Source organism: Mus musculus, chromosome Y (assembly GCF_000001635.26).
Source record: "Mus musculus strain C57BL/6J chromosome Y, GRCm38.p6 C57BL/6J".
NCBI lineage: Eukaryota > Metazoa > Chordata > Mammalia > Rodentia > Muridae > Mus > Mus musculus.
In genome coordinates this window covers 84,720,132-84,792,220 of record NC_000087.7, presented here as the reverse complement: position 1 = coordinate 84,792,220, position 72,089 = coordinate 84,720,132, and the positions used below count along the sequence as shown (strand labels likewise).

At 37.5% G+C, this 72,089-nt stretch overlaps 1 protein-coding gene across 1 annotated transcript; it reads right to left on the bottom strand.

The window, feature by feature from the left end:
- Positions 1-19,514: 19,514 nt before the first annotated feature.
- Gm21409 (predicted gene, 21409) lies at positions 19,515-44,114 on the bottom strand. The gene is made up of 9 exons (XM_030251619.1): positions 43,997-44,114; positions 38,598-38,664; positions 37,901-37,935; positions 30,819-30,885; positions 30,199-30,233; positions 22,914-23,031; positions 22,046-22,145; positions 19,904-20,002; positions 19,515-19,544 (listed from the first exon to the last, which is right to left on the bottom strand). Exons 1-9 carry the CDS (start codon positions 44,112-44,114, stop codon positions 19,515-19,517), a joined length of 669 nt encoding a protein of 222 aa, XP_030107479.1.
- Between the last annotated feature and the right edge of the window lie 27,975 nt (positions 44,115-72,089).

Below are 72,089 nucleotides of genomic sequence, written 5' to 3'. Positions count from 1 at the left end.
AAGGACCTGCCCTGAGAATTTGAAGATCCCAGATCTCCTTGGTTAGATTGGGAAGGGTGTAGGGAACCTTGAATGTGTGGGGAAATTACCTGTCCATGTTGTCCAGCAGACAATGGCCCAGGCACTGTGTTATCTTCTTTGAATTTGTGACTGGTATCTCCAGCCCTGTGTTTGGAAGATGCTGCAGGCACTCTGGCACCCGACTGGTCAAAATCCCTAGGTTCTTCAAACCCAGTGGACATAGGCTGGCTTCTTTTCACCTATCTATGCATGGACACAGCAGATGAGGCCACTCATTTTCTGGTGGAAGGTGGTAAAACAGATTGTCTGGTACCCTGCTCAGTGGGTTACTCATGAACTCAGGAAACATCAGAGAAAGTGTAACTGATCATTTTTTTTTGTTCTCTTTTAGCTCCTTCAGAGGGCCCAGGGTCGTGTAAATGGCTAAACGCTTTATAAGAGCTTTGGGTTTCTGTAGCTCGTCTGCAACATGAGCATCAGATTTTTTTGAATGTGTGGTCTTCATAGGGCTTTAGGCACCTGAACTTGTGCCGTTTCTGTATAAGGAGCCCTGGAGGCACAAAGTCCTTCGGGTCTCTGCTGGTCAAATGCTTCCCCTGTTGGCTTAAGGTGTTAAATACAGCTGGGGGTCAGTGAAGTGGGCCCCAGGCTATTCCCCGATTGGGGTAGGGTATCACCTTTCTTTGGGCGACACTGAAGGCAGTACCAGGCTCTAGAAGCAGGGAAACCTGTGGTCTGTGGTCATAGGGTCAAGTCTGTGCTGAGGCTCGCTGCCATCTCTCCACATGTCTTGCCATTTAATCATTAAGAAAATTGTTCAAGAAACATGAAATGGGCGACTGACCCTTAAAGGGGCAAGGAATGGACTTGCCAATGGTGACTTGCAGAAAGAAACAATGAAGCAGCATCCTTTAAGAGTGATGCTCTCTCCTGAAAATTTTGGACATATCGTAAGGCAAATCGCACAGAATATAAGTAACAGTGGCCTCAGGAATCAAGCAAATTTTGAGAACGGCTGTCCTCATGCCTTCTCGGGCCTGTCCCGAGCCTAGATAATGGCTACCCTCTTGCCTGCACAGGCCAATCTGGAACCTGTAGATTGGTTGTCCTTGTTCTTGCACTGGCCAATCCTAGGCTGCCTCACTTTGCAGTTCTGCTTCAGGTAGCACGGCAATCGTCCAAAGTTTCTGAATGAGGAAGGACCCCGAGGACTCTCTTCTTTAGGGTTCAGAGTGCTACCTGGTCTGGTGCCCACTCTAAGGGGTCATGACAAGGAATTGTTGAAGTCAGAGCATGATATGAAATAATGGACATGTTCTTAGGAGGCTGTGATCTCAAGTCCATTTTAAACCAGGATAGATCCCTATAACCTGTGGTAGTCAGTGAGATTTTCAGTGACGTCAGTTTCCATCTCATAAATGAATGGGTAAGTTTTATCCATAGAATTCCTCCTCAGAGGCTATGGGGATAGACAAACACTGGCATACTTGCTAGGGAAAGAACTGGTGATAGTATTTGAATAGAGCAAAGAATGCATGGAATTGATATCACAGATATTATTCTGTATTTTAAAAACGAACTCTCCTAGATAAATTTGTGACAACTGTGAGTCTAACTGGATGCTGAAAGACATCTCTGAATGACTAATACTTACTGAAATATTACTGTGCAATTAACATGTTATTGTTCAGAGAATAAGGGCAAAACAGTAATCTATTTATAGTACAGATGCAAGTTTTATTTCCAATATTTTAACTGTTTTTGACTAGATTCAGAACACAGACAAAGTTGGACTCCTGAATGTAGCACTAGTGGCCTTAAAGAATTGTTTTGTCTGTCACAGTTAGCAAGTTGGGTTCTTATTCATTTTCATATTTGGATTGCTTGTTGAAGGTCATATAAATCTCCTGAAGCACAACAGGATAATGGCTCACATCAGTGGCAACACATGGAAAATTCAGTTTATGTCCAATGATGCAGCTGGAATATAGTTGCACAGGATTGTTTATTAAACACTTAGTCAAGCTGATTCTTTGAAAGGTCATGTTTTATAGAAATTGGTACACTGAGAAAGTGTAAAATTGAGGCTATAAGTGAAGATCCTACTTTACTGACACAGAAACTTGTTTTGCCTGTTTTGTACACTTTGCCAGTTTTCTAAGAGCAGTTTTTGATCTTGCTGGATGAAAGGTGTTTATTTGGCTCCTCTCTTTGATTTTTGTGAAGGATTTCTGTTTCCCTTTGGCTATGCAGCAATAAAGGCTTGCATCATTCAGAAACTCAGGGACACTTTCTATCAACCAGTTATTTCCTTGTGCCATTGCCTCAGTGCTATGCCATAAGTTCTTTCTTCTTGGAATTCTTGAATGCTTTACCACCCCCTCTCTTTTTTTTTTAACTCCAACTTATCTCAGGAGTTTATATTTAAAAGCTATTTGCTGTCAGAATATCCACTCTTCTCCTACAATCTGGGGTAACCTGTATTCCTGGCTAATTCTGTATTAACTATTCTTATCTGAATTTCTAGTTGGTCTTTTGCTATCTCTGAAAACATTGAATTTAAGTAACAGAACAATCCTGCTAGGCATGAAGAACTTGCTGCATGGTAAAATGGGTAGGAAATTATATGTATCGATTCAGATAATATACACCTTTTGAGAATTAGCTGTGCAATCTTAATGTCAGAACAAAATAGCTTTCTGGATTTAAGTTACTGTTACTATGTTTCTTTCAGATAATCTATAAAGGCAAAATGAGTAGTGGTTTATAAATGGAGAAATGCTTGATTTAAGCATGGTGATATTGAAAAGAAAGTTCAATTTTTCACTTTGAAATTAAATCTATGAAGGTGATTACTTGACTTATGTTTTGAAAAGTTTTCTCTGAATTTTTCTAAATATTGGATATGTTTTTAAACATATCATTATTAATAACAGCATTATAATGTTGTTCAAATAAAATGACTTTTATTCATTGTAAATGTAATAATGAAAATAACTGAATAGGTTTGTAGCATTTAACACAGTAATTAATATTCTTTAATAAAGCTTTTAAAATCTATTCCTTTTCTTAAGTTTATTCTCTTACATGAACAAACAACTGAATGACCAGGAAAGACATAAGACCAAGTCTTTTTGTAAACTAAATTAATATCTTTTGACATTTGGCATGTTAAAAGCTTGACACTGGAAGTCAGTCAAACAAAATGTTGGTTTGGATATTTAATAGGGCCTTGGTGTACTTTCTTTTTCATGACTGGAGCTGTATTGATGACACCATTGTGCTTTTATGCTATTTCTCCTAGCAGAGTTTTGTGGGAACAGTAAGACACTCTTGTTTGTCCTGTCTTAATGTTTTCTTACAATTTATCTTCTTATGACTCCTCCTCATCCCTTCTCTCTTTCTCTCAGTCTCTGTCTTTCTGTTTTTCTGTGTCTCTGTCTATCTTTCTCTGTCTCTCTGTCTCTGTCTCTGTCTCTGTCTCTCTCTCTCTCTCTTTCTCTCTCTCTCTCTCTCTGTGTGTGTGTGTGTGTGTGTGTGTGTGTGAGTGTTTGTGTGTGTGTAGAGTGGATGAGGGAGAATGGAGGTGGATCTTAATGGCATGTATATATAATGTTTTTTCATGTATGAAGCTGTACATATATGTAAGTGTATATGTTCATGTGTGTGCATGTGCATGTACAGACCACATGTTAAAGCTGTGTAATTTGATGACTTTCACTCTGTTTACTGAGCAGGGTTTGGGTTGTCTAGCAAGGCAGCTTGACCCAGGATTTCCAGTCTTCCTCTGCTCAGAGTATAGGTGAGCAGACACACTCACTCACCACTGGGTACTGGGTTATCTGAACTCTTTTCCTCACATTTGTGTGGCAAGCACAATATCCCCTTAACTATTTCCCAGCTCCTATTATTTTTAAAAAAATGTTATTAGGAATTGGCTTTTACTTCCTTTATTTCTTTTTCAGCAAGTTCATTGATGGCATATATAAATATGTTGATTTTTTAATGTGACTTTGTATCACTCCAATTTGCTGAAACTGTTTGTATATAAGTTTTCTGTTGAAACTATTAAGGACAGGATTGCATTTTCTACAAATGGGGATCAATTGACTACTTCCTCTCCCATATGTATCCATGGTGGTATGTAAACATGGGCAGCACTGTGTAAATTAGTACACTGGTTTTCAAAACTAGACTTATGAGATAGTCTAGCTGTCACACACCAAGACAAATACTTAAAGATCCCACGTCCTACATCTGATATATGTTCAATGCATGTTTATTGCAATATTCACAATAGCTAGGAAATGGAACCGTTTCTTTTCCATTATGAACTTAATAGATGAAATGTGGTATATAGGGCCGGTGAGATGGCTCAGTGGTTGAGCGCTCTGACTGCTTTTCTGAAGGTCCAGATTTCAAATCCCAGTAACTACTAGGTGGCTCACAACCATCCATAATGAGATCTAATGCCTTCTCCTGGGGTACCTGAATAGAGCTGGAGTGTATATATATATATATATATATATATATATATATATATATATATATATATGATATAATTTTAGTCAACTGAAAGGTAGCTTGCCACAGACAAACCTCACTTGGGTCCTTGCTCCATGGGCATATCTTGGATTCTGAGTAAAGGTGGGCAAGGATTTAACAAGAAGAGAGGCTGAGAAACAGACAAGACACAAAGGAGTGTGGATCTGAATGTAATTTGTCTCAAAGGGAGCAATAGTCTTATAAGTGACTTTTACACAAAATAGAGGAATGCCTACAAAGGACTGGCAGGGACCAATTGGGATAAAATTCAATGTTAAAAACTGGGATCAAAAGTAGCCTTCCCTAAGGTTTGCTTAATCTTAGAAGTCATAGGCAATGGTTTTGTGGCCTTGCAATAGTTCCTCTTCTAGTCTATCATATAATACCTCGGGCCCCTAGGTCATTGCAAATTCCTGTGTATGTTTGAAGCTCAAATATCTATAGTTCTAATTATCTATTCTGGTTTCTTCTTATAACACAACCTTTCTTATTCCTAGATAATAGTAAATTCTTGCATATGGTAGTAGTTTGCCCTGAGAATTCTAACTCTGTGGAACAGATAGTAATGCCTGATTTCTTTCATTATCTCTCTTACAGTACTAGAGGTAAATCTGAATGTCACTGAATAGGCAGCATCCTTGGTGAATTCAAAGACCATAGTTTGCTCAAAGAATGCCTAGGACAGGAATTCCTAGGTGAGGTATCTAACTTAGCAATATGTCAAAATCAATCCTTAGAGGCACTTACAAAAAAGCAATATTAAGGGAAAGCACACAGATCCATTTACCGACTAAAGCAAGGACATTGGAACATTCATTATACAGGTTACCATGAATACAGGAGACTAAGTTTCCGTGAAGTTTTCGCCTCGGGACCATGTCTAGGCTTTTCGGCCTGTCAGGTGGGTCACTACTGGTGTGTTTGTAGCAGTAGCTGAAATCAAGGCATTTGGAGGAAAATGGATGGAAGGAGAGTGTTTTGTTAGGTGAGTTAACACAGATTTGGAATAAGGTAATTAACATAGTTTTGCTCTCATACGGGTTTGAGGCCATTTTTATATAATTTCGTGCATGTGTGAGGTTGAGTGATAGTATTCTCTTGCAGAAAGATAGAAAACCTAACATATTACTTATCATAATGAACATAAAGGGGAGTTAGCAATTGCTGTATTATTGCTGTGATCAACCACTATTACCAAGGCAACTAGTAGAAGGAAAGCTTTTTTTGTCTTATCATTCCAGAGGGATAAGACTTTATCATGATGCCACAACTCTTCCCTGCAGCAGAGCTGGTGCTCCAGAACTCCTCCCACATACAGAGATATCTTGACTACTAGGAGGTCTGTCATAGCCAAGCTCACAGATGAGATACCGCTTGCCACAATACTGTGCCTACCTGGGACCTCAAGGGGCCCAGTGAAAGCAAACCATATCTGTCTTGCCCTGGTAGAGATACATTTTCCTTCTGGCCGAAAACTCGGCCTGGGCCAGAGCCACTGCTCCAGATCCAGTCCCACAACCATCGACAACTTTGATTCCCGGAAGCTCCACCACAACCAGTTCACAATCAGCTCATTGGAGGAACAGGATCCAGTCAGAAACAATAAGGCCAGTAAAAATCTGAGATAAACAAATGGTGAGAGGCAAATATAAAAATTGCAAAAGACCCAAAAAACACTGAAAGTTTAAAAAAATCAAGAAAACCAAAAAAAGAAAATAAATAAATAAATAAATATATATATATATATATATATATGTATATGTATATGTATATGTATATGTATATGTATATGTATATGTATATGTATATGTATATGTATATGTATATGTATATGTATATGTATATGTATATGTATATGTATATGTATATGTATATGTATATGTATATGTACATGTATATATATATATATGACCCTAAAGCCCTAACAAAATATACCAAATTTCTAAAAAATAAAATAAAATAAACAATGACAAACAAACAAACAAAACAAAAGCCTTAAAAAAATAGAAATTAAAAAAAATCCTAAAATCCTTTAAAAGCCCTAAAAGACCCTAATACCCTAAAATACTTTAAAATTCAAAAGAAATCAAGAAACATCCATCCCTCTCCAAATATAGACCTCAAGAAAACCCTAAAATCCCAAAAAATCCAGAAATATTTTTAAATCATAAAAAACTAAAACCCTACATAAAATCCCTGTCATTCAAGCCCCCCATCCTAAAAACTCTAAAATACTTAAAACTCCCTAAAAGACTCCTAAAATCTTAAAAAAGAAAACCCTAAAACACTTTAGAATCTTTAACCAAACACTAAAAGAGACCTAAAAAGCTTTTAAAATAACCTAAAATACTTTATATTTATCTATCTACCTATCTACCTTTCTACCTATCATCTACCTACCTACCTACCTAACTACCTACCTACCTACCTATCTTATCTATGTATCTTATCTTTTCTATCTATATCTATCTATCTATCTATCTATCTATCTATCTATCTATCTATCTATCTATCTATCTATCTATCTATCTATCTATCTATCTACCTATCTACCTACCTACCTATCTATCTATCTATATACTTTTTACGGTTTTTCAAGACAGTGTTTCTCTGTGTAATTCTGCCTGTCCTGAAAATCACTTTTTAGACAAGGCTGGCCTTGAAATCAGAAATCTGCCTGCCTCTGCCTGCCATATGCTGGGATTAAAGCCATTGGACATCACAGAAAGGAGACCCGAAAATACTTAAACAAACAAACAAAACAAAAAATAAAACAAAAATACAAAACAAAACAAAACAAACAAACAAACAAAAAAACAGGAACTCTAAAAAGACCATTAAAAATTCTAAAAACACTTTAAAAATGCCCTAAAATTCCCCAAAATCTCAAGAACCCTAAAAAGACCTTAAAAATTGTAAAAGCAAAAAAAAAAAACAAAAAAAAACAAAAAACAAAACAGAAGAACAAAAGAAACAACAACAACAACAACAACAACAACAACAACATGTCTTTTAAAAGTTGCCTGAAACACTGAGGAAACCCTAAAATTATTTTTTATATGAAAGAACCTTAAAAAAAATCTTAAAAGACATAATTAAAACTTTACAAACCCTAAAGAAAAATCTAAAATTCTAAAGAGAACTCAAGAAGTCTTACTAAAAAAACAAATGAAACAAAGAAACAAAATATAAAACAAACTAATGAAAAAAAAAACCTAAAACTCTAAAATAACCTTAAAAAAAATAGAACCCCAAAAAAGACACTAAAAACCGCAATGCCCAAAAACCCTGTGTACTGTGGCATGAGAATAGGCACACACGAATATATTAAATGAACAAATGAATTTGAATAAATAAATACAAATATTTTGACTTTAGGCCATGTTTCTGCTATAAGCATTAAAGTTGGCAAAATCAGAGCTGGCAAGAAGGCTCAGCAAGTCAAATTTCTTTTTTTGCTCCCTGGCATCTGGATTTCAAGGACTGAATCCATATAGGAGAAAGGGAGAATTTCACTGAGTTATTCTTATACACAATAAACAAGCAAAAATAATCAATCTGTAATAATTAAGGCCAAATGTTGGCTATTGCATTAACTGTGGTGGAATTAGAACTGGTTATGCTATAAATGTTGCTGAATTCCAAATTGGTTGATGAATGAGTTTTACTGGGATTCCTTACAGGAATAAGTGTGAGGGGTTACTTACAGGAGCAGAAATGACTCAGGGACAGCTGCACCACCAAACCCACCCCACTATGGTCCACAAAAACGGGAACCTGGAGAATAGAGCAGACAGCTCAACAGGTTGGAGAGAATCCTTTCAATGTAGCTCAGTGGATCTAAACCTCTTCCAGGCAAGGTAGCTCCAGCTCCCTCTTGTTTCTGCTTCTTTCAGACAACTAGTCTCAACTTCACCAAGACTCTGTAAGACCCCCAAAGCTGGGCCTCCACTCAAGTCCCAGGATGAGCTGCCCAGCACCCCAAAGACTCAAGAGAAAACCACACCTAATGCAAACTGCAAGAGGTTTTATTATCAGGTAGCTGAGGAGGAACTCCTTCTGCCATGCAGGGCAGGGGAGTTTGACCCTGAGCAGTAACATTACAGGACTTTAACAGCTAGCTGAGGAATTGGAAGAAGTTGGAAGGAGAGTTGGCTATAGGTGGGGGTATAGTGGGGGAGTAGTCTGCACCTCCTCTCTATATCCATATCTTTGTAGGTCTTCCTACAATTATCGCATCTCTGGCTGTAAGGCACAGAAACAAAAAGCCTTTTGCTGGCAATAGAATACAAAGAGCTTCTTTCTGATATTTATTTAGAGATCAAGGGAAAAAAAAAGGTTGGGAAATGTCCAGGGGCTCTTCCTTCCAGGGATAAATGCTATAAGACAGGGTCTCACATACCCTACTCCTTCTAGTAAATAGTTCTAATATTAGAACTAGGAAAATTAAACCTCTGGCCCAGCTGTCAAATAAAGCCAACATGAGGTCACATCTTCAGAATTTGTTACATTGAGAGCCCCAGAAGCGCTTTAATGAGACTAAAGAGTTTCTCACCAGAGGTGGGATGGAAGGAGGAGGTTCAGTTCCTGAGCCAAGGCCAGTTAGTGCAAGCAGGGCTGGGTCAGTGGGCCTTGGTGGGGCCAATAGGAGGAGCCAGACACAGGCTGGAGGAGCAGCAGCAGAGCTTGTCACAAGCACCAGTTAGGGTCCTTTTCGTCTGGGTTTATGGTTGTTAGAAAGGTGGTGTCAGGCCAGGATAGGATGCTCTATTTGAAATTGATGTGGTCCCATTGTGGTTCCTGGTACCTATGTATTGTTTGTTTGTTTGTGTGTGTGTGTGTGTCTGTGTGTGTGTCTGTGTGTCTGTGTGTCTTTGTTTGATTTTTTTTCAGCAATTCCCAGGAATCATTTTTGATCAGTTATAGGGCCTTCAAGTGAGCTGGCAGGGGTTGGGAAAAAGGAACACCAGGTCAAACATTCTCCCTGCTTCATTAGGTCTCCCATGGAGGAGTTCAAAGGGTGTAAGTATAAATTTCCCTGGGAACAAGGCGAAGGTTAGGAGTGTTGTCCAATCTTTTCTGCTGGTCTCTAAAGCCAATCTAGTTAAGGTTTACTTTAATGTTCTCTTTATCTGCTCTACCTGTCCTGAAATCTGGGGTCTATAAGCAATTGTCTTATCTGAGCAACGAAGGAGGGGATGTTGTCTGATGAAATTACCTTAGGGATGTCAAATATTGGGAAAATTTCCTCTAATATCTTCTTTACCATGACATTGGTGGTCTCCTTCTTAGTGTGGAAGGCTTCCATTCACCCTGAAAAAGTGTCTAAAAAAACTAATAATTATTTATTACTGTACTTGGCTGGATTAACGTCAGTAAAATTTATTGCCCAGTATGCCCCTAGCGGGTCACCTCTTAGCTGCTTTCCCGGGGCGAAGCCTGAATTTTAACTGTTAGCAACAGAGTATTCCCGGAAGACTGACAAGGGAATAAAACACCCAGTTCTAAGAGCCTTTTGAGGTGAGGTCTGATGCCCTTGAAGGCCTCTTTGTTCATGGGGTATTATCATACCCCAATAGGAGTCGCACCAGCTTTGAGCATCACAACGATGGGGGCACCCTTTTTGTCATTTTTATACCTGCAGTCTCTGGCCAGGCTTGAGGATATCTCTCTAACCAGTTCCCTTCTAGAACTTTTCTCTAACAGGTTTGAGGCTCACTTTATCTATATTAGTTTTCTGATTTTCAAGCTAAAATTATAGAGATGGTGGAATCCAAGAGACTGAAGTTCCTTCTGAAAAGAAACTTATGTGGGCTTTTATTTTGATAGTAAGTCTCTCCCCAACAATGGGGTGGAGCATTCAGGAATGATGAGAAAGTAATGAGTTACTTGGCTTCTTCTTAAATCAACTTTATTATCAGTGGTCCAAGAGTATGGATTCTGACAAGTAGCCATTATTACTACAGTTTTCTTGTTCTTCAATTTCCCCAGTGGCTCTTTCAGGACTAAAAATTCTGCTCTGGTATCAACAAGGAAATATGTTGTGGTCGCCTCCACAGTTAGGATTACCCTAGGCTCGGGGAGGGGGGCCTGAGGCCCATCTGCCCTAGGCATTGTCATCTGGGTTAAGGACCTTGGGAGGACTGATATCTATTTTTTTGGGGGGGGGGCAGTCTTTTGCCCAGTGTCCATTTTTTTTATTGGTCCTTATCTAGAGGTGGTTGCGAAGGTCCTCTGGAGTTTTGACATCTTCTTGGTGCTGTGTTACCCAGGTACACTGTCTGCCTACATCCTCCCCCCTTTCTATAATATTCCTTATCACCTGGAATTATGTCTAAAACCCTAGTTAAATTTCTTACAGCCTTCTATCTCGTATAATTTATCTTTTTTCAGACTCTCTCTTTACTCTTTCTCTTTTTTCTTCTCCAGTCTCTCTCTTATAGTACACTTTCTCTGTCTCCTTAACCAGATCTTTCAAAGATAATATTTGCAGACTCTATAGACACTGTAACCTTTTAATGTCAGAAGCAGACTGGCCAATGAAAGCCATGGCCATCGCTGCCTGCTGGCCCTCTGATGTAGGGTCAAAGTGAGTGTAAGGCCTGTATGGTTCTAAGAGGTGCTCAAAAAAAACACTGCTGGGTGCTACTTTTCCTCTTGTAGGATCCCTCTTACCTTGGCCAAATTAGTGGGGCACCTGCCAGCTCCTTTCAGCCCTGTTATTAGAGCCCAGAGGAAAACTGTCAACTGCCCCCTACTGTGAGGACTTTCAGGGTTCCAGTCAGGACTTGTCAGAGGCAAGCCTGCATCTATTTCATTCAGAAGATGTGACAGCCATTCATTGACCCCTAGCATGTTCTTTCTGGCCTCCAGCAGTATCTTTTTTTTCTCCTCTGTGGTGAAAAGAATGCTCAAATTCTGTTGACAGTTATCCCTAGTGGGCTGATGAGAGAACATGAGAGATTACATTAGATGAGTATGGCTAGAGGGATTTCCAGAAAAGGGGGCATGATATGCCTTCAAATTATAGGATCAGTAGAGGAAAATGGCCAGTACTAAAGGGACTGCAGTTGTCTGGGTTCTGATGGAGGAGGGCCGTAAGTATATAAAGGCAGCACTGTGCAGTCTGTTTCCTCTAGGTTCCGAGCTCAACAGCCTCAGGTTCCAGCTGCTGGTCCCACCCCCAAATCTCCAGTGGCACCTCAGACATGTTGAGAGGTCTGGGAGGGGACGAGTTGGGGATATGGTGGTAGGGTGTTATGCCATTGTGGAGGTTCTTCTAACTCTGGATATATCTTTGTGGGAGCCAGGGTTGCAGTTCAGACTCCACTATTTTTATCTCAGTTTTTTTTTTTCTCTGAGTGGCAGAGAGTTAGGTCTCAGGAGTCTGGCTTTTTCCACTGAACTCAAGGTTTCAACAAGGATGGGGGGGATCCTTGGCTAAATTTTTTTAGATGAGATTCTATGGCACTTGATTTGGTTGAGACCCTGGTCCCCTCTGCCTAAACAACATTTTTAAGGGCAGAAATCACAATCAAATCAAGAGTGTCCTCTGGTGTTAAACCAACACCAAAAGCGTGCCATTCCCTAGAGCAGAAAGTTCTTCAAAATCTCTTTCTGACATCTACAGACGGGTTGTGAATCCTAGTCTTAATTTCAGTCCAAATCACAAGACTCATACGAGGGGAGTGCTAAGAGTCTGTCTCATTGTCAGAGTCACATTCAGGGAGACAAACAAGATATACACACAATAATTTACGATAACTGCAACCAGTACTCAATCAGACAGCCGAGTAAGCACACTCTTAACTTTGCACCCAGTAACAGAAACAGATGACTGAGTGAGCACACTCTCACTTGGCACCCAGTAACAGAAATGGATTGCTGAGTGAGCACCTTTCAATTGGCACACAGTAACAGAAACAGATGGTTGAGTGAGCACCACTCAATTAGCACCTAGTAACAGAAACAGACGGGTGAGTGAGCACAGTCTCAATTGGCTCCCCGATGGGAAATACCCAGGCATCCCTGGAGCTCCCTCAGACCTTCTGGGATGTCTCCCAGGTTGGCAGGCAGTTACTCCTGACACGTCTGTCAGTAACACTCCCCTCCATCCCAGACAGGGAATTTGTTGCTCTCATGTGCACAGGCTACTGTAAACTAAGAATACAAAATTCAAAAAAAGCCTGCAGACAAAGACATAGACAAAGACATAGACAAAGGCAGGATCTTACCTCTCAGCGGGGATTTCTGAGAACTGGGGTAGGCCACAAATCTCAGCAAATGAGCACCCACATGTAAGACCACCAAAAGCTGGGCCTCCACTCAAGTCCTAGGATGAGCTGGCCAGCACCCCAAAGACTCAAGAGAAAACCCCCCTGATGCCAAATTCAAGAGTTTTTACTAAATCTAGCTGAGGACAAACTCCTTCTGCCTTGCAGGGCAGGGGAGTTTGACCCTGAGCAGTAAGAACAGGGGGTTTTAACAGCTAGATGAAGAATTGGGAGGAGTTGGGAGGAGAGTTCAGAGGAGATGGGGAGAGTTGGGAGGAGTTGGGAGTAAACTTGGCTATGGGTGGGGAGTAGTCTGCATATCCTCTCTATCTCCATATTCCTATAGGTCTTCCTACAATTATCACATCTCTGGCTGTAAGGCACAGAAACAAAAAGGCTTTTTGCTGGCTATAGAGAACAAAGAGCTTCTTTCTGAATGTATTTTAGAGATTAGGGAAAACAAGGTTGGGGATTGTCCAGGGTTTTACCTTCCAGGGAGAAATGCTCTAAGCCTTGGCCTCATATTTCTATTTTGTACCTCATCTTTCTGCATATGAGAGGGACTCTCAGCTTTTATTCCTTTCTCTGGCAGGGAGAAGCCTACTGACTTTTGTCAGTTTGAGGGACTCCTTGAAGCTCTTTGAAGGTGTTTGCCTTCCTGCTTAAAGAGCTTCCTGGATTTCTTTTGAGTTGTTTATGTCTCTGCTTAAGGAGCTTCCTGTAGGGTGGAAGGTTTCAATCCTCTGAGGATACTATTATACAAATGTATATTTAGGGCTTTTGGAGTTATAGTAGTAATAAATTCAATGTTTCTTGTATTGTACAGTTAATAATTTTATGTCACAAAATAATATTATACTAATAATTATTTAAACTGTGTCTTATACTGCTAATATGGTTTCACATATACATGGGAGTTTGGTAGCCTCAGGACTCTGTCCAGGTAGCTGGATCATGTTAATGAATTTTACACTCAGATTGCCATTCATTTTATTTTTAGTTGCCAATTTCAAGGGCACACCATTTACTTTGCGACTACCAGTACTTTAGATTTTTTTTTTTTTTATTTTCATGACAGGGTTTCTGTGTATACCCCCAGCTGTCCTGAAACACACTTTGAACAGCAGCCTGGCCTCGAACTCAAAAATCTGCCTGCCTCTGCCTCCAAAGTGCTGGGATTAAAGTCGAGTGCCACCACCACCTGGCTAGTACTTTAGATTTCTAAATGGTCCCCTCTGGTAAGTTGGAACAGGAAGAAAATTGTACAGCTAGTCCCCAAAACACACAATCCTGATTAGGTGAGAAAAAGTATAATCGAGGCTGTGTACCCAACATATCCAGTATAGCCCACAAAGGGCATGGTACCTGATACCTGCATTGACATTTTTTTTCGGTCCTGTCAGAGATTAGAGAAACTAGACAAGGAATAGATGTTTTGTTCAAAGTGGTTTGGGAATCCACACCATTGAATTTCCCAAGTGACTGCATTAAAGAATGTTTGGCCCAGGCATGTGGGGATTCCAGCTGAAGTTTAAATCACCCTTCCATTAGGTAGGTCAGTTTTCCCCAACAACTTAAGTATTAGTTCAATTTTGGTTTTGGTTTTGTCCAGGATCTCATTATGTAGGTCAGAGTAATCTGGAACACACTGTGTAAACCAGGCTAGCCTCAAAATCACAGAGGATTCTGACTCTGGAGTGCTTAGGTTTAAACACATGTGCTATTACCACTCCTAGTCCCAATAATTGAAGTTTTAGTGAGTCAAGATTTGTAGCAGGACCGGGGAACCTTGTCTCATACAAAGGATTACAGGAATCCAGTTCTTTTTTTTTTTTTTTTATCTATCCAGGCCATAGTTCTTCCATGTTAGTTTTTTCACATGCATGGACAAAATACACCCTTAGCTACTGGACTCTAGTGTCTACCAGGATGCCGCACATGCACACTGTAGTGAAGTCTGCTTGGCAGTCCAAGAGCCCTGGAAGCACTCATGAGTCAAAGAGTTTCAAAATGAACTCAACTCCTGGAGCTTTGGCATTCTCATAACCCACATATTCATACCCTATCCCCTTGTTAGTCTGGTGTACAGATCCATGTGCTCTCTTTTAGTAATATCTTATTATAAGTGCCTTTTAAGATTGATTTCTGACATAGCTAAGCCTTTGCCAGTGTTCCAATGTCCTAGAAAGTCCTTGAGCTGACCATGGGTTTGGAATTCAATGTTGCCTATTCAGTGACATTCAGAATTGCCTTTGGTATTACACTATCACTTAGAATAAAAGCCAAATCACTCCCACATACAGGAATTTACAATGGTTTAGGCAGTAGATCTGGCTGTGGTTTTAGGGTAATGAGATGGTTAGCTAGAGCCAAACTCCCTAATTAGAAATATGACTTGGGTGTGAAAGCCATTGCCCTAGGAGTGTAAGACCTCACACCTGGCTTCTAAGACTTTAGGTGACCTTAGATAGGGCTGACTTTGTCTCAGTTGTTTTATTGACCAGTTCCTGCCTGTCTTTGTGTTTACATTCCTCTGTTTTGTGTAAGAGCCATTAAGCACCCAGTAACCTCATTTGTACTTTGCCAATGTGTCACCTAACTTCCCTATTTTCTTGTGTATAAAAAGTTTGATGCTCAATTTGACAAATGACATTCAGATAGTACACAATCTCACGTGTTCATCTTTCTGTCATTCGCAGACTCTTTGCCCATCTCGGACTAGTGACTCTTTCCATGCAGAAAGAGGGACCCAGAGGGTCTGTGGCAACAGGACCAAAAACAGATTTCTTGCTATGGGAGCAATGAGAAATGGGCTAATTTTTATTTCCTCATGAAAAGAATGGAAGATCTGGATGTCACTTAATGCATGATAGAAACTCTCTTGATATTTAACACAGACCCTGTGATCGTGCCCTTTCCAATCTGCCAGCCAGTATTCTGTCAGGGGTTTCTTAAGTTAGTGATATTGAAATTAGAATGTTTCCAGGTCCCTAGTTGACAGTCTGATGCAGAAGGCTCCTTTTGAAGGAGCACCATTTTTGCACTTGTAGTGCCAGGTTGTTCATAAGATGTGCTTCCAGTAGGAAATGTAAAAATGGGCTTTAGGGGTACATCTGGCCAGAGTTGAAGGATGTTCACATATATAGTTATCATTTAGCCTGTATGCCCACTCTGAGTGCTACCACTGACTCAATGAAGTTGATCAGCCATAATCTAGGTTTGCAGAGACATATAAAATTATTGACACTGGTTGTCCTAGGTTAGAGAATAGTAACTTTTGGATCATTTGTCCCTGTCCTAAGGGATGGCTCTGGTCGTCTTGTCATTCCACTGTTGGGGAAAACTGCATATCAAAAAATAATGTCTCCCATGTTGGTAGATGGAGTATGTGATTTTTTTTATACTTGAAAAGTGGATGTGACAAATGAAGCTGGGTCCAAGTAAATCCTTATCCCAAATGAGTCAGACAAATACAGTAGATAACAGAATTAGCAGGCTGGGCCCACAAAGCAGGGGAAGATCAGTCCAAGCAAGTAGTTAAAAAAAAATCTGTTCATGCTGTAGGCAGCCAGCACCTAAAAGATGGTGCTGGTCTCCGGTACACCATCGCAGTAAACAACACCACTGAGCAGGTGCTAGACCAAATCTGGCACCAAGCCCTCCTGAGTGGGTGCATGCAAATTAACATGTCTGCAGACTGACCAACCCTAGCAGGACGCATAGCCCTCCCCAGTGCTGGGGTGTATTTAAGCAGTCCTCCCTGGGTTCCTGTGGTTCCTGTAGCATTGAGGCATTCCTGCTCTTAAGCTTTTGAAAAGAATTCAACTGTGTTAAATTCTCTTTACCAGGAAGAGGTAGGCGAAACATCACCCCAGCAATTGTGTTCCTCTTTTCTTGCCTTTGGGAGGGCCTCAGCAAACCTAGCCCTTTCTGAGCTTCCTAAAACTTGGAAGTTTTATTTGCTTCTGAGTTGTAGGATCCTCCATCCTCCTTATAGGAAAAAATGTATGAGAATTTTGCTTCCTATAAAAACCCAGCAATGTTATATGTGTAGTTTTTTTTATTTTGTTTTGTTTTAATCTCATGTCTGTCCCCAGCTGCAGATAGTTTTTGTTTGAAATTCTAGTGATTCTTGAGAGTGAATAAAAGAAAGAGCTCCTGAGAGGACCTAGGGCAGATGCTGCTCCTGCTGCACCTGCTTTTGTTATCACAGGATTAAATGAGCAATGCTCTTGTCAATGGAGCAAGTTTGTGGATTTATTTGTGTCAAAGGGCACTGATGGACATACATTGTTGCAAGGAGAAAAACAAGTGCATAATTTAGCATTCTTAGTGATTAGGTAAGGTTAGGTTATCTGAATTTATCTGAAGGCCAAGCCAAATGAAATGTTGTTTTGATTCCTTTTTGGGAATACAAAAATCCATGTCTCAAACTAATATTTATAGATTTTGTCAGTTGCTTTTAATGTGTTAGTGTTATGAAATATTACATGGCAAGGGAATACATTTGCTGGACCCATGCATGTTGTGACCTTCAGAAATTACACCACGGAAAAGACCTGGTATAAAGGGAATGATTGGGAGAGGGTAGAGGAGTGAGGAAATGGGGGAGGTATAGAGGCATAGAGGCAGAAACAAAACCATTAGGTCAGAAAAATGTGGGGCAAAGAAAAGATAGAGGGCTAGCTGAAAACAAAGAGAGAGACAGAGCTATAGAAACAAGAACAATGGGAACAGAGAGGTTGGGCCTAGAACAGAGAGAGGGGGCTAATCAGTCCTTTTATCCTGCCTTGAAGTTAGCAGTTTAGTTTCTTTCAAGAAAGAAATATACTTTCTATGAATTTTGTAAGTTAACAGGAAATATTTTCATCTCTGAGAGCAATGTTAATTTTAAAGTGTTTATAGGAAATTTTTGTGGGACTACTTTCTTAAGAACAATATAAGCCAGGTATGTTGTCACATACCTGTAATAATACCTACATGGAATGCTGAGATCACCTGGAACCTAAACATTCTAGAACTTCTTGGACAATACACAACATACTATGTGCCTATTTCAAAAATGAAATGAAGTGAAATAAAATCAACCCAATGTACCTTCTTTATTTGTATCTCTTACCGTTGGAAACTAATAAGATAATGAATCAAAAAATAAATAAATTTCAATTATCTGTATGAATGAAAACAATTTTAAATGTTAAGAAGGTTAAAAAAATCACTACAGTGATGGGGAGGAAAGAGCCTGGGTGGGAAATGGGACAAGAAGGTGAACATGATCAGGTATTGTGTGTGTGGGGAACATAACTGAAGTGCTGAGGAAAAGCAAAAAGAATGGAAACAGGCAACTTTTTGAGGTAGGAGGTGAGAAAACCCTCGGTTATATCAGAGACCTGGGAGGTGAGAGACCCTAAGGACTCAAAGGGAGGGACCTTAGAAGAAATGCCCTACAGTGGGGAGAGGGAACTTGTAGAGTCCTCCTCCAGTGGAGGGACAGGACATCAAGTGGAAAGATTGAGTTACCATCCCACAGTAAAAAGCTCTAACTCAGAATTGTTCCTGTCTGAAAGAACTGCAAGGAAAAAACATGGAGAAAAGCCTAAAGAAAAGGAGATCCAGTGACAAGACCAAATTGTGATAAAGCTCAAGGAGAGGCATCAAGGCCTGACACTATTACTGATGCTATTCTGTGCTCACAAAAAATGGGCTTATCATGACTGCTCTCTGAAAGACCAAACCAGCAGGTGAAAGAGTCAGATGCTCAAATTTATATGCAACAAATAGACAGAAGCTGGGAACCCCTGTGGATGAATTGGGGAAAAGCTGGAAGAAGCTGAGGAAGAGGTCTACCCGGTAGGAGGACCAACAATCTCAAATAACCTGGACCTCCCAGGATGTCTCAGACACTGAGCCAGCAACCAGGCTTCATACACCAGATGATATAAAGCCACCAACACATATACAGAAAAGGACTGCCAGGTCTGGACTCAGTCAGATGAGGTCCATCTAATCCTCAAGGGATTCAGGCCCCAGGGAGCAGGGAGGTCTGGTGGAGAGGGGACAGGATGGTGGGGACATACTCTTGGAGATGGGGATTGTGGGCTTGGGGCCCTGGGAGCATGGGGGCATATAGGCAGGAGATATGGGGTGTGGAACAGTAAGAGGGGGAACTAGGAGAAGAATAAAATCTCGACTTTAAAAAAAGTATAAGAATAAATTTTAAATAATTCAACTATATTAGTGTGTGGAATTTCAATCCACGGGACTATATACCATTCACATATTCATTTAGATTTCCTTTGGAAGTTAATATAAAGATGCACTTACACTTAAACAAGAAAATGATTAAAGATATTTAAAAATAAAGAAGTTCTATTTTAACTCTAAAGGTATAACTGCTAGTTAACTTTGTAATCACATCACTGGGATTAACTTCCTTCTCAGAATCATCAGAATAACAAGGATTAAAGAAACTTTAAAACTCTGTTTCATAGGAAACAAAAAAGTTAGAGATTTTTTTTATTTGTTTTATATATATACCAGCAAGTGAAAATTTTTCATGCTTCATTTTTCTGAAGATGGGAAAGTAGAAGGGTACTTCAGATTATTCTCCATGATGGCTCTTTCAAACATAGACATTTTTTTTCTCAGTTCACCATCTACACCAAAAAGCATATCTTAGTTCTTGGTCCCCAAGTTCATCAAAACCTAAAACAGAAAAGTACCTCTTATTAAATAAATTCCCAAGGATACAAATATGAAAGATTCTGTGCAGATGATGTATAGGGTAAAGGTTAAGGTCAGGATTAGGATTAGGGTTAGTGTTAGGGTTATGTTTAATAAAGCAGGATAATTATAGTGTTATTAAAGTATGAGGTACATCTGAGGTCAAATTCCCATTTTATCATTTTATATCTTTAATAATTCATACAAAGCCATTAGGATTTTATGGATAATAGCAGTCATTTCAGTAAGAAATAATTCAAAATAATAAGTAGTTAAAACTTTATGATTATTAAAACATATTTAGATTCCTAAGGTCATTTTATGGACCATGTGCAACATACCTCCATGGACTTCTCATGCATTTCTTTAACTGCTTCCAGGGTCTGGTTCTGACTACATTTGGACAGTTTCAATGCTTGTTGTTCTTTTTGACAACTATTCTACAAATGTAAAAGGAAAACATTAGTATAACAATTCTGTTTATTTTTGTTGTTACTGCCATGCAACATGCATGGTAGTCTAACAATAAAACACTAAATGTATATCTAATACTAAAACATTTATGTGAGCAAAAATAATTCTATATGAAAGTTAAAAGGAATAGTTTTCCAACTGATTTAAAATTTTAACAACTATTTTGACTAAATATATATATATATTTACAATAATATGAAATAACATTATGCTACCAATTGTGGGGTAGGAATTTTTTTTAATGTGAAAGAGTTTTTCATAATGCACAGACTGGCCTTAGCCTCCCAAGTTCTTATGTTTATAGGCATGCACCATGTATACATGAACTCGGTAAAATCCTAGTCTTGGAAGCTTAGATTGGTTTTCTCTAGATTCCAATCTCAAGCAACATATAGAAGTAGTAACATAAAGTTCTCATTGTATTCTTTAGGGTTGCGCACAACCATGATAATTTGCATTTAAAAAAAATTAAGACAAGCCCTTTACACCTTTTCACCTTGGGCTACTACAATCCTGTTTTGCCCTTTATTCACTGTGATCAATTTTTTACCTCACATTTGCACTCAAATCATCATAATTAAGTAAAATTACCTCTAATTTGCAATGCTTATCTTTAAAAAAAGTGCACCTGCATACATTTGGAGACAAAGGGTTAATACTGGGTGTCATCTTTGATTTCACAGTACTGTTTCAGAGACAGAATCTCACTAAACCTAGAGCTCATCATTTATGCTACACCTGGTGGCTACAAAGATCTGGAGATCTTCTTTTCTCTGAACTAAATCTGAGATTGGTTGTTTTAAAATGCTCACAACCACACCAACTTTTTTTTGTTGTTGTGGTGTTGGTTTGTTTTTAGTGTTGCTAGTTTGTTGTTGTTTATTTTGTTGTTGTTGGTGGTGGTGTGGGCATTCATCCCAATGCAGGGAATATAAGCTGGGGTCTCCATGCCTACACGGGAGAAAGATTACCAATTAAACCATCTTCCAGCCCTGTAAATCAATCTTATTGGGCCCACATGCAGCATATGACACATTTAGGGATCTTTTCTTCTTTAAAACTTTCCTTCACTCATGGTAGTTTTCTTTCTACCAGTGGTTCTCTTCCTTTACTGGCTCCCTCTCACCAGCTGCCATATGCAGAATTACAAATTTTGAAGTACCCTGCTGTTCTGTCTTTAGACTCCTTATTTACAGGGATGATCACTTTCCCTTGAAATGTCATCCAGAGTCCAATGTTTAAAAACTGTCTTCAATTGGAGTATTTATTATTTATCTTTAGTTCCTATCTCTTTCCAGAACTGACTCATAATGGCAGGTTCCTCAATGCCTTCTGAGGCAAGAATGAATTTGCTGTTCCTTTCAAATTGAATACTTTCCAAACTATTAACCAGTAAATAAAATAAAATAGTTAATATGATTATCGTTGTCTCAGAACTTACTTGGAAACCAGGTGATGACTCTACAGGTAGAGTAATGGAGACGTGATCTAAAATTGTTTGCTGATATTCTTCCACAGGAAAATTCTTCCAGGGCTGTTGAGATTGTTTGTTTCCATCCTCTGTTGTTACTAAATCTTTACTAAATTTAGGACTGTAAGAACTGATTTACCAAATTGAGTTGGTTTTTTAATATAAACAACAGAGTCCAGGTGAAACCAATAAATAAGCTTTCTCTCTTCTTTGAACTCTGATATATTGTGTTTTTTTTTGTTTTTTTTTGTTTTTTGTTTTTTGTTTTTTTTTTTTTAGTCACTGGTAATCATCTCTTGATCTTTCTGCAAATGTCTGCCTCTTGAAAATTTATGATCTGGTATACCATAAAATGCCTAGTCGTTTTCATTGATATAGTATGCAATCAATAGTTTATATCTCAGTAAGACTAGAACAGAAGCAAGGATAGATAGATAATGGAACTTAATTTAGTTTCATATGCTCAACTCAAGGCTAGTTGTTCCATTCCTACTTAGTAATACTAGGTTAAATATTAAGTTTTTTTTATGGTACCAACCACTGATTTTTCTTTTTCTTCATTGAATTTCTGTACATCCATATCAGACTTCTGAAATGTAGTTATATACTGCTCACAAAATTTGTTGTTGATGTTCTTCCTGTAAAGCACAGTAACAAAAGCAGGCACATTTCATACCAATATGAAAATGAACACTCAGAACAAATTCAATTGAACATTTCATACTATAAAAAGAAAAATAGCAGTATAAAATATCTAATGGGAAATCATTATAGATTTTTCCGCTAACATATTATCAGAGAGGTTTTCATTTACGTTTTAGCTTTTCAAAATTAAAGAAATATAAACACACACAACACACACGTAACACACACACACACACACACACACACACACACACACATATATATATATATATATATATACATGTACAAAATTTAATTATATTTCAATGTGGTTTTTTTTTCATTATTTTCTACCAAATATAAGTTCTAATTTATTTTTCATACATTGCCTTAGTAAAGACAGTGCAAAACATGTCAACTAAAATATACAAATTGTCTGCATATGTAATTGTAGTTGTTCCTTTTGAATATTGTTAAACATAATAATCCATAAATTACATTCCTAAGACTATGTGCAAGACTTCTGTATTTCCACAATGAATGTAAATTAAAATTTAAATCTCATTAACATTGACTTAAAGCAGAAAATAAAATTTTCATAGATTTCTATGAATTAGATTTAGTTTGCTTGAAGGCATGATGTTATAGGGTTAACTGTTTAGACAAAATCAAAGCCACACATTTTTACTAAAGAATCAGACATGATATAATTTTTTTAAACTTCAGCCACATATAATTTTTAAAATGATACACATTTGACCCTACAAATATAACAACTCTACCTCTCTCGTTCGTTCGTTTTGCAAAATCTTTCTAATTTCTGGTTGCTGCCTTTGAAAGATTCTTTGACATAAGTTTCCATCCATTTTCTCTTTATGTGAAGCGTCTTATAAATGTCATCTATATTAAAAATAAAGAGTCATTTTGAAGAAAAATTAGATGATTCCATGTATTCAAGTAAAAATAGATATAGATAAATTTCATTCAATAATGCTATGGAAACTTAAAATTAAATGATAGATATCACAAACATGCTTCATACTTTAGAATACTTAGGGTTTGGTATGTTCAGATGAAGGATGTTCAACCTGTAAAGTCTACAGAAATGTTCCACAACATAGAAAAAAACAGTCCATGTATTTTGGATAAGAAATATCTAATCTTATCTGAATTTTAATTTCTGTAAGGAAAATAATTTTGAGCTTCAAGAACAGTTTTCAAAAGAACAAATGCACAAAACAAAGGATCAAAAGTATACTTAATTCTTCATAAGGAAACACTTTTAATAAAGGCTAATTCTTTTCCAAATCTAAAAAAGATGATGCAACTGAAAGAACAAACTTGACTGTGGAACTGTTAGACCCATTGTTTAAAATATTCAATTAAAATAAGAGGGCAACCGGTCATATTAGTTCCCATGTTAATCCTAGTATTCTGGAGGAAAAGGCAGAGAGATATTTGTGTGTTCCAGGTTAACCTGGTCAACATACTGAGTTCCAGGACAGACAGAGCTACAAATGAGACCCTGTCAGAATCAAACCTGCGTTTGATTCCTAGCACCTACATAATGTGCACAAATATCTCCAACTCCAGTTCCAGGGGATGTGATGCCCTGTTCTAAATTCTGCATGCACCAGGTACATATGTATATGACTCACAGACATACTTATAGGCAAAATACCTATATAAATAAAAATAGATAAAAATGTTAAAATCTATGTTTAAAACAATGATCTCCAAGTTTTTTTTAATCAAAATAAAATTATTTCTAAAGTGAATTGGTAATTATATTTCAGAACATATCCTTTAAAAAAACACTTGAAGAAAATTATGGTAGGAACTTTTGATCAGTAACTGCTGCAGTTCATGAAAATTGTAATGCTTCAGAAAATGTTTAGTACCTTTCTAGCATGCACAGTTAGCTTTCAGTAACTAGGATGAAGCTATATTTCGGTGTACATGTTTAATATTCTCACCATCCATAGTACTAGACAAAATCAGATTATTAAATGATTATTCTGCCTCCTCTAAATAGAGCAAATCCTTCAGTTGAAAAAAAATAATTTGGTAAAATGGGTAACTTGAAAGAAGCAAAATATTATTTTTTAAAAATATAATATTGTTTCATGGGGGTAGAGATATGGCTCAGCAGTTAAGAGTACTTCCTGTTCTTTGCAAAGGACATAGGTTTGGTGTCTAGCACTCATATGGTGGCTCACAACTATCTGACTCCAGTTCCAGGTATCTGAAATAATCAACTGATATCTGAACAACAGGTACACATGTGGTGCACATATATAACTGTAAGCAAAACACTAATACACATAAATAAGTCCAAAAATAGGTATTAGGAGCATTGTTTAGTAAGCCATGTAAAGATGTTTTTTTTGTGTGTATGATCCTAGTATTGGAAGCTTAAGCAGGAGATTTCCAGTGTAAAGACTGCATAGGTTAAATAGGAAAATGCAGGCCAGCCTGAACTACATAATGACACCATATCTCAAAGACAAGTTACTGTCTTCTGAGAAAGCTCACTTAGCATTCAGTTACATATAATTTAAAACAGATACTTTAGAATCTGAGTATCATTCTCTCATTGTTTAGTAAGTTGTCTTCCACTTACAGTTACATAATTCATTTCATAAAAAGAAAAAAAAAAAAACAATGAAGGGATTGGAGAGATGATTCAGCAGTTAAGAGCACTGGTTCCCTTCCAGCTTTCTGAGATTGGAGTACCAAAACCCACAAGGTGGCTCACTACCTATAACTTCAGTTTCAGGGGATTCAAGGCCTTCATCTGGCTTCCTCAGGTACAAGACACACTAGTTGTGCACATACACACGTGAAAGAAAAAAAAAAAACAATAACCATAACATAAAATTTAAAAATAAGTTATAAGGGTTACATTAAAGAATTCAGTTTTGCACTGTGCCATATAAAGAAGGAAGCACAGAAGACTCCTAGAAAAGAAACTGACAATATAAAATTAGCACTGGATCAATGAAAATATGTTTCATGTACAGAATTTTGTATACATATCACTTAGCTATGAGTACATGGAACTGTGAAATTGTTTACATCTATTTTTTTTTTCCTTTTAAAATTCCTTCAAAGCTGTTACAAAAAAGCCTCAGTAGTCAAGAGGGCCTACTGTGAAAAGAGGAGGTTCACAAAGTACTTTTTTTTGTTTTTTAAGGTAAGTAATGTTACTTCATGCTTATCAAAGGATAATTCATCAAAGATGAACTCACAATTCTGAATATCTATGCTCCAAATACAAGGGCAACCAAATTCATAAAGAAATTTTACTAGAACTCAAAGTACATATTGTACCCCATATAATAATAGTGAGAAACTTCAACACCCCACTCTGAGCAACGCAGAGGTCCTGGAAAAAAGAAATGAAAAAGAGACACTGTGAAACTAATGAGAATTTATGAAACAATCGGATTCATCAGATACATATATATGTATCTGTCACACACACACAGACACACACATCCAAACATGCACACATATATTGAAGCAAATTCACACACAGTTCTCACTAGATGAAGAAAAATTATTTGAAAAAAATTCAACAAACCTTCATGATAATAGTCTTGGATAGATTAAGAATTTTAAGCACATACCTAAATATAGAAGCAAACCAGAAGCCAACATCAAATTAAATGGAAAGAAACTTGATGCAATCCCACTAAAATAAGACAAGACAGGACTAGACAAGGCTTCTTACTCTTTCCCTACCAATTCACTATAGTACTACAAGTTCTAGACAGAGCAACTAGAAAACAAAAATTGGTCAAAGGAATAAAAATTGGAAAGGAATAAATCAAAATATCACTATTAGCAGATAATAAAATAGTATACTTAAGTGACCACAAAAATTCCATCAGAGAACCCATAAACCTGAAAAACAACTTCAGCAAAGTGGCTAGATATACAATTAACTCAAACAAAACAGTACCTTTCTTCTACTCAAAAGATAAACAGGATGAAAGGCAATTATGGAAACAACACCTTTCAAAAGTCACAAATTATAGTTCCTTGATGTGACTCAAACCAAGCAGGTGAAAGATTTCTATGACAAGAACTTCAAGTCTCTGAAGAAAGAAACTGAAAAATCTCAGAAGATGGAAAGGTCTCCCATGGTCATAGATTAAGTTAGTAAAAATGGCTGTCTTCCCAAAAGCAATCTACAGATTCCATGCACTCTCCATCAAAATTTAAACTCAATTCTTCGTAGAGACAGAAAGAGCAATATGCAAAACCATTCGGAATATCAAAACTCCAGAATATCCCAAAACTATTCTCAACAATAAAAGAACTTCAGGGGGAATCATCCCTGACCTTAAGCTGTATTATGCAGAAATAGTGATAAAAAATGTATGGTAATGGTACAGAGACAATGCCTTCATGAAATGGAGAGATCTAAAATATATCATCCTGTGTGATCTCAAAGGAAAAAAAAAACATGGTATGCACTCACTGATAAGTGGATATTATCCTAAAAGCTCAGAATACCCAAAATGTAATTCACAGACCACATGAAGCTGAAGAAGAAGGAAGACAAAAGTGTAGGTGTTTCAGTCCTTCTTAGAATGGGGAACATAATATTCCTGATAGGAAATGTGGAGATCAGGGCAGAGACTTAAGGAATGACCATCCAGATTCTGTCCAACCTTTGGATCCATCCCATATACAGAAACCAGACACAGTCACTATTGTGGATACCAACAAGTGCTTGCTGATAGGAGCATAATATGACTGCCTCCTGAGAGGCTCTGCCAGGGCTTGGCAAGAACAGAGGCTGATGCTCACAGCCAACAATCAGACTGATCATGGGGTCCCCAGGGGAGCAGTTAGAGGAAGAACTGAAGGAGCTGAAGGGGTTTGCAACCTTACAGGAAGAACAACAATATGAACCGAGAAGACAGACCAGAGCACTCAGGGACTAAGCCACCAAACAAAGAGGGGCACCCATGACTCTAGCGGCATATAGAGCAGAGGATGGTATTGTCAGACATCAGTGGGAGGAGAGGTCCTTGGTCCTGTGAAAGCTCCATGCCCCAGTGTAGGCAAATGCCAGGGTAGGGAGGTGGAGTATGTGGGTGAGGGAACAGGCTCATAGAAACAAAGCAAGTGTCAAATGGAATAGGGATTTCCTGGGATTAAACCAGGAAATGGCTGATATTTGAAATGTAAATAAATACACACACACTCACACACACACTCACACACACACACACACACACACACACACACACACAGATGGCTTTAACTGTGTCTTCAGGTGGGTTTACATCTAATCACAGGATGATCTAAATTTTTCCCATTCCTGCTAGTTTTTTGATAAATTAGAGTAAATGTGTCTGCATCTCAATCTCCAAATAAAATCATAGTTGCTCTTATCACAACCAAGCTCCTCAACCTTTTTCATCACAATACAAATCTAAGACAAATCTTAAATATAAAATTCTTCCTGGCTGGACAAATATTTTACTGCTACAGCAAGAAGCTCTGGTTTCAATCTTCAGGAATGAAAAATAAAAACCCCCAAAATTTAGATATAAAAAATAAAGAAGGCATGATTCCTCGGGCCCCATTACATTTCTGAGGCTGAGGACTTCAGGTACAAGGCCAGTCCAGGCTGCAATTGAGGTTTCAGACAATCCTGAGATATAGAGCTAGAGGTTACTTTCCTAAACCAAAACAACAAATAAATAAAGACAGCCTGGTCTGAATTATGTCTGAATTCCCAGCACTTCTGAGGCTGAGAGAAGCCTCTAGTATTTGAGGCAGTTTGGAACCTATATATAGAAATTTCGGCAATGTGGCATTTTCACAACACGTTAAAATGTAGACTGGTCTTCAGTTTCTTTTTAATAAATTCCTGGTGGGAAGCAGTTGCACAGAAGAGGGTTTTGTCTGTTTCATCCACTAAGTGAAGTCCAGTTTACTCACACCTCACATCCCCAGTCCCCAAGAATACTTTCAGGGTCTCCATTTCCTTGGCCTTCCTGATTTCTGCTAGGAGCTAGTCTGTTCAAACTCTTGCAGTTACAGTGAAGTTCTCAGTTTTTCTCAGCAGAGGCCTAAGTGGGAAAGGTCGATTGTGAACCTGGAAGTAGCAACTTCCTGAGTCCAGTGAGGGTCACCTAATCTCATTACTCCTGAAGAAACACCTCCAAAACTCCACCTTCATCCCCACCCAGACCCCTAGCTGAACCAGGATTAACCAACAGACAATTGACTACCTCCACTGAGACTTCATCCTACCATGATTCCTCAAGAATTTTGCTTCCTCAAGAACTCTTTGTAGCCACCATACTGGGTAACAGGGTTTGAACAGCAGGAAAATAATCTCAGCCAAGCCCATTGCTGATTGGCTGTGTTTGCACATGAGTACTAAGGGTAAGAGAGGCTCTTTCAGTCATCTGTGATTAAAGCTTCAAAAAGCGGGTAGTATTTTAACTTCCACTACTACCCAGAGGCTTTCCATTTTCTAAGTTTGCAATACTAACTTGAAAGTTAAAATAAAATGAACTCCAAAGACGACTCTCCTACTTTGTTTCAGATGAAGGGACTGTTCTGTGTAACTCTAAATTGTTTTTTTTTTGTTTGTTTGTTTGTTTTGTTTTTTTGTTTCTTTTTTTTTGTTTTTTTTTTTAAACTAAAGTGTTTTTGCATGTTTGTATTTATATAACATGTATGACTAGTTCCCCTAGAAACTAGAATAGGATGCCAAAATCCCTGGATCTAGAATTAAAAATGATTTTGAGAATTATGTGGGTTCTAGGAACTAAACCTTGGTTCTGTACAAAAGCAACAAGTGTTCTTAATTTCTAAGCCATCTTTCCATTCCTATCCTGTGTGTGTTTTAAGGTGTGCTGGACCATTTCTCACGATAGATGTTTAATTTTACTATATAATGGAGAGTATAAAAAATGACTTTGTTAATGTTGTCTATTTCCAGAAACAGAAAAACAAACAAACAAACAAACAAAACAGCAACAAAAAAACCATAATTTTAATGGATTGTGTAAATCATAAATAGTTTCAGGATAAAAATGGAGTGTATACATTTCAGTATATGGGTGCATAAGGAGGCCAGATATAGACATCTGTTTTATTCTCAATTATATTCCAAATTTCTTTTTCATTTTCAGTTTTTTTTTTCAAGTCAGGGTTTATCTGTATAGCTCTGGTTAACCAGGAACTCACCCTGTATACCAGGGTGGCATCAAAATCAAAAATCTCCCTGCCTCTGCCTCCCAACGTCTGGGATTAAGGCATGTGCCACCACTGACTGACCCAACTTAAAACTTGAGATAGGTTCTCTCTGAATATGCAGCTAACCAATGCCACTACCTCGGCTAGCCAGCAAGCTGTCTCCACCTACTCAGCACTGGTTGGCAGCCTGCATTTTAGAAGTGGATTCTAGGCCCCCACTTTTATTTTCAAGAAAAACATTTTACTAAAACAGCCATCTCTCTAGCCACTCTTCAAGGTTTGTTCTGTTGCTATAGACACTGCAATTTTTTGTTTGTTTGTTTTTTGTTTGTTGGGTTTCTTTTTCTATTTCTCTAATCATGCCTAAGTTTAGGCTCCTAAAATGCTTAGTGGTGGTTTTGCTTGTTTCCTTACAACAGCAAATTGGTTTTCTTGCTCACTTTACAATTTGCAGCTAATTTGGCACACTGGACGAACTGACATTTCATTTACTAGTCTTATTGCTGTGTTTTGTTTCTTTGGTGCTTTTTTTTTTTTTTTTTTTTTTTTTAATTTGCTGGGTTTGTTTTTTTTTGCTGGTTTTTTGTTTTTGTTTTTGTTTTCACCACTGAAGATGAAATTTATAACTTTTAATGGTGCTTTACCACTGAGCTACATCTTTAGTTAATCTTTAGTTTTGAATGTTGGATGAGAAGTTATCTGTGTGTATTTTTTAAAGAAAACTATAATTTCTGTGAAGCCTACAATTATCCCCCTATGCTATAGGTTCTATAGAGATCTGTTTCCCTCGTTTGGCCTCTTCAAGAAACAGGGAAATATTTCTAAAACACATACCTCCAGATTTATCCAACATACTGCCTACTTCATGTCTGTGAAGACAGAACAATAAAAAATTAAAGCAAGAAATATAGTAGACTGGTAGGCCATTTTTTTTACCACACACAAATCTTTACACAGAACCTTCTTTAATTTTTTATAATAAATATATAATGTTTGGTTTGGAACAAATGTCATATGCATGTAAAATATATGGTGGACTACCAACTTGAACTTGGATTATTTACTTTTAACAATTCATACGTTTACACCCCACAAGGAGTTTACTCATAACTCTCCCACAATTGCCAAGACCCTTTTTTCCCCCAGATAGTCCCCTACTTATTTTTATGATGTTTCTCCTTTTCTTTGAGTGTGTCAAAGATCACATGCAGGTGGTCCTATTGTATGAGTTCCTATGTGTTTGTGATCACAAAGTCTAAAGGATCCCAAGCTGGGCTTGAACTTAACATATATCAGCATCTGACATTGAAATGCTGATCTTCCTGAATCTAGTTTTCCAGTGAAGGTAACACAAACACTACTTTTGAAGTACTCTATTGAACTGGCAAAAAAAAAAAAAAAAAAAAAAAGAAAGAAAAAAAAGAGAAAAAAAGAAAAAGAATTGAAAATATTACCCCATGTCTTCATCTCCTTTTACTTGAGGCGATATATTTTCATCTTTACCAATTGCTGGATTATTTACTGTATTGACAATAGAAAATGTAAACATTTGAAAGTATGCAATATTAGTAATAGTTAATAAAGTACTATCAATTTGAATTTCTTTGGAAAAACTGCCCATTTTGAGTTTTTGAAACAGATTTTAAAAATTAAGTAAAATTAAGTACATCCAGGAAATCTAGGACACAAGGAGAAGAAAAAACATAAGGATAACAGGTATAGATGAGAAGTAAGATTTCCAAATTATAGGGCCAGTGAATATCTTCAACAAAACTATAAAAGAAACCTTTCCTAACCTAATGAAAGAGATGTCCATGAACATACAAGAAGCATGCAGAACTCCAAATAGTTTGGACCAGAAAAACAACAACAAAAACAAAAATCCCTGCCATCATATATTAATCAAAGCACCAAATGAACAAAACAAAGAAAGAATATTAAAAGCAGTAAGGTAAAATGGTCAAGTAACATATACAGGAATTCCTATCAGAATTACACCTAACTTCTCCCCAGAGACTATGAAAGCCATAAGATCCACGGTAGATATCATACAGACACTAAGAGAGCAGAAATAAGAGACAAAGCTATAATATGCAGTAAAACTATTTTACCATAGATTGAGAAAACAAGGTATTCCGTGAAAAAACAATATTTACACAATATCTTTGAACAAACCAAACCCTTCAAGGTTTAATAAAGGGAAAACTCCAATATAAGGAGGGAAATCACATGCTAGCAAAAGCAAGATATTAATCTTGAAGTAAACCTAAAAGAAGATAGCTACATGAACAAAATTCCAACAAAAATAACAGGAAGAAACAAAGACTTTGTCTTAGTATCTCTTAATATCAACATATTCTATTCACCAATTAGAAAGAAATAGACAAACAGACTGGATGTGTAAGCAAGACCCAGCATACCAGAAACAAACCTCAGGGACAAAGACAGACATTTCCTCACAGTAAAAGGCTGGAAAACAATTTTCTAAGCAAATGTTCCAAAGAAACAAATTTGGAGTAGCCATTCTAATATCAAATAAATTTGACTTTCAACCCAATGTTATCAAAAAAGACAAGGAGTGACACTTCATATTCATCAAAGTTAAAATTTACCAAGATGAATTTTCAATTCTAAACATTTATAGTCCAAATGCAATGGCATCCATATTCATATAAGAAACTTTAGTACAGCTCAAAATGCACATTGCACCACACACAATAATAGCAGAAGACTTCAACAACCCTCCTCATCAATGGAAAGATCCTGGAAAGAAAAATTAAAAAAGACACAGTTAAACTAACAGAAGTTATGAAACAAATACATTAGTTGATATCTATAGAACATTTTATTCTAGAACAAAAATTGTCCATTCTGCTCAGCACCTCATGACGCCTTCTCCAAAATTAACAATATAATCAGTCACAAAACATGCCTCAACAGATATAAAAATATCCAAATAATCTCATACATCCTATCTAATCACCAAGGACTAAGGCTGATCTGAAATAATAATATAAATAATTGAAAACCCATGTACACGTAGAAGGTGAACAAAAATCCAGTCAGTGATAAATCAGGTAGGGAAGAAATAAAAAAAAAAAAATAAATGTAAGACTTTTTAGAGTTTAAAAAAAATGAAGTTACTACATACCGAAAGTTGTGGAACACAACTAAAGCAGTGTTAAAGGGAATCTCATAGCTCTGAATGCCTCTAAATAGAAACTGGAGAGAAGATACAGTAGTAGGTTGACAGCACACCTAAAACCCCTTGAATAACAGGAAGGAAATTCACCCAAGAGGAGTTGAAGGCAGGAACTAATCACACTCAGGGCTGAAATCAAACAAGTGGAAACAAAGGAACTATAACATAAAATCAAACAAACTAGGAGCTGGACCTTTGAGAAAGTCAACAAGATAGATAAAACATAAGCCAGACTAATTACAGGGCACAGGGAAAATATCAACATTAACAAAACCAGTAATGAAAAGGGAGACATAACAACAGATACTTAGTAAATCCAAAAAAATCATCAGATCCTACTATATAAGCCTGTAACTTAGCAAAAGTGGAAAATCTGGATGAATTGGACAATTATCTAGACAGATGTCAGGTACTAAATTTCAATCAGGTTGAGATAAACCCTGTAAACTCTCCCATAATCCCCAAAGAAATAGAAGCAGTCATTAAGAGCTACCCCCTCAAAAAAAAAAAAAAAAAAAGCCCCGTATCTGATGGGTTTAGTACAGATTTCTATCAGGCTTTCAATGAAACACCAATACCAACAATCTTCAATCTATTATGCAAAAACAAAAGAAAATGAACACTACTTAATTTGTTCTATGAAGCCACATTTACTCTTATACCCAAACCATACAAAAACCCAATGAAGACAGGATACTTCAGACCAATTTAACTTATAAATATTGATGCAAAAATACTCAATAACATCCTGTTAAACACAATCCAAGAACACATCAAAATGATCATCCTTCATGATCAAGCGGCTTCATCCCAGGGATACAGGAATGGTTCAATATATGGGAATCCATCAATGTAATCCAATATGTAAAGAATCTCAAGGAAAAAAAACACAGTATTATCTCATTAGACGCTGAGGAATCATTTAAAAAAAATCAACACACCTTCATGATGAAGTCTTGGATAGATTCAGAAAGCAAGGCCCATAACTAAACATAGTAGCAAACCAGGATCCAACATCAAAATAAATGGAGAGAAACTCGATGCAATCCCACTAATATATGACAAGGCTTCCCACTCTCTCCCTACCTATTCACTATAGTACTAGAAGTTCTAGCCAGATTAAATAGACAACAAAAAGAGGTCAAAAAGTTAAAAATTGGAAAAGAACAAATGAAAATATCACTATTAATAGGTAATAAGATAGTATATTTAGTGACCCCAAAAAAATCCTCTAAAGAACCCTTAAGCCTGAGAAACAACTTTAGCAAAGTGATTGGATATACAATTAACTCAAATAGATCAGTAGCCTTCCTCTACTCAAAGGATAAACAGGCTGAAAAGGAAGTTATGGAAGCAACACTCTTCACAATAGTCTCATATTTTAATACCTTGGTGTGACACGAAAAAAGCAAGTCAAAGTTCTGTAGGACAAGAACTTCATGTCTCTGAAGATAGAATTGAAATTCTCAGAAGATGGAAAGATCTCCCATGGCCATAGATTGGTGTCCCAAATAATTTAGTAAAAATGTCTATCTTGCCATAAGTAAGCTCTGATTCCATGCCCTCTCCATCAATATTCAAACTTAATTCTTTATAAAGATAGAAAGAGCAATATGCAAAATCATTTGGAATAACGAAAATCCAGGATATTGTAAAACTATTCACAACAATAAAAGAACTTCAGGGGGAATCATCCCTGACCTCAAGCTGTATTATAGAGAAATAGTGATAAAAATGTATAGTGACCATAAAGAAAAAATGACTTCAGGAAGTTCACACGAAAACGGATATGTCTAAAGTATATCATCCTGTATGAGGTAACACAATCCCAAAGGAAAAAATATGGTATGCACTCACTGATAAGTGGATATTATCCTAAAAGTTCAGAATACCCAAAATGTAATTCACAGACCACATAAACCTTAAGAAGGAAGAAAAAAGTGTGCATGTTTCCGTCCTTCTCAGAATGGGGAACAAAATACTACTGGGAGGAAATATGGAGACAAAGTGCAGGGCAGAGACTGAAGGAACGACCATTCAGAATCTGCCCCACCTGTGGATCCATCCCGTATATAAACACCAGACCCTGTCACTATTGTGGATACCAACAAATGATTGCTGAAAGGAGCCTAATAAGGCTGTGTCCTTAGGGGCTCTGCCAGAGGTTGGCAAAAACAGAGGCTCATGCTCACAGCCAACAATCAGACTGATTATGGGGTTCACAGTGGAGGAGTTAGAGGAAGGACTGAAGGAGCTGAAGGGGTTTGTAATCTTACAGGAAGAACAATAATATGAACCAAGCAGACCGCCCCCCTCCCCCCAGAGCACTCAGGGACGAAGCCAGCAAACAAAGAGGGGGACCATGGCTCCAGCTAAATACATAGCAGAGGATGTCCTTGTCAAACATCAGTGAGAGGAGAGGTCCTTGATCATGTGAAGTTTGGTGTCCCAGTGTAGGCAAATACCAGAGCAGGGACATGGGTGTTGGTGGGTGGGAAAACATGCTCATAGAAGCAGAGGGAGGGTGGAATGGTAAAGGGAATTTCTGGGGTGAAACCAGGAAATGACTAATATTTGAAATGTAAATAAACACACACACACACACACACACACACACACACACCTAATATGATGGCTTTAACTGTGACTTCAAGTGGGTTTATATGCAATCACAGGATGATCTAAATTTTGGTCCCATTGTTGCTAGGGTTTTGATAAATTAGAGTAAATGTGTTTGCATCTCAATCTCCAAATGAAATCATGGTTGCTTTTATCATAACCAAGCTCCTCAATTTTTTTCATCATAATACAAATCTAAAGCAGATCTAAAATATAAAGTTTTTCTGGCTGGACAAATATTTTACTGCTACAGCAAGAAGCTCTGGTTTCAATCTTCAACAAGGAAAAAAGGAATAAAAAACAAACAAACAAACAAACAAACAAACAAACAAAAATTTAAATATAAAAAATAAAGAACACATATTTCCTCAGGCCCAGGTACATTTGTAAGGCTGGGGACTTCAGTTTCAAGGCCAGTCAAAGCTGCAGGTGAGATTTCAGACAATCCTGAGATATAGAGTTAGAGCTTACTGTCCTAAACCAAAACAACAAATAAATAACAACAACCTGGCCTGAATTATGTCTGAAGTCCCAGCACTTCTGAGGCTGAGAGGAGCCTCTGTATTTTGAGGCAATTGGAGCCTATACATAGAAATTTCGGGAATCTGCCATTTTAACAACAGGTAGAGGTAAATGAAGACTGGTTTTCAGTTCGTTTTTAATGAATTCCTGGCAGGCAGCAGCAGCTAAAAGAAGGTTTTAGTCTGTTGGCTCCACTAACTGACTTCCAATTTACTCACTCCTCACCTCCCCAAGCCCCAAGAAGACTTCCAGGGTCTCCAATTCCCTGGCCTTCCTACTTTCTGTTAGAAGATAATTCTGTTCAAACCCCTGCCCTTAGCGAAGTTCTCTGTTTTTCTCAGCAGAGAACTAAGTGGGAAAAGTTGATTGTGAGCCTGGAAGCAGTACCTTCCTGAGTCCAGTGAGGGTCACCTCCTCTCCTTACTCCTAAAGTAACACCTCCACCCCTCCACCTTCTTCCCCACACAGGCCCCCAGCTCAAACAGTATTAATCATCTTTCAACAGACAATTGACTACCTCTACTGAGACTTCTCCCTACCATGCTTCCTCAAGAACCTTGCTTCCACAAGAACTCGGCTTGATGACTACCACAAAGCATACTGGGTAACAGGGTTTGGATAGCGGGAAAACAATCTCAGCCAAGGCCCTTGCTGATTGGCAGTGTTTGCACATGTGTACTAAGGGTGAGAAAGGCTCAATCAGTCGTCTGTCATTGAAGAGCAAAAAGGAGGTAGTATTTTAGCTGCCACTACTACCCAGAGGCTTTCCATTTTCCAAGTTTACAATACTAACTTGAAAGCTAAAATAAAACGGACCCCAAACAAGACTCTCCTACTTTGTTTCAGATGAAGGTGCTGTTGTTTGTAATTTTCAATTGTTTTATTTATTTAAGTAATTTGTTTTTGCATGTTTGTGTTTATAAACATGCATGTGTGGTGCACATAGAAACTAGAAGAGAATTCCAAAACCCATGGATATAGAATTAAAAATGGTTTTGAGCCATTGTGTGGGTCCTAGGAACTAAAACTTGGTTCTGTCCAAGAACAACAAGTGCTCTTAATTTCTAAGCCATCTTTCCATCCCTGTCCTTTGTGTCTTTTAAGGTGTGCTGATCATTTTTCTTGAAAGATGTTTATTTGTACTATACAGTGGAGATTACAAAATTATAACACTTTTTTAATATTGACAATTTGCTCATAGAGAAAAAACAAAAAGACAAAAACCATCATTTTAATGGATTGTGTAAATCAGATAAAGAGTATTGTAAAAAACTGATGCATATACATTCCAGTATAAGTATGCATAAGAGGGCGACAAATAGACATTTGCTGCATTCTCAATCACATTCCAACTTCCTTTTTTTTTTTTTTTCAAGGCAGGGTTGTAGTCCTGGACCTCACCCTGGTTACCAACTGCTGGGATTATGGCATGAACCACCTCTGACTGCCCAAATTTAAAACATGAGACAGGTTCTCTCTGAATCTGCAGCTCACCAATGCCACTAGCCTGGCTAGCCAGCAAGCTGTCTCCAACTACTTTTCACTGGGTTGCAGCCTGCATTTTTAAAGCCGATTTAAGACCCCCTCCTTAATTTATATACTTTCAAATAAAGCACATTACCAAAACAGCCATCTCTCTAGCCCCTCTGAGAGGTTTGTTCTCTTGTGGTAGCCACTGTATATTTTTTTTTTATTCTCTAATCATGCCTAAGTTTAGGCTCCTAAAATGCTTATTGCTGGTTTTGCTTGTTTCCTTACAAGAGCAAACTGGGTTTCTTGCTCATTTTACAATTTGCAGTTAATTTGGCAAACTGGACAACCTAACATTTCATTTGCAAGACTTATAACTGTGTTTTGCTTGTTTGGTAGGATTTTTGTTAATTTGGTGCATTTGTTGGTTTGTTTGGGGTTTTTATTGTTATTGTTTTGTTTTGTTTCTTTGTTTGTTTTTGTTTGTTTATTTTTGCCACTGAAGATGAAACTCATCACTTTTAAATGGTGATTTACCACTGAGCTACATCTTCAGCTACTCTTGCATTCTGAATGTTTGCTGAGAAGTTATCTCATATGTGTTTTAAAGGAAACTACAATTACTGTGAACCCAAAATTATCCCCTTTTGCTATACAGTCTAGAAATCTGATGCCCTCTTCTGACCTCTTTAAAAAACAGGTAATACCTCCAAAAACACATACCTTCAGATTTATCCAACATACTGTCTACTTCATCTCTGTGAAGAAAGGAAAATAAAAAAAATTAATGCAAGAAATATAGTGGACTGGTAGGCATTTTTCTTACCCACACAAAACTTTAAAAAGAACTTTCTTTTAATTATTTATAATAAATATATAATGTTTGGTTAAGAACAAATGTCATATATATATATATATATATATATATATACATATGTATATGTATGTGTATATATATATATGTATGTATGTATGTATACATATATATATATATATATGTATATATATATATATGTATGTATGTATGTATGTATATATTACATGGTGGAGTATCAAAGTGATCTTGTATCCTTTACTTTTACCAATTCATACATTTACACCCACAGTAGTTTATTCATTACTCTCCCACTCTTGCTGAGACCCTTCTTCTTGCCAGATGGTCCCCCTCTTATTTTCATGATTTTTCTCCTTTTCTTTGTGTGTATATCTTGGAAGATCTCAGGCAGGTGGTCATATTATACTAGTTGCTATGTGTTTGTAATCACAAGGTCTGAAGGACCTCAAGCTGGGCTTGAACTCAACATATAGCAGTGTCTGATTTGTATTGCTATCTTCCTGAATCTACTTCTCCAGTGAAGGTAATACAAACACTACTTATGAAGTAATCTATTGAGCTGGCAAAAAATATTGAAAATGTTACCCCATATCTTCATCTGCTTCTGCTTGAGGCGATATATTCTCATTTTTATCAAATGCTGGGCTCTTTACTGTATTAACAATAGAAAACAGAAACATTTGAAAGGATTCTATATAAGTAATAGTTAATAAAGTACTATCGATTTGAATTTATCTGGAAAAACTCTCCATGTAAATTTTTGGAAGAGATTTTAGAAAGGAAATATTTACACCGAGAAAATCCAGGACACAAGGAGATGACAAAACTTAAGGATAATAGGTATCAATGACAAGTAAGTTTTTCAAATTTAGGGACAGTGAATATATTCAACAAAATTATAGAAGAAAACTTCCCTAACCTAAAGAAAGAGTTGCCTATGAATATACAAGTAGCCTACAAAACTCCAAATAGTTTGGACCACAAGAGAAATTTCTTCCATCATATAGAAATCAAAACTCCAAATGCATAATAAAAAAAAAAGAAAAGAAAAAGAAGAATATTAAAAGCACTAAGGGAAAATGGTCAAGTGACTTATAAAGGAAATCCTATCAAAACTATACCTAACTTATCCCCAGAGATTATGAAAGCCATAATATCCAGGGCAGATGTCATACAGACCCTAAGGGAAAAGAAATGCCAGACAAGGCTACTAGACGCATCAAAAAATTTTACAATAGATTGAGAAAACAAGGTATTCTGTGAAAAAAAAAAACGATATCTACACAATATGCTCGAACAAATCCAGCCCATCAAGTGGGTAATAATGGGAAAACTCCAATATAAGGAGGGAAATTACACTCTAGAAAAACCAAGAAATTGATCTTGAAGCAAACCTAAAAGAAGAAAGCTACATGAATCACATTCCAACTCTAACAACAAAAATAACAGGAAGCAACAACTACTTTTCCTTAATATCTCATAATATCAGCGGACACAATTCACCAATAAAAAGACATAGAATAACAGACAGGATGTGTAAGCAAGACCAAGCATACTAGAAACAAATCTCAGGGACAAATACAGATATTACCTTAGAGTAAAAGGCTGGAAAACAATTATCCAAGGAAATGTTACAAAGAAACAAGTTGGAGTAGCCATTCTAATATCAAATAAATTCGACTTTCAACCCAAAGTTATCAAAAAAAAAAAAAAAGAGGAGGGACACTTCATATTCATCAATGTTAAAATTTGCCAAAATGAATTCCCAATTCTGAACATTTATACGCCAAATGCAATGTCATCCACACTCATAAAAGAAACTTTAGTAAAGCTCAAAAACACACATGAATAGAGCATTAAAAGAAACCTTGACTAAATTGGTTTTAGAGACCTGCAGAAAAGATTATGCAGCTCTTTTTCCCTTCATCTTGTTCTGAGTATGGAACACCACAGGGAAATTTAAACTTACACCATTCGAACTCCTCAACTGGCCCCCCCCTTTAACAGAAGCAGGTGGAATGTTTGACCCTCATGTTTCTTTTTCAGAACTCCCACTAGCTCACTTGAAGGACCTACAACTGGTCAGAAAACATGCCTTGGAAATGTTGAAACACAATAAAAAACTTAAACAAAAACAAAAAAACAAAAAACATACGAACCAGAAACCATCTTGGTGCCACATAAATTTCAAACAGGATTACCTGTCCTGGTCTGGTGCCACCATTCTGGCAAACTTGAACTCAGATCAAAAGGACTTTCCCTGATGATTCTCACAAGCCCTGCTGCCACACCTCCAGCATGTGCCCAGTTCTGGCATCCAGCCTGCCATGGCCCACTGGCCTGGCACTGCTCACACACAGTGGGCACTGCACAGGAACCTCCCTCCCTCCCTCCTCCCAATTGCAAGAGGCTCTTTTGTCTCATTCAATGGGCTTCTGAGGTTCTCAATCTTACATATCCTAAAGCTGTGACCTCATGTTGGCTTTGTTTGGCAGCTTGGCCAGAGGTTTAATTTTCTAACTTATAAGATCAGAACTATGTACTAGAAGGAGTGGGAAATGTGAGACGACAACTTAGAGCGTTTCTCCCTGGAAGGTAAAGCACCTGGACATTCTCCAAGATTGTTTTCCCTGATTTATAAAAATACAGCCAGAAAGAGACTCTATGTTCTCTACAGCCACCAAAATCCTTTTGGTTTCTGAGCCTTACAGCTAGAGATTCAAAATTGGAGTTTTGACAAGGACATCTGGGCAGAGAAGAACACTCCTCCCATCTCTTCCCAACTCCTCCAAACTCTCCTCCCAACTCATCCCAATTCCTCAGCTAGCTAATAAAAACCTTCTTCTGTCACATCTCAGAGTCATACGCCCCTGCCCTGCACAGTGGAAGGAGTTTGTCCTTAGCTAGCTGATAATAAAACCTCTTGCAGTTTGCATCAGGTGTCGATTTCTCTCAAGTCATTGGGGTGCTGGCCAGCTCATCCCGGGACTTTACTGGACTTGAGAGGAGGTCCATCTTCGGGGTCTTACACATGGAGACCTAATACCAAAACTCTTCAAACTAATATGCAAAATCAAAAGAGAAGGAACACTATTGAATTTGTTCTATGAAGCCAGATTACAATTATATTCAAACCATACAAAAACCCAATGAAGAAAGGAAACTTCAGACCATTTTCCCTTATGAATTTCGAAGCAAAAATACTCAATAAAATCACTGCAAACCAAATAAAAGAATACATCAAAACGATCATCCATCATGGTCAAGTAGACTTCATCCCTGTAATGCAGGGATGGTTTAATATATGGAAATTTGTCAACTTAATCCACTATAGAAACAAACTCAAAGACGAAAACAACATGATCACCTCATTAGATGCTGAGAAAGCATTTGACAAAACACAACACCCATTCATAATAAAAGTCCAGGAAAGGTCAGGAATTCAAGGCCCATATCTAAACATAAAAAAAAAATACAATAGACAGCAAACGAGTAGGAAACATTAAACTAAATGAAACAATCTCATTAAAATCAGGGACTAGACAAGGCTGCCCACTTTCTTCATACCTATTGAATATAGTAGTTGAAGTCCTAACCAGAGCAATTAGACAACAAAAGGAAAACAAATGAATACAAATTGGAAAGGAAGAAGTCAAAATATCACTATTTCCAGAATATATGATAGCATGTATCAGTGACCCAAAAATGCACCAGAGAAATCGTAACCATATATATGACTTCAGTGCAGTAGGTGAATATAAAATTAACTCAAACATATCAGTGGCCTTTCTCTACTCAAAGGAAAAAGAGGATGAGAAAGAAATTTGGGAAAACTCACCCTTCACAATACTCACAAATAATATAAAATAGCTTGGTGTGACTCTAACTTAGAAAGTGAAAGATATATATGATAAAAACTTCATGTCTCTGAAGAAAGAAATGAAACAAGATCTCAGAACATGGAAAGAACTCCCATGCTCATGGATTGGAAGGATTAATATAGTAAAAATGGCTGTTCTGCCAAAAGTAGTTTATAGATTCAATATAATCCCCATCAAAATTCCAACTCAATTCTTTACTGAGTTAGAAAGGGCAATTTACAAATTCTTCTGGAATTTGAAAAAAACAAACAAGCAACAACAACAACAACAACAAAAAACCAACAACAACATCAACAACAAAAAACAAAAACCTGGTATAGGAAAAACTATTCCCAACAATAAAAGAACCTCTTGTGGAATCACCATGCCTGACCTCAAAGTGCACTACAAAGCAATTGTGATAAACACTACATGGTACAGGTATAGTGGTAGACAGGTAGATAAATGAAATAGAACTGAAGTCAGAGAAATAAACCTTTAGTCACTTGATCTTTGACAAAGGAGCTAAAACCATCTAGTGGAAAGGAGACAGCATTTTCAACAAATGGTGTTAGTTCAATTGGCAGTTAGCATGTAGGAGAATGTAAATTGATCTATTCTCATCCCCTGTGCAATGCTCAAGTCTAAGTCGATCAAGGGACTGCACATAAAACCAGAGACACTGAAACTTATAGAGGAGAAAGTGGGGAATAGCCTGGAATACATGGGCAAAGGGGGGATATTCTTGAAAAAAAAAATACTACCAATGTCTTGTGCTATAAGATTAAAAATGGACAAATGGGACCTCATAAAACTGATAAGGTTATACCCAGAAGTTCAAACTTGTAATAAGGAAACATGCTTCACTTTGTCCATAGCAGCCTTTTGTATAATAACAAGAAGCTGAAATGAACCCAGATGACTCTCTTTAGAGGAATGTATATAGAAAATATGGCACATTTACTTAATGAATTACTACACAGCTATTAAAAACAATGAATTCATGAAATTTTTATACAAATGGATGGATCTGGATGATATCTTCCTAAGAGAGTTAACCCAATCACAAAAAACACACATGATATTCACACATTGATGAGTGGATATTATCCCTGAAGCTCAGAATAACCAAGGTAAAATGTGCAAAACCCATGAAACTGAAGAAGGAAGACCAAAGTGTGGATATGCCGTTCCTTCTTAGAATGGGGAACCAAATAATCATGGAGGGAGTTACAGAGACAAAGATTGGAGCTGAGAATAAAAGAATACAGAGACTGCCTCACTTGGGGATCCATCCCATATACAACCACCAAATCTACTGAAGATGCCAACAAGGGATTGGGTGCAGGAGAATGATATAGTTGTCTCCTGAGAGGATCTGCTAATGCCTGACAAATAAAAAAGTGGATGTTCACAGACATCCTTTGGACTTAGCACAGGGTCCCCAATTATGGAGCTGGAGAAAATACCTAAGGAGCTTAAGGAGTTTGCAGGCCCCTAGAAGAAAAAACAACATGAACTAACAAGTTCCCCACAATTCCATGGGATTAAACCACCAATCAATGAAAACAAATAATGGGATATATGATTCCAGCTTCTTATGTAGCAGAGGATGGACTAGTCAGGCATCAATGGGAGGAGAGACACTTGTTCCTGTAAAGATCCTATGCCCCAGTATGGGGGAATACCTGGGTTAGGAATTGGTAGATGATGTGTTGGGGAGATGGGGGAGAGGGGAGAGGACAGGAGATTTTTTGGAGTGGAAACTAGAAACGGGGATAATATTTGAAATGTAAATAAGGAAAAGTTATAATAGAAAAAGAAAGGAAATAATTTATTTGCAAGTTTTATGAAATAAATTCATGTTTGGCAAACATATTATACGAACAATGTTCATGTCTTTTCTTGAGGTGAAATCAAGAAAGTTCTTCTCTCTCAACATATGCTGATATAGTTCCAAGAGTAGGTTTATGTGCTGCAAAACCTTGTATATAGGAATAGAGAGATATAGGTAAAATTAGAAATGAAGTATATGTAAACTCTTAACAAAGACTTCTTCCATTTCAGGTGACTAGGTAAAGTCTAATGAACTGCAGGACACAATTAATACTGGAAATGCGATACCTTCTGAAAGAGCCTCCTCTGAAACTTTTATGTCATCGTCCTCATCATCAAAGTCCAAAAGTAATAAGTAACCTTCCTTTGGTATCACCTTCAATTTCTTAAGAGCCATTCTTCTCATAAGAACTCAGTAGTCTTCTTAGTTTAAAAAAAAACAATAAAAATAAAAAGGAAAAAAAAAAGAACTTAGTTACCTGATTAAAAATTATCATTTAAATAATTAAAAATAACAAAAAATCAAATAATTATTTTAGCTCAATGAAAGATCATTTCTTTTTTTACTTAACATGTATATTTTTAATCAATTGCCTTTATCAGAGAGTTCTGTGTACATATTCAATATGGTGATGCATATATATATACACTTACCCGTACCATTTCCTCCGTGTATCCCATTTATCATGTCCCTCTCCCTCACAACTTGTTTTAAAAACTTCTTTAACTCACTTCTTTAAAAACCTCCTTTAGAACCTAAATTATTAGTCTGCCATTTCTCAGTTTAAAAAGAGACAAAAACTGGCCAACCTTCAACATATGAGTCCTCCCCTCCTCCCAAAAAACGATGAGCAACATCCTTTAACCTTTGAGGTATCTGAATTTTGGTCCTATCTCCCACAGAATATTTTTAAACAAAACATCAGCAATTCTGTTTACCAGTTTATCTCAGTCTAACGTAAACTCACAGTTCTATCCAGAAAGATAAAGAACATGGTAACTGTATATTCATATCAAAAAGATCCACCACTAAGTCTACAAAAAAACATGAACTACCACCACCACCCACACAGAAAGACCTTATATTGGAGAAATTAGGGATTTGGGGAAGCCGAGGATTTCAAACATCTGAAGATTGTAAGTTCAAGGCCAGGCCAAGCCGGGCCAGCTGAAACTACAAAGATAGATCCCATCCTACAGAAACTAAACTGAGAGAAAAAGCTGAACTTGGTGGTGCAAGTCTTTAATCCCAATACATGGGAGACTGAGACAGAAAGATCTGTGGTCAGAATCCATCCCCAATGACTTATGAATCTCTTACAATTATCTCCTCTTCTTCTTTTCATTCATCTTCCTATGCCATTCTACTGTCTGCAATGTTCATACAGTCTATACCAAAGGAACACACCATAGAGAAGACAATGAGGAGGGAGGAATCCTCAGTGTGTTTCTAAGGGATCCTGAATATCACACAGGACAATCGCCAAGGCATCTCACCAATGGCTCCCTGTTCCCTGACCCACAGTCCTGCAGCTGGTTCTCTGATCCTATCCCCAGGCCCCAAGCTTTTCTCTTCCAAGGGTTCCCAATTCTCTATGGCCCTGACCTGTTCGATCCTCTTCCATGAATATGGTCCTCCACCTTCCATTCACCCTCAGATTCCACAGAAAATGGCGATCAGGAGGCTTTTCCTCACATAGTGGCCTCCTGGGCCTGAGATTCCCCACCCTGTCACACCTCGATTAACTGTCCAACAACCCTGATCAGGGCAGACTATCACTTACAGCTCATCTAAGAGGAGAACACCTTCCAAACCGCACCCTTCTGTGCTTAGCTCCTCAATGGCAAAAAAAAAAAAAAAAAAAAAAAAAAAAAAAAAAACCGTTGTCAGGGGCCACACCCAGACAGAAGCCTCAGAGGATCCTTTGTGATGCCAGCTGGAGCAAATAGGTCTCACCAAAGGACTGTGCTGATTGGCTGAATACACCCTGCGCATGCGTTCACGGAATACCAAGTACTTTGAAGGGAGATTTTAGAAGGTGGGAGTAATCTACTGGCTTTAAGACAAATGATTTCCAGTTTGTTGGTTGACAAGTGCTTACAAACTTGAAAATCCAGAACAAATATGTAACATATGAAATACAGCAAATGGCTCTACTTAATTTCAGCTGTAGAGGCTCTTGTAAGCATTTTTGGTTTTTTATTTATTTATGTGCATAAACATTTAATAATGTGGACTTCTGCATGTACACACGCACACCAGAAGAGTCTATGCTGCCCTAAGAGTTCAGAAGGGAACATGCAGATTTCCTACAACCCCTGGTACTCTCCTTTCTCTACTTTCCTAGTCCTCAGCTTGATAGAAGAGTGTGCTAGGCAGTGCAGGCCCTCTCTCTCTCACTTATGTGCTTGGCCACTCAGGCCCACTCTCTCACTTAGGAGTTAGGCTGGGCAGGTCCTCTCTCTCTCTCTCTCTCTCTCTCTCTCTCTCTCTCTCTCTCTCTCTCTCTCTCTCTCTCTCTCTCTCTCTCTCTTAGGTGCTAGGCTTCACATGTCCTCTCTCTCTCTTATGTGCTAGACTGCCCAGGGCCCTTCTCTCTCTTATGTGCTAGGCTACCCAGGACCTCCCTCTCACTTAGATGTTAGTCCTTGCAGGCCCTCTTTTTCACTTATGTGCTAGGCTGGGCAGGGCCTCTCTCTCACTTATATGCTGGGCTGCCCAGGTCCCCTCTCTCACTTATGTGCTAGGCTGAGCAGCCCCTCTCTCTCACTTATGCCTCTGTTGCCTACAGACGCTGCAAGAGAGCACTGTTTCTCTGAAACTGTGATTGTGCATATGTTATGAGCCACAATGTGGGTGCTTTGTGCCTGGTCCTCTGCATAGAATAGGTGCTTTTATTATTATTATTATTATTATTATTATTATTATTATTATTATTATTATTATTATTATTATTATTAAATTTCAAGACAGGGTTTTTCAGTGTAGCACTGTCTGTCCAGGAACTTACACCAGGCTGATTTTCAACTCAAAAATCCTTGTCCTCTGCCTCCCAAGTGCTGTGATTGAAGGCATGAACCACCACTGCCTAACCAAAAGTTGCCCTTAACAGCTAGTTTTTCCATTTTTTCAACTAGTCTAGTGTGTATTTCATGTACCCAAGAGCACTCCGCCCATTAACTTGCAGTGTTTTCCTACTTGTGCATTAGATTTCCAAGGCTGGTTTGGTGGAAAGAAATGAAAGGAAGTAGTTAGACACTATAATAATAATAATAATAATAATAATAATAATAATAATAATAATAATAATAATAATAGAAACATTTTAATGTGTTTAAGTCTATCATTTTTAAAATGTATGAGTCCTCTTTTTATGGGTTCACCTTCATGAAAGAAGGGGTCATCAGATCACTTTATATATGGTAGTAAGCCACCATGTTGTTGCTGGGAATTGAACTCAGGAACTGTAAAATAATAGCCGGTTCTCATAACTGCTGAGCAATCCCACCAGTTCTAGAAATATATTTTGATTTAATTTTTATTGCATTATGATAAGAAAATATACATAATTTCAATTTATCTGAATTTGTTAACATCTAAAAACATATTTTGAGTAAACAGACTTACATCACATTCTTCTTTTTATTTTGTACCCCAACTCCTCCAGCTGATGCCCACTCAAAACCTATCAACCTTCCATTTTTTATCATGTTCCTTAAAATTTATAAAATATTGTAACAATAAAAATGAATATTAAAAATGTTGTTTGATAGAAACAACAATCAATTTATATATTTGTCTGCAGCAATACTGAAAATTCTTTTTTCTCATAAATTTTAAATAACTGCAAATATATTAACTGTATGATATATTAAAATAATATATCACTATTAGTTTTTTTGGTGAACATAAATAGTCTTTTGGTTTGTTTGTTGTTTGTTTGTTTGTTTGTTTGTTGTGTTTTTAGGAGATCTTAAAATTCTTGACTTACAGATTATGCTAACAGGACCCTGAAGTTGTCTTGTGTGAGGATAGTCCAGTGACTGGCAAATACAGAAGTGGATGCTCACAATCATCTATTGGATGGAACACAGGACTCCCAATGGAGGAGCTAGAGAAAGTACCCAAGGAACTGAGATGGTTTGAAACCCTAAATAAGAACAACAATATTAACTAACCAGTACCTCCAGAGCTCATGTCTCTAGTTGAATGTGTAGCAGGAGATGGCCTGGTAGGCCATCTGTGGGGAGAGAGGCCTATGGTTTTGTGAAGGTTATATGCCTCAGCTCAGGGTACTGCTAGGGAATGTAGGTGGGAGTAGGTATGTTGGGGATCAAGGAGAGGTAAGGGGGGAGGCGGGAGGGGACTTTTGGAATGTAAACGAAGAAAGTATATAATAATTGTAAAATTAAAAAAAAAATCTTGGCTTACTGTGATACAAAAAAAAAAAGAAAAGAAAAAAAGAAGAACAATTTATGGACACTGGATTTCATTGTAATAAGGCTGTACTTGAATGTCCCTCACATCACCAAAGTATTTTACCTCCATAGTACTAAGGGTAGAGTTGATATATCTGCTGTGGCAAGGAATGAACTGTAGGCATGATTTTTGGATACTAATTTCCTGCTATGTTCAAAGCTATTTGATTTGAGTGATTGTTGTCATTCTCAAGCCACATGTAACAGGGTACATTCACTTATGGAATGGGTGTTTATTAAGATGGTCTATCCATGAAGTCATTGATCAACTGTTTCAATGAAGAATTTTTCTGCTTGGAGAGTGTCACAGAAGTTAGTTGATGATAGAATTCAGTTTTATTGGATGTGATGTTTTTTCAAAAGCATTCACCTTAGAATAATAGTAACTTATAAAGTCCTCTTCAGAATTTATACAATAATAATAAATATCAAGCAAAGCCTTTAGTCTCACTCTTTGCTGTTCTCTTATAAGCCACCTCCCAAATTAATTGTCTACATTTATTTTGGTTTATAAAGAGTTTTGAAAAATTTAAGCTGTTCTGAAAACCATAGTATAGTGTAAAAATATCAAATAAACAATCCTACTAATACAGAGGCTGAGATAGGGGAACCATGTTTTCAAGACCATTATGTGGCACACAGCAATACAGTGTTATGTATAAACAAGAAGAAAGACTATATGGATTATACAATATTGGACTTATTAATCCTATTTACCAAAATAGGAACAACATAATGAAAAACGGACAATTTCTAATTCCTCATATTTTTGAATTTCATTCAATTAGGTTATGATGGTAATATTAATTTTCATATTAATAGATATTAAGGTAAAGTGATTGTTACTTTCTATTAGTTTTATTCTTAGAGGTGGAAGCATGTTTTTGTGGATTTGTTGTAAGATTACTTTCTTGTTTCTTCTATGGTGTAGTTTCACTCCTTGTGTTGTTGTATTCCACCTATTATTCTTTGTAGGGCTGGATTTAAGGAAAGATTATGTGTAAAATTGGCTTTGTCGTTTTATATATTGTTTTCTCCGTCTATGGTGATTGAGAGTTTTGTTAGGTATAGGAGCCTAGGCTGGCATTCATGTTCTCTAGAGGTGGAATAGATGCTGGGATTAATATCTTTTTTATGAAAATACATCCATGAGTTGAGAGAGGAGGACTTCCACTGGCCTTTGTACCCTAGTGCCATGTTCTAGGTGCTGCTAGTGAATGGGGAAATAAGTGACACCCCAGTGACAACAGAAACCACCTCTTTCAGAATCCAACCTAAGAATGTCAGGCAGAGTTTATTTTGGCTGACTCATGGTAAACAGATCTTATATAGAGAGGGTGGGACTCATGTATCACTTCAGAAAATGCTTTTAAGTTTAGTCTTATATATTTTACAGAGAAGGAAAAGAGAGAAATAACTTCATGAAGGATAACACCCAAGAAAGCAAATGATCAAGGCAGCTTTATAGCAACACACAAATCTGCCCAACAGTAGTGTTTACTAGTGGTTTGTTGGTGTTAAAAAGCCATGGAGGCTACTGGACCATAGAGGGGCTGGAGAAAGTCAGATTGCTTTTTTTTATTGTTTTATTTTATTTTAACATTTCCCTTTTGAATTCAGGCAGTCTCATTTTAGATTTTTCCTGCTGCTAAGACCACTAGTGTTCTGTGGTACATTCAACCTTACTGATCTCCAGGCGACTAGACTTGTCAGGATCAGAGTGGAAACTGGATATTTTACAACCAATTATCTGGTCCACTTGCCTACCTCTGGTTATCCCAGTTTCTCCACCTAAATTCGTTACTGATAATTTCCTCAGTATGCAGCCTGCCATGATTCACAGACAGGTACAACAACTGCTTCTGACTCAGTATTAAATTCAAGTCCTTTCTCTTCTTCAGGAATGTTAATATTTGACGATATACAAATTTATTTATCTGAGGTAGAATGGGCTATGCTAACCCATGGAAGAAGACACTCTACAGTGTTGTAATGCTGGCCATCTACAAGCTAACCACCTGACTAGTTTAACTGGTTAACTATAACTCCTTTCCTTTGTGTATACATTGTGTAACCTGGACTGTAACAGTGAAAAATATACTCTGGGAGATATTGCCTTTTGGATTATAATTGATTTAGATTGCTTCTTCACTGTTGAATCAGGAACTGCTACAGAAAAATAAAATATTTTCTATGTTATTTTTTGTTTTGGGGTTGTTTGTTTTCTTTGTTTTTTTAACATACAATTTCTCTGCATAACCCTGGCTGTCCTCAAGATCAATCTGTACAGCAGGTTTACCACAAACTCACCTGCCATTGTGTCCCAAGTTCTGGGTTTAAAACACACACCACCACCATCCAGCTCAGCGTGAAAGTTCTTAATTTTAGTGAGGATCAATTATTTCTCTTAGAATGAATATTTCTTCCATGAAATCTAGCACTCTTAACTCTCTTAATCATACATATACTCCAATTTTCCTAAATTTTTTTTGTTCTTACCTGCCCTTGTGAATTATTTTACATACAGTATGAAGTTGAGATTGAGTGTGAGGCTGACTCTTTTACCTATTATGTGTCACTGCTCTCGGGTGAAACAAAACATACAGCACAAATTATATATATGCATAATTTTATAAAACTATGGTGTATATATTATATATAATTTATTTTATATGTAATATATTTTATCATTTATAATATTTTGTTATATAATATACTGTAAATGTAGTTTAAATATACTTTAAAGTGAATTACAGGGTGTGATCCAACAATAGCTGTCTACCAACTGATATTCTAAGAACCTCATAGTTATTCAGTCAATGAGGTGGATTGTCTCAGGTAGTCTCCAGTGTATTATGGAATACTGAAAATGGCCTGTATTGACAGTGAAGAAATGGGCTTCCCAATGAGGGCAAACAGGCAAAGAAAACAAACTTTCTTCTTCCATGTCTTTCATATAGGTTGCAGAACATTTATATAAGTGTGTGCCAGGTTTAAAGTGACTTTTCCCACTTGAAAGATTCAGATTCAAAATGGATCTTGCCATCTCAAATTACTAAGAAAAAAATCCATTAATGTCCTGCCCAGTCATTTGGATTTTAGTTAATTTTTGATGCAGTAAAGTTCAAACCCAAGAACACTCATCACATTGTCCAATTTGCTCCCCATCATTTATTGACATTTATAGCCTTCCTTCATTGAATTGCTTGTGTGTTTTGTTAAAAGTTACTTGGCAATTTGTATACATATGTCCAGACTGAGCTGATTGACTTTTTGTTGTTATTATTTAACTCTTAAACAATTATAGATAAGCCCTCATATCTATTATACAATATTTTTCTATTTTATTCATTCTTGTTATTCTTTGCATTGTGAAGAAAGAGATGGCTCAATTCTTAAACAGTACATGTTAAACTTCCCGTTCTGTTTATAGCACCAAATATAGTTTAACAAAAAAACTGTCTAATGTCAGGCAGTGTGGGAACAGGTCTTCAATCCCAGCATTTGGGGGGTGGGGGCATAGGCAGGCGAATTTCTGAGTTTGAGGCCACCTTGGTCTACAGAGTGAGTTTTTGGAAAGCCAGGGGTAAACAAACAAACTTTGTCTAGAAAACAAAACAAAACAAAACAAAACAAAAGAACAAAAAAAAAACAAGAATAAAAACCTACTTGTGTCTCTAAGTCTTCTGGTCTCTTTGGATTCTGAATACATATCACACACACACACACACACTCACATGCACCCTCACACACAGAAAAACACCGTTCAGATTTTAAAATACATTATCTGACTCACTAAGAAATAAAACTACATCTGTGTTCCTGTTGCCAGAAAACCTTTAATCATAATACAAATTTAGTTGAACATGAATGATTTTATACAGGAGAGAATCCTGTTTAACTGTATTGAATGTGGGAGACCATTCCTTCAAAAATGTCACCTCATTAAGCACCAGCTGACCCACATTGCTGACCATCCCTATACATGTAACCTGTGTGAGAAAATGTTTAACAGATGATCAAGGCTTCTCAGACACCAGAATGTACTTAGTCAGAAAACTCAGACAGAATGGCCAAGCTAAGGAAAATTAGCATATTGCAGGGACAGAATGTAAAGAAGGTTTAAAATCTAGAAAATTTGGGAGAGTTATGTTTCATATCATAAAAAATGATACAATAGAATTCTACGTTGTTTCCCACTGTCTTTCATTATCTGTGTTATCCACACATTTTTTTTGTATTAGTAATAAAAGAAATGAGTATTTGTTTGACATTTGTATCCATACCTATGTTTTTGTTAGACATCTGTGTCCATAGCAATGTTTTCTTAGACACTATCCTCTGGTTTCAGGTACCATGGACTATGATTTAATTCTTCACTTTTCTCAGAAGAGATGTAAAATGCTATTATGGCCCTTGAAGTCAGAAAGAATTAATATTCATGGCATAGTTTCAGTGGCTATAATGTTGACCGTCATAGAATACCAAAACAAAGATTCAGGTAAATTTATGAACAAGATGATAAGACTGTGTCTTCCTTCAGTGTAAGCATGGTAGTTGTCACCTCAGTTTCTCCCTTGACATTGTCTATTTTCAAGGAAGCTTGGGGAACACAAGAAGACCTGAAAGCCAGCACAAACCTAAGAAAGTTGTAAGCATTTGAAGTCCACTTACAGATCTCACTGTCCATACTAGTTATCCATCTCTGTGGAAGTAAAAGAGAGCAGTAAAGTGACTTTGATTATTTTGGCTTTTATTACACACACTGGAATTTTTAAATGATTGCATACCACTCCTGTGCCTAAAGGGATGTACAATTTGTGATTTCTTAATTTTAAATGAGTATAGCAGTTTTCTCTATAGAAAAGTTTGAGCATTAATTTATTGATAAGGTCAGTGCATGGGAGCTTCTGTACCCTTTCCAACATGGTATGCATCTGATACTCGAGGGTCTCATCCACTAGTAGTCTGGCAGAGAAACACATGTGGCTTATACATTTGGTCCCAATTAGAAGCAGGGTAGATTGAATCCCAGGTTTATGTTGAAATAACAACTGCTTGGTCAGGAGGATACTTCTTAAGATGGCCGTGTAGTCAGAGAAGTGAATCCTGGCTTGTGAGTTCATGAAAGACAAATTATATTTTGCTAGCTACTTTAAGCAACATAGTAAGTTCACACACCAAGACACACAGACACAGACACAAACACCAATACGAATTCACTGTAGGATCTCAGATAATAAAATTCTCCTTAATAATAATTGTTGAGATGAGTTTTCTCTAACACCAGAAAATAATCTGTCCTGGAGCTGATTTTTTAAATTAGTTAATCAATCAACATCCCAAACCTAGTATTCCTTCTCTTCTCTGCTCCCTGACTTCTCCTCCACTCCTGCTACCCCAATCCACTCTTCCTCAATTTTTCTTCAGAAAAGAGATCTTCCATGATAACTTCTAGTTTTGGCTATTGTAGTTGCACATCCACTCATATTGATGATAGACAAGGCCTGGCAGAATTTCAATCCATTGGCTATGGAAATAGAGCTAAGTGGAAGACAGGCTATGTGAACAAATCTTAACAAAAATTTACTCTCATTAACCATAAAGGCTTTTTTATTTCTCTTTTTATTAATTAGGTATTTTCCTCGTTTACATTTCCAATGCTATCCCAAAAGTTGCCCATACCATCCCCCCACTCCCCTACCCACCCACTCCCCCTTTTTGGCCCTGGCGTCCCCCTGTACTGGAGCATATAAAGTTTGCAAGTCCAAAGGGCCTCTCTTTCCTGTGATGGCTCACTAGGCCATCTTTTGATACATATGCAGCTAGAGACAAGAGCTCTGGGGTACTGATTAGTTCATATTGTTGTTCCACCTATAGGGTTGCAGTTCCCTTTAGCCCCTTGGGTACTTTCTCTAGCTCCTGCATTGGGGGCCGTTTGACCCATTCCAATAGGTAACTGTGAGCATCCACTTCTGTGTTTGCTAGGCCTCGGCATAGTCTCACAAGAGACAGCTATATCTGGATCCTTTCAGCAAAATCTTGCTAGTGTATGCAATGGTGTCAGCGTTTGGAAGCTAATTATGGGATGTATCCCTGGATATGGCAATCACTAGATGCTCCATCTTTTCGTCACAGCTCCAAATTTTGTCTCTGTAACTCCTTCCATGGGTGTTTTGTTAACTATATTACAAGTACAGCTTTACATTTTTCTCTTTAATATTTTTACATTTTCTACATCTTCCAAGCCTGGTGGACAAAGTGCTCTTTTAGTCAAATTGTATTAATTCATACCAATATTGTCCAGGGAAGTTTCTTGGTAAGCCCTTTAGAGCATCAGTTTCTTGCTTTCAGCTGTTCCTTCATCATGAGGAATAAAGTATAAACACAGTACATAGCCACAGTTTCTGTCATCGATGAGGACTTGGTCTGTGAAAGATACTATGCAGATTCTTAGCCTCTGAACTTGGCAATGGTTTACAGATGCTGATGTGAGCAAAATGAGGAACTAAAGGACAACTTTGTTAGGTCTCAGGTCTTCTTGTGCACACTGTTAACAGATAATAATATGGGGAATGAGATCTAGTTTTTTAGTGCAGAGTCATTTGCCCCTGGTCAATATTAAAAGTTTTAAACATTTCTTGAATATCATTTACTGAAATTGAATAAATATTAAATTTAAATTATGTAATTATAACAAAAGGAAAAACAACAGCAATTAATAATAATAATAATAATAATAATAATAATAAACAATAATACAGTGAGACTGATGAGCCTTCAGTGACAGGACTTGAGTGTCTATGATAGAATTTGAGTCAGGCATTGTGTACTCACACATTAATTATGAGGATCTTGCTTAATTTTGTGTACATAGAACTGGATTATCACATGGATCTTTTCCCCCTCTTATATTCTGAGCATGTGAAGAAAAGTGATGTTTCTCTTTCTTATACAATTAAACAGATTCCATAAAAGCTTATCTTCTCCCACTTCTAAATAAGCATTTTCGTTTAATTTATTGCCATGTTGTATGCTTTAACTGTTTGGTAGTTGTCTGTTAATTTTTGGTTTATCTTACATATAAAGCAAGTTTGATAAAAATTTGGTACGGAATTTTATGCATTTTATAATTGTAAAAATATTATTTTCACTCAACTCAAAGTGCTCTGTGGTTATAAATTGGCCTCTCAGTTAGTAATACACAACACAAATTCAATTCCACTTAACCCTTCTGAAAATGAACTTGCATGGTATTGCCTGATTTGAAGCTAATAAATCTATTTAACTAAACCGAGACATTTGTGTTAGGAAGGAAACTACTACTGTCTGTTGTTTAGAAAATGGAAAAGTTACTTCTACAGTAAAAGAAAGAAAGGAGGGCCTGCCTTCAGCAATTGTGGGAAGTCTGTGTTGCATGTGCATTTTTCAGTTCAGCAGCATCTAGGGCACTCAGAATACACAGAGATTTCTTCATATGTGGTGAGAAAAACCAAATCTACAGGAATCCCAGGCAAGTGCTTCAAGCGAAGTCTTAGTCGAGCGAAAGTAGATGTAAAACCTCCCTTCTGCATGGGAGGTTTGTAGGAAACAAACAAGCTCCAAATCCTATAAATGTAGTCTCTCTGAAACTTCCAGTAGGAGGTCTGCTTGTTTTTATATGATTTTATACATTTTAATGTACTTACATTATGGGTACATGTGTTTGATTAAGTACATATGTGTGTAACTGTGCACAAACCACTGCACATGTGTAGAGATTGCAGGACAGTGTGGAAGAGACAATCCTCTTCTTCTACCATGTATATTATTTCAGAGATGAAGTTCAGGTACGCGGTCTTGAGTGGCTAGTAACCTTACTTGAGTGGCTAGTGGGCCACCTCATACATTCCTTGAGCTTTAATTCTTTACATCCTCTGAAGATTGCCTGTTCATTCATCATGTCAAAACCCACAGAGACTATGAAGGTGGTCATGCTGCAAACCAGCATGAGTATAGAAAATGAAGCAACCAAAGTTTAAATGAGCCATTGATAATATTTATCATTCTATCACTCCCATAGGTCGAAGTGGTTAAAACTCTCACCCAAGGCCTTCTAATATCAGTTGCATTGAACTAAAAGTGTCTGTAGCAGTATCTGTATGCACAGCGCCTGCAAGGTCTGAGAAAGAAAGAGCCCAAGCAATGAGAGGGAAGGGCGTGCATGCCACTATCTTTATCTCAGAAGTTATTTCTAGTTTGTAGCTTGGAAAGGAAAACATTCAAATTTCCACTAGGGTATCACTGGGTATGCAAACCATGCTTAAATCTAAGTCTCTAGTTCAGCATTGCCTGGCAAATGAAAATCAAACTGGATAATAATCTTGGAGGGCCTTTATATAATAAGGTATTGGCAGGGTTCTTTAAAGAATACCTTAAGGGTCCTTTGTTTATATATTATGGTTTGCAGTTTTTTTTGTTTTTATGGGATTTCTGAGTGTTTGTGAACATATATGTCTCTGTGTCTACATGTATATTTCTTGTGCTTTTTCTTTGCCTCTTTTTCATTATGTTTGCTTTGTTCTGTTCTGGTTCATTTGTTTATTTTTTATCTTAATCTTCATTATTATTGTCATTAGTATCATTAATAGTATCATTATTATTTAGATGCCTGTTTGTATTTTAATAAAAGGAGAAAGAAAAAGTGTGAATTTGGGTGGGTCGAGAAGTGGAGAGGTTGTAGAAGGATTTGGGGGGACAGTAATCTGAATCTATTGAATGAAAAACTGTATTTTCAATGAAAAGTGTCTTCCCAGAAATTTTGATCTTACTATTAGTACAAAGGAATAAAAAACTTATTTTTTAAAGAATCATATTGTATACAGAGGAAAAAAATGAGAGCTTTTCCAACTGAGAAATGTTTCATTTTGCAAGTATGGTAAGGACCCTAGAGGTAATAATCAAGAACACAGAGCACAACACAAAGCAGAAAAAAGTACAAAGCACACACAAATATACAGGCAGGAATCAAATTAGTCAATTTATTGACCTTTTTAATGGAGCACAAATCCTCATCCATTCTCCATTCGGACAAAACAGATTTGCTGTTGTCTCCAATGACTTTGAGTAGGAATTCATCCAGTAACCTTTCTCATCTATTTCATTAGAGCTGACTCATCCCTGCTAAGATTCCAGGACAGGAAAAATAGACTCCATCATCCACTTGGGTATGTGTGTTTCCAAGTTCCTTCATATATATTCTTCCTTATGCTTGGTGAACCCCTACATTAAATTATTTTTTCCTACCTCATAACTATAATTTCCTACTGTTATAAATCCTAACATACATACCTGACATAAAGATAGTCTTAGACAACTCCAGATGATCACATGATTAGACAACTAAAATAGATCACATCTATCCTAGTACAGTTCTGGAAGGCAGAAAGTGTAAAAATCAAGGAGCTGGCTAGTCTTACTAGTATTTCCTGGCACTGTGAATGGCAACCTATAAGTTCTAAGTCCTTGTGACACTTTCATGGGAGTTGTCTAGGACTATCTTTATGTCAGGTATTTATGTTAGGATTTATAACAGTAGGAAATTACAGTTATGAAGTAGGAAAAAAATAATTCTATGTAAGGGCTCACCAAGCATGAGGAAGAATATATATGAAGGAACTGTAGCATTAGAAAGGTTGAGAACCACTCTCTGGATGCTTGAAAACAGAAAGCATAATGGAGTCATAGGCTGGTCTTGGCATCAGTCTGATATCTGCTTCAGAATAATATCTTGCTTCCTTTTGTTTCTTGTGACCATGAGGGGAATAACCTAGATAGTATAGTCAAAGGACCAATCTGAGGACATGTTCAGAATCCATTTTGTGAAAACATGTGCTGTTGTATCATTTGGAAAGGGCTGTCTTTGGAACCAGTGCATGCACATGAGTGCTTTGGTGCTTTGCTCTTTCTTTCTTTCTTTCTTTCTTTCTTTCTTTCTTTCTTTCTTTCTTTCTTTCTTTCTTTCTTTCTTTCTTTCTTTCTTTCTTTCTTACTATCTTTCTTTCTTTCTTATTTTTTTTTGAGGCAGGTTTTCTCTGTGTAGGCTTGGCTGTTGTAGAACTCATTCTGAAAACCTGGTTGGCCTTGCACTCATAAATTTGCCTGCCTCTGCCTACCAAGTCCAGGGAATAAAGGCTTGCAACACCACACCCAGCTTCTTTGATTTTTTTTTATTCTGCTATTAACTTATTGTTCCCAAGGTTTTTTATTTTAATATTTTATTTTATTAGATATTTTCTATATTTACATTTTAAATGTTATCCCATTTCAAGTTTTCCCCTCTAAAAACCCAATAACATGTCCCTCCTCCCCCTACTGACCAACCTAAGCACTCCTGCTTCCCTGTCATGCCATTCCCTTACACTGAGGTATAGAGTCTCTCAGGACCAGGATCCCCTCCTCTCACTGTGTCCAACTAGGCCATCATTTGCTACATATTCGGTGGCAGCGATGGGCCCCTCACTTTGCATTATTTGGTTGGTCTTTTTTTTTTAAATTACATATATTTTAACTTACATTTCAAATGTTGTATTCTTTCCCAGTTTCCCACTCCTCCAGAAACCCCCTATCACATCCCCTGTCCCCCTGCTTCAATGAGGGTGTTCCTTCACCTGTGCACCCTCTCCCACCTCACAGTGTGGTGGCTAACAAGTTTATATCTCTGTATCCTTATCATTCAACACCATATTGGGGATCCTGCAGCTTATAGGGAAAAGATGTCCAGATTCTGAGAACTGCAGGGTACCATCCAATACATCAATCTCAAGCCACATGTGGGTACATCTTCCTAAAAAACGTGTCGTCCTGTTAATAGCTTTCAGTTGGATCTTTAAGTACCTCAGCCAAGATTGAGGTGACTGCTCCCTGCATAATCACTGCCCACTTCATTTTGGGGAGCATCTGTGCCAGGAAGTCAGGGTAGATATCCACATAGTTGATGCGGATTTCAGTGGCCTGCAGGCACAGATGGAAGTAATGCATGTCCAAGCCTTACACATTTGAGCTTAGGAGATAGTATGTGAGCAGTTTCATGTTGTCATTTTGGATTTCTGCATAGGACATATTGTCTTTCATTAATTTTGGGATTTATTTACATTTTAAATGATAGCTCCTTTCCCATTTTCCATTCAACAAATCCCCAACCCATCCACCATCTCCTCCCTTTCCTTTGAAAAAAGGCTTAGTTTGTATTATATTTCTATATTGCACTCCATCACTGAGTGAAATCAAGACAGGACACATGTAGGAGTATAGGCAGGGTACATGGAGAAAGGCTGCTTATTGGATTGCTTTCTCAGCACAGTTTTCTCAGCTTTTTTTCTTACAAAATTTAAAAGCTTTTTTTTTAACTTTTATTTTAATAACATACCCACAAACACACACACGCACACACACACAAGACATAAGATCACTAAAGAACAAGCGAAATGATTGTAAAGCAATGTCCTAAATGTATTTCATTATCTCCAGTGCCACATTTATAAGTCAATTCTAGAGGCCTTATGTCTAATCATATTTGGCAAATGGATATAACCCATTATGCAGAATTTGGAAAACTAAAATATGAACATGTTTGTATCGATACTTTTTCAGGATTTCTTTTTGCTTTTTTCTGCTTCTCTGCATAAAGGAAAGGTTTCTAAAAACGTAATTGATCATTGCCCACAAGCATTTAATGCAATAGGATTGCCTAAACATATCAAAACAGATAATGGGCCATCCTATTCTAGTAAAAATTTTATTTCATTCTTTAAGGAATTTGGAATCAAACATAAAACTTGAATTCCTTATAAGCCCATGGCAAACGGAATAGTTCAATGTGCTCATCAGACCTTAAAGAATTGGCCTTTTATGACAAAACAGTGGCAGTTATATCCCCCAAGGTCACCAAAGGCGCATCTTGCCTTTACTTTATTTGATCTAAATTTTTTGCAAACTGATATTAAAGGTCAGTCTGCAGCAGATCACCACTGGCATCCAGTTACTTCTAATTCTTATGCATTGATAAAATGAAAGGACACACTAACTAAGGAATGTAAGGGTCCAGATCCGATTCGAATCTGGGGAAGGGGCTCGGTTTGCATTTTTTCATAAGAACATGGAGCACAGAGGCTGCCCAAGAGATTAATTTGTTAGCTGAACACAGATCCTGAATCTTCTTATAAGTATCACTCTGAGAACTAAAATTCCTCTTTTGCATAGAATTTAGTTGGGGACTCAGCCTCCCAGAAAAGCTGTTTTCTTGCTACTCTCAGAGCTTTGCAATTTGCAACTGAATAAAGTATCTGGACTTCCCCAAAAGAAGCTTTGCATTGCTACTTTCTCATTGTCTGGGTCTCTTTTTCTTAAGCAGGTCAATCAACATCCTCCAATCAGACTGCAGGGTGAGTGCATCCCTGCAAACAAAGGCTTAAGGTGGCAACTGCTATTTTCATTCTAAAGACATTCTACCATGCATTTTGGCTTTAGGTCTGATTTGAAAAATAGGTTTATTAGAAGGGCTAGGAAGGCAGATATTTCAAATATTAGAAGAGATTGGTTTTTATTCTGATAGATGGTCTTAGTCCCTTTGCTGGTCTCTGGTTCTCCATCCTTGCTGTTATTGCAAGCTCCCCTAATTTCCTCAGGCTGTGGGAATAACAGAGATGAGGAGGATGACCTCCAGCTCCTAATATAGCCTAAAAGCCACAAATTGTGATGTTACCAGTGGTATAATTCTTGTTGAGGCCTTGCTAAATCTGCTGTTGGCAATACTCCTTTAGGAGATGCACAGTACTGAGAACTGTGCATACTGATTCGTGATGATATGAATACAGTATGGGTACAGCTTCGGTGCAGATATTTACTGTATAATATCATGGGTATTCAGTGTTCTTTGTCTAATATCCACGTAGCAGTGAGTGCATACCATGTGTGTTCTTGTCTTAGGGAGAGATGTTCCACATGTATCTGTTAAATCCATTTGGTCCATGACTTCTATAAGTTTCACAGTGTCTCTGAGTTGAATGGTAGGGATATAAAGTAGGGAAAGAATTTGTTCAACCCATATTACATGAAAAAAATTAAATTAATATATACTTTTTTTAATCCAAAAAGCATGCCTATAGACCCATCTAATGTAGGGAGATCCTATTTGATGTTTCCTCTTCGTAGGTGACTCTAGATTTTCACAAGTTGGCATAAGATTACTAGCACACTCAGATTAACATAAACGCATTTTCAGTCATGTCTAAAACCATCACACCAATCGACCGAGGTATTCTCTGTACATTCCATGGGCTAAATGTCAGAAACATGTGTGTTTTACAGTGTGTCTCAGCTTTAAAGTGTAAATCCTGAAAGGAGGGCCATGGTCAACCTTCCTACTTCCTGCTTCTAGGCCACTATTTGCTGCTCTGTGGCACTACAAAGGCTTCTTTGTTAATCAGGTACCACTGTGCCATAGATATCTTGAAGTGACAGAGTGTACAAGCATCCATGGGACCTAGATGCTGATGAGAACACTCTTACACCATCTCCTGCCTTCACAACATACTTATTAAGATGGTGAAATATTGGGAAAGTCATGGTAGAACAAATTCTTTAAAGCCCAGGGCTGTTCTCAACAGTCATCTCCTGATTTTCTATATGGACCTCATATGTTACACTTTGAAGTCAACCCACAATCTCATGTTTCTTGTGCAAGTCATTAGAGTGTCAATTAAATCTAGACTTTGGGAATATATCAATAAGTCTGCATTATCTTCATATTCCCTGCCCTTAATTATGGTAACCTTGCCAAGAATAGATGTCTCACCATTCTCACTGACAGTTTACCTGGTAAATAGATAGTTGAGAAAAAGACATTCTTCTAAGGCCCAAATAGCCTAGTTAATCAGTATATGAGAAGCAGGGCTGACATCACTCAGCACAAAAGCTAAAGAGAGTCTCTTGTTTTGTGGAGAACTGAGAGAACAGCAGGGACAGGGGCCTTAATGATAGTCAGTCCAGACCTGGAGGCTGGGTCTAACAGCATCCAAAGGAATACAGGCCAATTTCCTCCAGCTTCCTGGAGGAGCACTGTTTCTCTTCAAAATGTGACAGGGATGGCACCCACAAGGGGGAAGAATGCAGTGTGTTCTAGACTTATTTTGAGCCATCAGGGTAATGATCCTCCCACATTTCCCTTGCTATTACAAATGATCAACCTCAATAGGGGTCATGTAAGCTCTGCTGACACCAGAATCTCTAATTGCAAAACCCTTAGAGGAAAGACCAGTTTTCCTCCACTCTAAGGATAAAAAGCAAGGATTGGGCTCATATGGCTAAGCATTTTCTGACTAGCTTTGAGAGAACAGCGTGGTCCAAGGCCCAGATTTCAGATTTGGTGATTACTGACAGTTTAAAAATAAGTACCTGTAACGTTTGCTCTGTGGTACTGAAAAATATTGTCCCCAAATGTATGAACACAAAACGGTGAGCATGTAGCCTAAGGAGCAACATTTCCCTGATTTAACACCAGGCACTTGGCATTCATTCTATACACAGAAATACCCCCCGAGTCTCCAGACCACCCTCCTCAACTGTACATTACAAGCATTACAAGTTTTTTTTATAGCCCATAAGATACAAGTCTTCAAGAAAACACAATCAGACACAAGGCAGAAACAAGAACTCATGTATTGATCAAATTGCATTATCAATAAAAAAATGTCAGCAATGGGTTGACATTGCTTAGTGTCTGCATAAAATTGGTATAAATGGACCTAAAAGTTCTGTAACAGTTCAGGAGTACAAGAAAAACAAGATTATAATTTCTTAGTAATAAAGAGAGAAATACTTTCTGTTAAAGTATTCAAAACCCTGTCTAAGGTAGATTTGTCACTCAATGGTAGTATTTGATTTGTAACTTCAAAAGCTGACCCGTCCAGCAGGTCCAGTTATTCGAGGGTCTCGACAGGACTTTCTCCTAAGAAATAAATGGGGTGTAGAGAGAGATGAGGATATTGTGCGAACAAAGATATGGAAATGTTCTGAATTACATCAGGACCCCAATGTATTAGCCATGACCAAGGTTTAAATGCACAAGCAAAAGGGGAAGTGCCTTTCAGCAGGAGAAATGGGGCAGAAGCAATGCACCTCAGCAGGAGGGATGGGGCAGCAGTGTGGGGGGGGGGAGAGGAAGTACTTCTCAGCAGAAAGGAAGGGGCAGCGGAAATTTTTCTTTTGGCGACTACTGGTTGAAGCAGGAACTTGGCGTTATCAGGGTACATCTTTAGGTCAGGACATCCAGCACTGACTTAGGGTTGGAACAATCTGTAGTTGTTCTCGGAGCAGTGAGTCTGTGGCCTACTTTTAACCCTCTTTTCTTATCGGGGGGGGGGGGGAGACCCAATTCAGAGATCAGGACAATAGCGTTGCAGTAATAGCTCCCAACAAAAAGCATAGATGCACTCCCCACCACCAGAAAATTAAAAAAACAAAACAATACAAAACAAAACAAAAACAAACAAACAAACAAACAAGCAAACAAAGCAAAAGATACTCCAATGCACTGTATCTGCTTTGTTGTGAGTAAATCCACAAACATGAATGGATAGCAACACAGGAAGGAATTATGCACAGCAAGGCACACACACACACACACACACACACACACACACACACACACACACACACACACACACACACACACAAAAGTAAAAAGAAACAGTCCAGTCAAGAAGCTATTGAAGAGAGTCCTTTAAAATTTATGATAAAGAAGATGAAGTGTATTTCTTCACAATTGATGATTTCTGGTGGAGGGCAAGGAAGATTCATTTTTATAGCTTGTGTTTGATATTTTCTAGGTTCTTCTTTTTATACTCCAAAACACTAGATAGGACAGAAATAAAGGTAGAGAGAGGAATTAGAAAATCTCTGAATCTAATTTTTTTCGTAGTGCTTCTTCTTTAACTATGGATATGAAAAAACCACAACCAACTTGCGTAACCAACCACCAAACACCAGACAAAATGTACTAGCTTTGACACTCAATCTTGTGCAAAGTTAATGCAGCAGGAGTTTTTGACTAATGTATGTTGTATGTAAATATAGTATTCCACCAAACTTAGTAACTCTGTATTCCATACTTCCTGCATTCAGCTGTTCACTATTTTAATATTAGTCATACCTATTCCATGCTGTGCCATGTGTTTTGATGCAATTAAGTTTCATCTGGGGACCTCATATGAAATGCAAATATTGTGTGTAAATCTCCCTTAGTGTTACTTCATAAACATGTTTCATCTATGGAGTAACAGTATTAATGCTTTCTGTTTGAAGTACACTTTCAGTGTGCATAAGTAGATACTCCTCTTTAGTATTTTATGATACACTAAATATAACATATAGTGTATACTTAGAAGATGAATCCAGTAAAGGATTTTTAAAATGTTGTGTGAGGGCTTTGTGATTTAAAAAAAAAAAGTGTTCTCAATAGTATTGGCTGAGATTCTGCAGTCTTGTGTGTGCTCTTTTCTAATGAATCATAATTAACGTTTATGCTGAGACTCGGGGAGGCAAGCTTATCAGTAGAAAGAAAGCCATTATCTTGGAATCTCTCCTTTTATAAGTACTCCTATAAGTATATAAATGTCTGGGTGGCCAATTAGACAGAATGATGTTACCCAGAGAGATGTAACCCAAATTCATAGGGCAACAATGTCTAGGTAACTGTCTGGCATTGAACAGTCACTCCACTGTTCTGAACAAACTGATTGTAACCAGTAGTTTAAGCACAGGCAGATAGCATAAGTGTAAGTATGCAAGCCTGTCTTGATTTCAATGTGATAAAGATCGGGGCCCAAAACTACAAAAGGAGGTAATGGGTTCTTTCTGTTTACAAGTCTCAGCTTGTAAATTGCATGATCTAGGAAAGTCAGGACAGAACTTGATTCAGAGCTGGTAAGTAGAGGCAGAAACTGAAGCAGAGATTATGGAAGAACTCTGGATTACTTTCCTCCAAGTCATAGGTATGAGAGGTCCTAGGGGATGCAAAACAGAAAAGAAAGAAAAAATAAGTACCAAACATATCACAATGGTTGACCTACATGCATACTTTAAAGTCTGCTCTTGATAATATTTGTATTCATTTGGAAATCAAGTTCTACATGGCAATTGGTAAACAGCATACTTTTCATTATTTCTATTGGATGGACATTTTTACCTGAAGGAGTGTATTTGTTGGATGTGAACATTCCTGGACTACATGGAGGTCCTAAGTTAGCTTGTATCAGATCCCCTGGAACAGGACTTACATGTGGCTGTGACACACAGGATGATCACTGGGAATTGAATCCCAGACCCTCTGCAAGAGCAGCCAATGATCTTATACTCTGAGTCATGTAAAGATCTCCACATTTCTGGAGAGAGAAGGAAGGTGTAGGAAGAGAACATTACTCAAAATGTCCAAATTCATCTAAGAATAAATTAATGCTTGCAAGGGTCTGTCAAGATACACAACAAAAACAAGAAAAAATTAGAAGGTGTGTAAAAATTGAAAAGAATGTTTGTTTCTGCTCTGTTGTGTGTTCTGACCAGGACTAAATGAACACACTAAATGAAGCTGCACTGAGAAGCATAAAGAAGGGAGGTACCACACTCTGACATGTACTAAGGTTGTTTCAACTGTATTTGTGTAATCCTTCAGGGGCTTCTTGTCAAAAATAAACCCCCTTTATCAAATCCCCAACAGTAAATTCTGTGTGTCTCAATTGGAGACTGGGCAGAAGATATGTGAGATGCACCAGGAATGATTAAACTTTATGTTCTCTTGCTCAGAAACCATTTTCAGGGATCCTATGAAATCCAAATGTCAGCTCCAGACTGCATAGTATCAGGTTTTTCTTGGCCAATTCAAAATTAGAGCCAATATCTAAAAAGATGACTTATCTGTTACACAAAGTTGCTGCTACCAAATAGGAGGTGGCTATGATTCCCAACACCAACACTGTGGATCTCTCTCTCTCTCTCTCTCTCTCTCTCTCTCTCTCTCTCTCTCTCTCTCTCTCTCTCTCTCACTCTGTTTCTGTCTGATTGTGTCTGTGTGTGTTTCTGTGTGTGTCTGTCTGTTTCTGTGAGTCTGAATGTGATTGAGTGTGTGTGTTATTATAATGTAGCCCATTCTTAAAATACGAAAGGCACTTTCACTTTGTGTTTTTTTTTTTTTCTTTCCATTTTGGCCAAATTGTATTGATTAGCACTGGCTGGCCTCAAATTGGCTATGTATGTATGGCTTTCTTAGAAGTCAAAAGAGATATGATATAAGACCCATAGTCCTCTGGTTAAAAGCAGGAATCACTGTGATACGCTTCCATTTTGTAATATTATAAGGTTTGAACTATATGAAGGTATGTAAATAGTCTTCAAAATTAATTCCTAGGTGCCAGGGAATGGGGGCAAACACACATTTAATCCCAGGACTTATTATGCTGAGGCAGGAAAATCTCTAAATTCCTTGTCAGTCTCGTCTATAGAGCAAATTCCAGTTCAGCCAAAGATATTCCATGGAATGCAACCTGGAAAAAAAAAAACTTGAAATGAATAAACTTCATAGTTAAGTAATGAATAATTAAAAAAAAAACGCTGCGAAAGATGAGTGAAATATGCAATTATCTAGACATATACCAAATCCATAAGATAAACCATCTAAACAGCAACTTAACACCTTAAGAAATAGAACCAATCATGATAATCTCCCACCAAAACAACCCTGGGACTAGATGGCTGTAGTGCAGAATTCTATCAGACCATCAAAGAAGAACTAATACCAATTCTCATGAAAGTGTTCCACAAATTAGAAACAGAAGGAACAATACAGAATTCATTCTATGAAGCCACAGTTACACTGCATATTCTCCTGTGGAGATGGAATGGTGACTGCCTAATGAGGAACTGGTCACTTCTTCCTTTCATACAGGACTTTGTTTGAGATTATTTTTTGCTTCTACCATGGTTAATATTACAAATAGATTTTAAATACAGTTTTAACATACATGAATTTTTGCTTTAGAAAATATCATGTATATTTAACAGGCTTTTAACAATCATAACTTATATTCACAACATAAAAGCAAAAGAAGTTACAACCTATTTAATCAATGAGAGAAAATTAGATACTATTCTAACCAAATTGAACCAGGAGGAAAATAAGAACTGTACTGAAAAACTGATTTTTAGTAATAAAAATAACAAAAATAATGATAATAATAATAATAATAATAATAATAATAATAATAATAATAATAATGAAATACATTAGAAATTAAAAAAATGAATACATATATTTTGCTAGTTTAAGTATAAAATACTAATGAATAATAAGAAATATGTTCACCTGATTTCGAAATCCCAATCCTCTCATTCTATGAAAATTTTGGTTGGAATTTGAAAGATTAGCTTTGTGAATAGTTGTCCAGGAAATTGACAGATGCCCTTAGGTTATGTTGCTTTCAGTTGTTATGGAGACAATGCCTCAATTACACTCCTTTCTGTGGCTTGCAATTCTAGGTCCTCAGTCTGCCACTGCCTCCACCTCCACCTCCATTTCCGCCTCTGCTCTACCTCTGCCTCCTCCTTCTTCCCCCTTTCCTTGTCCATGTCCCTGTCCCTGTCTCAGTCCCTCTCCATGTCCCTGTCTCTCTCCCTGTCCCTGTCCCTGTCCTTGTCCCTGTCCCTGTCCCTGTCCCTGTCCCTGTCCCTGTCCCTCTCCCTCTCCCTCTCCCTGTCCCTGTCCCTCTCCCTCTCCAGCTCCCTCTCCCTCTAGCCTCCCCACTAGCACACAGATAACCCTCAGATTATTTCAGTTTTAGTACTGATCTACTCTAGAATTTTTTTCCTTCATGTCTACTTCCTTCCTAGCTTGTTGTAAAGCTATTTAATTCAATTTGAATCTTCCACATAATAAGAAATTTATTCAAAATTCATAGGCCAACTATTGCTAAGTAAGTGTCTGGTGTTCATCAACCACTCCACTCTTCTAAAGGAAGTGTTTTGTAATCAGAATTTTAAGCACAGGCAGATATCTTTAGTGTTAGTATAAAATTCTGTCTTGTGTTCAATGTGATAAAGATCAGGACCAAAACTGTTGGAAACCAGGCCTTACCTAACTTGAACTGTGTTTCACCTGGGAGGCAAACAGAGGCTGAAAAGAGAGGGGAACTATATAGGTGAGAGAAAAATGGAGCCAAGACAATTTTCTGATCTAGGCTCAAATATTTAATAAAAGTTTTCACTTATAAAGGGGGAAACCCATTCTCTGCCATGCCAAGTTTCTTGCTTTCCTGATACCAAGTTGTCAGCACAGCCTTTTAGCACTAAGTCACCAAATTCACAGATTGCAGTTAACTACAGAAAATCTTGGAGAACCAATTTGGCCTCATGGCAGATGGCAGGTAGTTTCACATCAAAGGAAACTAGCTGAGGAGCTGCACTGCAGGTCGCCCTGCCTCAATGGCATAAGGTCTGAACCTGCATAGGTTGGAGGAGGTTATACTCCCCCCCCCCCGTTAATAATATTTTAAAAAGTGCTAAACTGAGGCATAAAATGTATTTATGCTCTATAGTCTTGCCTGGGAGTTATGGTGACTGCAGGCCAAACCTCCCTTAGGAAATCTTAGATCTTCCTGAAGCATCAAATTCCATTATGGATGCTACGTGCAACTAGTTTGTGTTATATATCACACAAAACATGGCTCTGTGTTGTGTTATCAACAGTCATGGATTTTGGCATGTACCTCTGTCTTAGATTGGTATGGTTCTGAGATCTGGATGTCTGTCATTGAATGTCCAGTCCTCATTATCACACCTTATTCCCAATTCAGACCAAAGTCATAATATGTACTAGAATGAAGATCAATAACTGCCACCTTCACTGTTGGAGGCAAGGCTGTACATCTGCTACAGTCAGGCTGAAGAACTTGGATGACCTGCTTGAGAAACAAAGTTGGGACAGTGATAAGCAAGAGTATGAAAGTTTCTTTGGAGAAGTCCAGGTACCCCATTCAGTTGCAAATTAGCAATGATCAAGCTTAGTCTTAGAGATTCTGGTGTGGGGAGGTGGCTTTGAGAATTGCAGAAAGGCTGCAGCCTCTCTGGGAGTGGAGGCTGTGCTCCAAATTAAATTTGCTAGCTAATTAAGATTTTAGCTATCTTCCCTAATTCTTCTAATACTGGAATTATTAATAGACCAGTCCAATATTGAATTAGGATACCTGGTCACAGTGAAGTTAGAAGATGAATCACTATAACTCTATCTTGAGACTAATCTTTCTAAATCAGATTACACAGTCTCTACTGTTCTATATCCCATAATTCTTAAAAACCTTGAAGTAAAGCATCTTAGCTTGTCCAAACTGGGAAAATGATAAACAAAGGTAGGTCAAAAACATATACCCAATTCAGCTTTCTTGTCACTACAGTCAGGGCACTAAGCAAACACACCTGTTAGTGTGTCACAAAAATTAGCCTTCATATATCTGCAGCATTCTGTGAAGAGAACCTATTCTTGTCCCTTTCCCAATAAAGTAGCTACTTAGGATCAAGCCATATACCAATAAGTAGATTTTTTTCATTTGACCTAGACATGATTATGTCTCCTATTTAAGATATTATCAGGCATTTTTAAGTTCTTTGACATCCAATTTTCAAAGTTCTTAAAGTGTGATTTAAATAATGTGCATGGGGATATAATTTATCTTGTCCTTTGTTTTTTTAAAAAGAAGAGTTTTTTAAAGTTCCACATTACCTTGTATTAGATAAATTAATAAATTGTTTACAAAACATTTCAAATGCTTTACTGTTATAGTCAGTATTAATATAACAAGGCCAGCGACTAATTACACTTTCAATTGTTTATCTTGAAGAGCGGATTTAACTAGAAAGCTTTAAAATGTATTAATAGTCCCCCTCTTCCTTTCTCTTTCTCACTTCCTCCATTTCCAGCAGCAGTCTTCTTGCCTCTGCAGGTATTTTACACATGAAGTGTCTAAGCAAAATGGCATGTACACAAACAACCATACCCAGCATCAAAGTTTATAAAATAAAAGAAATGATGTGTAGACTATGATAATAATTTTTCTGGGAAAGGTAGTATAGGAGAGAGGAATCACTGTGTGTGGACTCACAAAGACACAAAGAACCCCCCAAATAGATCCAATTTACCACTCCTTAGAAACACAAACACCACAGTCAGGAGGAGGGATTTTGAATGAGGAACACTTTCCTTGTCTTTCCAAGTGCTTTGGTGGATGAGCACAACTACAGGAAAAGGGTCTCACAGCAGGTAAACTCCCACCACCACCCCACACACAAGGCAAAGTCACCTTGGTGGAACCAGGAGCAAATCACCTGCCTCTGCAGGTTGTTTCTGTTTAGCTGCATTTGGAGAAAGCAGTTGGAGCAGTTGCTGCCTGCTCTTGAGAAGGGCTCTAAGGGTACAATGTATAGGTCTGTAGAATTGCAACAAGTTTGGACCCTAGAAAAGTAATGGGTTGCTGAAATGGTCCTGGACTGTGAATCTTAGGGTCTTGCTAGGGAATTTCTTAATCTACAGTGACATTTAGACATTGGAGCAAGCAGAGGTGCTTTGATCCTTAGGCACTCAAAGTTGTCCTGGAAGACAATCGTTGTGACTGTTTGTGAGGCTTTGCTGGAGGAGAGGGGATATTGACAGCCCTCTACACGATCTGCATGGCACACAACTAGAGCTTTGTTTCTTATGAAGCATAGAAGTGACTGAGGGCAAAAAACCACAGGAGACAACCATATCAGCGTCCCTTAAGTAAAATCTTGCTGGTGTATGAAATAGTGTGCCTTGCAAATACTGAAGTGGGTGCTCACAGTCATCTATAGGATGGAATACAGGGCCCCCAATATAGGAGCTAAAGAAAGTACCCAAAAACTGAAGGGGTCTGCAACCCTATAGGCTGAACAACAATATAAACTAACCAGTACCCACAGAACTTGTTCCTCTAGCTGCATATGTAGCAGAAGATTGCCTAGTCGGCTATCATTGGGAAGAGAGGCCCTTGGTCTAGCAAAATTTATATTCCACAGTTCAGGGGAATGCCAAGGCCAAGAAGTGGGAGTGAGTGGGTAGGGGAGCAGGGGGCAGGAGGTATAGGGGACTTTTGGGATAGCATTTGAAAGGTAAAAGAAGAACATATGTAATAAAAAATGTGTGGGAAAATAAAGAGACGAGGTCGTTTCTACAATTAGGAAAAGTCTCATTACTTTATCCCATTAAATGTGCACATTAAAAAAAAAGTGGCTAATGGCTTTGAACAGGATCCTTGCTGAGGACAGGATCTTATAAAGGGTTCCAGATAGACAACTCATTTACAGTTTTACAAGCTAGTACTTATAAACAATTAATCATTGGGAGGCTCAAGCTGAGACACCCGATCACTGGGCATAAGTGTTGAGATAATTTGAAGATATTTCCATTGTTTTGAATAATCTGTATGATATTGGATACATTTACTCTATGGAAGGAGTATGTGTGTGGAGTCCCTTGTGTCACTGAAGTAGGAGTTGTAAAACACCTGTGGCGATGATGCAAGTTCATATCTATGATGTGTTTGTGATGTCAGTATTTATAAAGGAGGAGGCATCTCTGAGATGCAATAACACATTTAAAAAAGAAAACCACAAGACAAAACGGAAAGGGAATATTGCCTTATGTTATTGTATTTCTGTTTTGGTTGTGTTGTGTGTGTGTTTTGTTTTTTTGTTTTTGTTTGTTTGTTTGTTTGTTTTCTTATTTGTGTGTATGGTCTGATTTTTGGATTTTTTCGAGACAGGAATTCTCTATATGCCCCTGGCTGTCCTGGAACTCACTCTGTAG

Bases quoted from the DNA above. Each gene is read 5' to 3' on its own strand.
- Gm21409 (XM_030251619.1), bottom strand. From the start codon at position 44,114: ATGAGAAGAATGGCTCTTAAGAAATTGAAGGTGATACCAAAGGAAGGT. The intron at 38,665-43,996 runs GTATCGCATTTC...TTGTTAATACAG, and splicing joins AGAGGAGGCTCTTTCAGAAG to TAAAGAGCCCAGCATTTGAT. The intron at 23,032-30,198 runs GTATGTGTTTTA...TTTTTAATATAG, and splicing joins TATGTTGGATAAATCTGGAG to ATGACATTTATAAGACGCTT.